At 48.8% G+C, this 70,767-nt stretch overlaps 1 protein-coding gene across 5 annotated transcripts; it reads right to left on the reverse strand.

Moving 5' to 3' along the window:
* Window positions 1-20,017: 20,017 nt before the first annotated feature.
* GATA5 (GATA binding protein 5) lies at window positions 20,018-37,073 on the reverse strand. 5 transcript variants are annotated; one of them, XM_039719408.1, is made up of 9 exons: window positions 36,998-37,073; window positions 33,116-33,164; window positions 32,236-32,523; window positions 31,399-31,710; window positions 28,952-29,118; window positions 23,317-23,442; window positions 22,307-22,394; window positions 21,701-21,825; window positions 20,018-20,708 (listed from the first exon to the last, which is right to left on the reverse strand). In XM_039719408.1, exons 3-9 carry the CDS (start codon window positions 32,441-32,443, stop codon window positions 20,553-20,555), a joined length of 1,182 nt encoding a protein of 393 aa, XP_039575342.1. In that variant the 5' UTR covers window positions 32,444-32,523; window positions 33,116-33,164; window positions 36,998-37,073; the 3' UTR covers window positions 20,018-20,552. The 5 variants fall into 5 exon arrangements, with proteins under 5 accessions (XP_039575342.1, XP_039575341.1, XP_039575339.1 ...); XM_039719407.1 differs by lacking the exon at window positions 36,998-37,073 and adding an exon at window positions 36,437-36,553; XM_039719405.1 differs by lacking the exon at window positions 36,998-37,073 and adding an exon at window positions 34,238-34,532.
* Window positions 37,074-70,767: the final 33,694 nt, after the last annotated feature.

Consider the following 70,767-nt stretch of genomic DNA (forward strand, 5'->3'; position numbering starts at 1 on the left):
TGCCTGAGAAGCAAAAAAAATCCAGGGTGTAAGTGGCTCAGATAGCTTTGGATCTAGAGGGACTTTTGAGGGAGAAGGAAAGCAGACTTTGGATGTAGCTTGTACAGCCTTTACCCTGGCAAGAGCTATAGGAATGTGACATATATTTAGCCAGCATGCCTTGAACTTTAGAGGACACTGCTGTGCAACTCATCACTCCCATTCCCTCATGTTTTCATTGAGGAAGGCTCCCAGGAATTGCCAGACATCTGATGTATTCCTCTGGGAGTGAAGACAGTCCTCCTGGCATGGAGACACCTTTTGTTTCCACAGAGCGTTGCCGGACTGACTGCTGAAGTGGCTGTCACACTGCAAGGGCCTGCTGTCCCCGAGCTGAGTGGCACTGCTGTCCCTTGGCAGCGGGAGCTGTGTTTCTGTGTGGTGGAGCTTTTGGAGTGGAGCCCTGCGTGCCTGGGCCGTGCCAGCTGGGCCTGGCCAGCGTCACCCGGCACCGCCTGCCCTGGCCCTGTCCCACGGGTGATAACGGGGCTGCAGCGCCTCAGCCCAGCCAGGAAAAGGGAACTTCACCCACCCTGAGCAAAGGGGAGGACAGCCCTGTCCACAGGGATGGGTTATAGTGTCCCCTGTCTGACTTGGGACACAGGGGACAGACCCAGCTCCATCTGGGCCATGCTGGCTGGGCCTGGCCAGCGTCACCCGGCACCGCCTGCCCTGGCCCTGTCCCACAGGTGATAACGGGGCTGCAGTGCCTCAGCCCAGCCAGGAAAATGGAACTTCACCCTTCTTGAGCAAAGGGAAGGATAGCCCTGTCCACAGGGATGGGTTATAGTGTCCCCCGTCTGACTTGGGACTCAGGGGACAGACCCAGCTTCACCTGTCCCATGCACAACCCCAGGGCACTGGTGTCAGCACAAGCAGGATTGGTTGGACAAAGGCAACAGAGCTGCCACTGCACTGTGAGTTATCACAGAGTACACCCATCAGTGCAATTAAGACTCTAACAGAGCAGTTAAAGATGTTTTTCTACACCCCACTACTGCTGGGCAGGGATTTGACATTGGGCTGCCAGCATATCTGGAAAAGAGAACTAGTCTGAAAACACATCCTGTGTTCCTCTTGCAAGCACTGAACTGAATAAGTTTTTTCCCCCTAACCAGAGCTATTTTGGTTTAGTTTAACAGAGTAGGATGACTACCAGGAGTTAAAAATGTAGTACTGCTTTTTTCTGCAGGTTGCAAAAGTCAAATCCCATCATTTCAGAACAGACACATCTGCATCAAGCCCACCAAGACAATAACTGGTTTTTGAGTTCCCTCTCTTCAGAGGTCTCTTTCCCCAGCCCTGCCCAGAGCAGTAGAGTTGCTCTGGTTGTGACAATGTCAGGTAATGAGCTGGCTGCTGTGCAAGGATCACAGGGCTGACAGCAACTCACTGGGTCTGAGGCTGGAAAAAGGGCATTAAGCCCATTAAACCTCAGTTAAGACACCAGGGGGCTTTGCCAAACAGTAATTAACTGGCTGCCAGAGACCAGAAGATCAGCTGCAGTAGGTTACTACCCACCAGAGCTGATTTCCTCACTGTCACACAGCCCTAGGATTATGTTCTACACATGAAAAAACCCCATGTTAATAATTTAATTTGATAGAAGATGGCTATAAAGCAACAGGAAACAACATGAGATACATCCAAAACTGTCATCAGGAACCATGGGAAGGATTAGAATAAGAATAATCACTTAAAGTTCTCAGCTGTTATGACAACAAAACCACTAAAGCAGCCAGGACAGCCTGCATCACCCCAGTAACCCCAGGCACAGATAAATAGCTACAGGTACAGCTCAACAAGTGAGCTTCCCTAGGCCTGTCCTGCCAAAGCTGAGCCCAGGGCTGGGGGATATCCTGCTCACGTGCCCACTCTCATTTGGGCCACACCATACTGGTGGAGCATCCTTTGCTCCCTGGAGGGAAGCACGGAATTAATATTTTATGCACAATTAGTAATTTTTCATTCATTGCCACTTGTATGAAGTGGGTCCAATCTACGGAGAATTTGTCTGCAGTGATAAAAAAGTAATTTCAAGTTCCTACACTTTCATTGATTTAACATTTTCCCAAATAATCTTCCCAGTTCTTACATTGTTTCCCTACCTGTCATGGTCTTCTTTTAGACATAATTTTGTTATCTAGTACTTTGATCCCAAAATGGTGAGGGAGTGCTACATGAAAAGAAAAAAAAATAATGGGAAATAGGCCCAGCAAATGGAGTTAAGGAGAGATAGGAAGGAGCCAGGATCTGTCAGCTCCCCGGGGCCCTGCAGGATGCCTGGGAATGACAGACAGCATTTTCCTCAGACGAGGCCAAACACATTTCTTGATAAACTAATTAAGCAAATGTGTTGAAACAATGTGAGTGTAACATGCGCTCTGTGCATGGCTGGGGCTGCTCCCAGGGCAGGAGGCAGCCCTGTGGGGAGCAGGGCATTCTTCCAGGGACATGGGACCAGGTAAAGAGCAATTTGGGAGTGGGTCACGACCACTACCCACAGTGCCTGCTCCAGGGAATGGGTGCCCGCCTCTGGGACCATTGTATGGAATGAGGATCACTTTATGGGGTTTAGGTGGACTGTGGCATGTCACTGTCCCCATTAGCTGGGGTAGGCCATGAGAGATCAGCCCCAACAACAGATGGGATTTTGTGGCAGCAGTATCAAGGGATGTGTTGCAGGGGCTTTGGGCAATAGCTCTGGGTAAAATCAGCTGCAGGTATTATTTAATTACAGGTGCTAGAGGTACTGGCAGAAGCAAAAAGGAAGATGGTGGAGAAGAAGGAAGCCCAGTGCACCCATCAGGTGAGCTGGGAGGCAGCTGCTCTGGGGTACCCTGAGCTCATTCTGTGTGCATCACTTCAGTGCTGTGCCTACAGCCTTCCTCCTCTGCTCACATGAGTGATCTCGGCCCTGACATGGGACATTTGTACCTTTAGACCTTCTCCTCTTTGATGACACAAGAAGCATCACTGAGTTTAATTTGATGTCCCCAGCATTCCCTGCCTTTGTATTTTTCCTGCAGACAAAGATAGCGAGCAGGAGAGTGGTGCCAGGGCGGCTGCTCCCTGCCTGGGGTGGGGACTCCCTTCCTCCACCCCCTCGGAGCCAGACCATCATCAGCAGCAAAATGAAATATTCCCATCCCACATGCTCTCAGGATGAAAGATTACATCCTATCCTTCCTTCTCCTCCCTCTTGGTCCTCCACTGCCTTCCAAACATGACGCTGGGCCACGTGTATCCGCAGCAGCGCTCGCTCAGACATGACAACCTGGACTTGACCCCTGAGGTTCTGGCTCCACCGAGTCTTCCTGGCCATTTTGGGCAGCAGGAACCTCTGTCAGCACTGGTGATGGATGGGTTCAGTGGGAGAGAGGCCTTCAGACAAAAAGTCTCTCAAACACAGCGACAGAGAAAAGTAAAATAGGCCCTGAGCGGCAGCAGCTTGTGGTAAGCAGAGTTTGTGTTCAGAGCTGCAAAGGACTGTCCCTCCTCAGGGACACTCGGTTGTCACCATCCTTTTCTGCAGTCTGTGGTGTGCTTGGAAAGCTTTTTCTCTTGCCCAGGCTGGCTTTCAGGCTTCACCACTTTTCATCTTAACCACCAAGAGCCAGAAATAAATCAAATAGCAGCAAATGTTTCTCTAGTGTGTCAAGAAGCACAGATGTGCAGGGACTGCCCAGGTGGAGGAACTGCCACCACAGGTACAACACCTGCCTGAGGCCACAGCTCTGGTTATGCACAAATGAGCTCCCAGGAATGATGATGGTCCATGGGTATCTCCAACTAATTGTGATCAGCATAGCTTGACCAACAGACAACTTTATTATGTCATGACAACTTCTGGATGGGATCCATCTCTTCAGAGCTGTGCTATCTGCAAGATGTCACTGAACTCAAGGTGATCTGTCCAGCAGCCACCCCTCACAGCCCTGTCTTGGGGTGGTTTCTTTGCACTGCAGGAATCCTTGGAGAGAGACAGCCTGGTCTTGGGGACATCAATCTCTTGACTCCTCTGCAGTGTTGGGGAAGCCAGTGCAGCCAGAAGAGGAAATGGGGGCAGAGGAGAGAGGATCTGACCTTGTGTTTCTGCCTCCTTTTCCAGATTAAGCCATTTCCTTATAAGAGACACACACCCTGCAGTCCAAATATTAGCTGAGTTTCCGTTTCAGGCAATACCATCAGCAACAAACCCAGACCCAGCATGCTCCTGTACCTGCTCTCCATTGCATGACATTTGAACATTGAAACCCCATTAATTGTTCAGACAAGCCTTTAATTTGTGCGTGCAGTGCAGATGGCCAGGTCCTTCACAGCACCAGTAGCCTGAGCACTGGGCTGGGACAAGTCACAGCAACGCTTTGCTGCTGCCCTGACTGCACATGGAGCAGAGCAGCTCTGCTTCTGGGGACAGCTGAGTTCATGTCACTCCTGACTCCACCACTAAAGCAGCAAGGAGCAGCCCCATTGTGCAAACCATTTCCTTCAGCAAGGGGTTCAAGGCTGAGGACTAATCCTTTGGGAATATTGGCTGTGACCAAGGAGTAGGGGGTGCTGCTGGATGTGACTGTGCATGCTCCAAACCCTTGCCCTTATTGCCCGTGCCCCTCATTCACCTGGTGCTTTATGATGGGCTTTGCTAACATACATGAAATTTAATTTCCGGTTATTAACCCACAAAAAGGTATTGCTGTTTTCAGAATTACACTGCTTCCAATTAGTGTTGCCCTTTGGTTTATGGTATGTTGTTTTTCTGGAAAACCTTTGAACCAGGCTGTGCACCAGCTGAAGGGCATTCTGGGGCAGTTAATAAAGATTAACTCTTTGGAGCAAATATCTGTTCTGATTCTGATTGCACCCTCACAAGGGAAGGAGATCTTAGAAAATCCTAGATGTCTCTTTGCTTTCCTTTTTTTTTTCTCCATATATATTTTCATTCTTTCCAGTTCTCATTTTCCTGCCTTGCCAAAGGCAGTGTCCTTCTTTCTGTTGTCACAGTAGAATGGTCCTGACAAAGCAAGAATTTCCTTCAGATGCTGGACATTCAGCCACTGCATTCCTGCTAGAGAAAGCCTTTGGGCTGGCTTTGTCCCATCCCTCTGTAAAACCTGTATAGAGAAGAAAAAACTTGTGCCAGCAAGAGGAGAGAAAGTGCTTATTGTCACTTAGGAACAGCGATACACAAATTTATTTGATGTTTTGCTCATTGTTGATTCTCACTGCTCACCTTTTCCCATGCAACCATGAAATTTTATGTCTCAGAGTCAGCTTTAGTGTTTCTGCTTTCTTTAGTGTTTCTTATAATTTACTCACCTCCTTACCTTCAAACTATCAAATACAAAGACAAAAGTGTCCTCAATGTATGTATTTTCACTCTGACTGGCTTTCAGCTTATGTTTGTTATTACATTACACTTCTATCGTGCTGCAAGTGCTGTAGTTAATTTCATGTTCATTTATTTTGTTCCTTCATTGGACATTCCCCAGGCAAAATATTTAAAACCAAAGGGAAAAAAAATTACCTTAGGAAACTTAGATTTCATTGCTGGCTTTCAGCCAAACAGTTCTCTAGACTTCATGCAGCTCCCCCAGGAGACAGATGGTTTGCAGTGTGGGTGCTTGTGCTGTACCTCTGCAAGGCAAATCCTGTCTCTGAAAACCCACCGCTGAGTTCTTGGAGTTCCAGTGTGTGCAGAACTCCATTATCTCTACTTTCAAGCAAAGAAAGTGTTGATTAGAGTAATTTATGAACAGGTGTGATGTTTAGAAAGACCAGATCCTCATGGGTTTCATTGCAGTTCAGGAGCATCTCACCCCTCAGATGCAAACCCAAGAAAGTATCTATGTTCTGAACAGCCATGGATCAATATAATCATTGGCATGCTAATTCCTTATGGAAATGAGTGCTTCATTCTCTGTCTGTTTGAACAGCCTTGTTTAATCAGCTCCCCTGGACCTGCACTTCTAAAATCCGCTCTATAAAGCAACGAGCCCAAGATTCCTGAGCGGGAGTTCTTGGCAGTTCCCCGTCTTCAGCATGGCTGTACATCTGCAAGGATGTGCAGCAAGCTGAATGACTCCAGCCTTGGTGGGTCTGAGGACATTTATTGTGAAAAGCAGCTGGGGAACCATCAAAGTAATTGCTCTGGGCTGATGTACGTGTTTCTAATGAGTCTCACTGCAGAGGGATTTATTCAGTGTCTGCGTTATTTACACAGGACAGCACTATCAGTAAAAGACCTTATTATCTTCTCTGTATTTGTTTCTGTATCTTTCAGTTTAGCAACTCTCAAATTCAGTGTGGCTTGTGTTTTTTTTATTATTTTTATAGCTTGTTTCCTCTTTAGTGATATTATCATGGAGCCAATAAAACTGCTTTCCTTCTACATCTGGTCAAGGGAAGATTTTGCTGGGTACACGAGTCATATTTCTGTAAATGCCTCCAAGTGAATATAAAAAGCTGTTGGAAGCAATTGAGTTTACTGTTGCCTTATGTACTGTCATTAATTAGGAAATAAAGTGAACTGCATTTTATATCACTTGTAATCAAAATGTTACAGTCTTAATGTGAAGTCTTCCAAGTGCAGAGCTTCAAAGCAGGCTCTGTTCTCGTACAAATGAGCAGTGAGGAAAAAAGATACAGAGATTCTTTAAACTTTAAAATTCATGGCCCAGATTTTCTGAGTGCTGCCCTGCAGTGAGGCAGGATGGAAGCAACTGCACCAGTGGAGTGGGCAGGCAGGATAACTGCACCTGGATAACCTTTGCCATTGTGTTTTATTCCACCACTGCAGCATCCCAGTAACTGTGGTAACTGGGGATGGCTCCTCTCTTGGGAGGAGCCCAACAACAGAGCACCCATCATCAGCAGCCACCCTTTACTTCAGATTAAACTGATGGTTTCACCCTCTGTTTTCATAGAATTCAGACTTTTCTTGATCCCCTTTCCTGCTTCCCAGTTTAAACACCAAGCAAGATAAAATATAAATAATAAAAGAAACACAAACAAAATACTTGAAAAGAAAAGAAGGCAAAAAAAGAGAAGCATTTCATCAGCAACCCCTTTTTCATAACCTTTAACATTAGGTGCCTTTGTCAAGCCCATTAGGACCATATCTGCACTTTCCGGAGTTTGAATGCTTTCATATATTTGGCTCCATATGAACAAACTGGTGGAGCAAACATATTAGTAGATCATTTGCCATGTACATGATTCAGATACCCAGACATGTACAAAACCCAGGCAGGGATTAAGCAAGTCTGACAGCACTGAAGTGACTCCAGTTCTGTGTATGTATAAGCGATAATGAACCAAAGGCCCTGTTTGCCTTCAAATAACACACCAAATGATTAATTAGACAGAGGGCATGAGTAATAATCACAATATTATATGCTCCACCATAATGGAACGCTGCTCTCTTCTTGCTTTGTTCCTCTAATCTCTGGGAGGCAAATATCCACTGGGTGTTACCAACAGAGTGGGAGGCAGATTGTGGTTTCTCACAGGTTATGAGCAGCACTTCTTTCCCACTGTGATTTTATACCCCCGGGACATACAGAAAACCTCTTTGGAAAATACACGATTGCTAAAGGATTAAAGGGATCTGCAGGGGAAAAAAAAGCAGAATTCTAGCTGCAGATTACAGACTTGAACATGTTCCCATTAAACTAAATAGCAAAGTTGTCTTTGATTCGATGCTGAATCCTGAATGCTTTATCATCAAGACATTCTTTGCTAAAAGTCAGAGTTTGTCATAGACATACATTAAAAAAAAAAAAAAAACACGGTTGCTCAACCCCTTATTTCCTGTTTATTCATCTCTTTCTGCTGTGAGGAAAACTACCCTTCTGAGCATTTACCAAGCAGCTGTTCAATGCTCACAGTGAGCTGGGCACAGGCGCTGCTGGGTCCCAGCCTGCAGACAGAGCAGCAGCCTTGGCTTGCTGCTGTCTCCTTGTCCCTCCAAGGAGCAGCACAGATGGCAAATTTACAGCATGGACTGGAGGGCTAAAGATGATGTCAGGAGCCACCTTACGTCTTGGTCCCCTGCCCAGGGACCAGGCAGCAGCACCTGCACCAGCACAGCCCCAAACTGTCTCTGCAGTCCCAGCCCTGCCTCCCTACTTGGCTAAACAGGACCAGGGGATAAAATTCCCACTTAACACTCAGTGCCTTTATGATGTGATCCATGCTTGTCCCCAGCTCCCCCAGGAAACCCACACACCATACAACAGCCCCAGGAGAAGTGCACACAGGTACAGAGCCAAAAAATGTCAGGTTTGAAATTTAACTGATGCTGAACCCAACTAAACAGACACAGTCTTTGTTTTCCTCATTTAAGCAACAAAATCCATTTTTCTGTATTAGCTATATATAACTTTGCCATCCTACAAGGTTAAAAATATTATAGGCAAATTCCTGTCTTTGCCTATTTTTAGTTGCTATTGTCCCCTCTGACATTGGTGCACATATTGACTTGGATGCTCATGGAGCTGGCAGAGGTTCTGCAGGGGTTGTTCAGTAGGAAGTGACCAGGGAACACAAGCTGTGATACATTTCTGCATTTTAATTCATTAATTAGAGCTCAGCCCAAGGGAAACTGGTGCACTTCCTCAAGTACCACTGTGTCTTCTCCCCCAGGGACCCTCGGTTTTGGAGGGAGGGAGGAGGTGATCACACTGCCTGTATGGGAGCAGCCCCAGACAGTGGAGTTTACAAATGAATATTTGCTTTTTGCTACTGTATTTTCCTCCTTCACATGACTCCCACCTCTCTTTCCTCAAACATTACCTGGTTGGGGGTGGACTGTGCAAGCAGGCTGTGTTCAAGTGAAGCAGCATCAAGTTTTTCAGTCCCCAGGGTATTTCTGTTGCATCATCACTTTCTGGTGAGAATTTTTATCTAGGACTGCAAAAAGTGCTTTCTCATTCAGCCAGTGCAGTACAATGTTTCCAACATCAACTCTTGGTCCCTATGTGCCTTTGGGCACATTTTGAAGCCACTGATGGATGGTGTAAATGGAGATGTGAGAGACCCTCAGAAGCTGCACCAAGCTCCTGCTTGTTTCAGTAGAACCTCAGAAAACAAGACTGAAAGTGTCTACCAGGCACTCCAGAAACACTGCCTGGAAAAGCTTGGGAAAACTGGTAACTATTAATGATTTAATTGTCTTTGCAACATTGCAGCAACCTCTGAAACACAGAGCCAGGCAGCCTTGCCAGCATGAGTCATGAAAATCAGACTTATCCTCACCACGTCTTGATCCACATTATCCCATTCCCAGCCACTTCCCTTCCCACAGCTCTGGAGCACCCTGCACCCCACAACTGCTCTCCTTGCCAGACAAATGTCTCCCTGACATTTGCACACCCTCTCCCATGACCAACCTCGGCAAAGTTGGAGTCTGATGCAGAAGGGAAAATATTCCCTTCACTTGACATACCTAGGTGTTAAAATGGAACAGGCTCATACAGGGAAAAACCCTGGCCCTTATCAGTGTGACATTGTGGAGTCTCACGATCATAATCCAATATTAGTGTGTGATAGAGCTCCTGCTGGTGGTGCAGCCCATGCTGGGGAGAGGTGGGACCTTGTGAGTGACCTCTGTGAGGATCACCTGCCTTAAACCCCCAGCTCCTCCCTCAGATGGGGATTTGTGACTTTGGGAGGGGAGAGGAAGGTCTAGGACACCTCCTTCCCAATCACTGCCCTTGTGCAAAGTGCTCTGCAAGAAGGGCAAGCCGTGGGAATAATCAGATCTCTCCAAGTCTTCTTCATACCCCAAAATCTTCACAAATTTACATCAGAAAGGAGTGTGGGAAATGCGGACAACTCTGTGCTGGGGAGGTGCAGAGGGGCTGAAGAGGAGATTAAATGCAAATCAGTGCCTCTGTCCATCAGTCCAACCACCAAATCCACCCTTTCCCCCACTCTGCAGGCCACAATGTCATTTGAGTTCCTGCTCTTTATCCTAGAATTTCTCAATTACTCCAGGTTCCCAGGCGCCTGAATAATCCATCCAGGGGTAATCTCTGCACTCCATGCCCGCAGTGAGGGCAGTTCTTGGCTCAAAGGTTATTGTGTGAAACAGTTTGGCCCCTGGTCCTGATTCTGGATAAGGATGTTGGACATTAGGAGGCAGGTTTCCATGGTGTCTCTGCTCTGAGCATGTCAAGGCTTTGCTGAGGAGAACAGAACAAGGCCATAAAAACCCCACATCCAACTGGGATCCATGAAATTCACCTTGTTCCCTCATCCTGCCATCAAATCCCAGCCAACAGAACCCAAAGGGACTCTGAATCTTTCCTCTTTTTGTAAATAAAGAGATGTAGATGTCAAGGAATTGTGCTTGGATGTGAACCTGGAAAAGCCCTGTGCCAAATGATGGCTTATGAGCACTAAATCTCTGCTGGGAGGGCTGCACTTTAGTCCCTCTGGCACCCTGGCATCCCCCAAGCCTCCCCCAAAACCCTGCCTGTAGCTGTCAGAGCCAAACTGGCCACATGTGCCTGTCCATGTTTATCTTTGTCTAATCGCTCTGGCTCAAGGAAGGACATTTAGCATGTCAATCATATTCCCATTACTGTAGCACTTCATTAGTGCAGTAGAATGAAACCCCGAGAGAAATTCTCTTGAAGGAAAGGGGTGGAGAAACAGGCTGGGGAGTCTGCAAGGTTAATTCCCTGGGGAATTGCCTTACTTTTTAATTCAGTGCAAATTCAATCTTGTTTGGCAGCAATTTTAAGGAAAAAAAAATTACCTTGGGTGCTGAGACACCATGGAGACGAGGATAACTTGGGACTGGTTTGAGTTACACCCCTAAATACAAATCAGATTAAAGTTCTAAAGCAGGGGCAGGAGAAACAGGACAACAAATCTCACTGCTCACATAGGCAGCCACACACCACCTCCCCCAGTGGTGAGATCTTAACCTAATATTAAAGTTTAGTGTGACGGTGGGTAGATGATGCTAGAAATCCTTCTTTCCCTTTATTTTCCACAGTCTGTATTAAATAATTCAATCAAAACAGCAGCCTCTGCTTATTTGCACCCCACACAGAACAATGGGAGCACAGGAGCTCCTCAAAGCCCAGCGTTTGTCCCTGGCCCAGACTCCAGCAGCTGCTGAGAGCATCCATTTATAGCAGAGACAGTGGAGATCCCTCTCAGCACTCCAGAAAGGCTCTTGACGTCATAAATTGTGTTTAAAGACTCTTTCAAGGAGACAAGCAAATTTAAGAGGGCAGTTAGCTCCTGGCACTTAGATGCATAACTTTATTTGAGTATTCAATTTCCTCCTTCATTCATAAAGTAAACAATCTGAGTTATCTGAAAGTGACTGTATACTCCTGCAGTGTTTTCTTAAAAGAGTCAATAGGAGCAAGGCGACATAAAATGCTTCAGAGAGCATGACACAGGAAAACACGAGCCTTTAAATTATACACATTCAGGAAACGGTTGAATTCAGCGTTTTAGATGGAAAGGTTAAAATGTTTGTGCTGAATTGTATTAAATCTTTCACCAGTAAATCCTGTAGGAAGCAGAACATTTGAAGGAACCTACTTATTCCCAGTGTCTAGGAAAGACTCCCAGAGTTTCAAAGGAAAACGTTCATTAATCTCATTGGACAAGTGCAATCTAATAAAAGCTGTTGTTAAGTTAAGACAACTTGGTTAAGTGTTTTCCAAATTTAGTTTATTCCCCCACACTCCCCAAAAATCCCTTTTTGGTCTGAAATGGCGAAGCTGTGTTGCTTTTCAGCCTGAAATTACCTTTTTTAGGAAGATTTTGCCAGCCTTTGGGGAACTGCAGCTGGATGCTGGCAGGGGTGGCCAGGATCCCCAACAGCAGCTCAGCTCCACTCTAGGATGGGTTTGTGGGGTCAGGTCCCTCAGCAGGACAAACCCACTGTCCCCTAGCAGTGGTTTCACTTCCCAGACACAATCCAAACTTTATCATATGGATTGGTTTTACCCCAATTCCGCAACAAAATCTAGAGCCAAGAAAGCAGGGCCATTTCTGCCACTGACCTCCTGCTGAACCTTTTCCAGGTCACTTTGCCTCATGACATCCCAGCTCCAGTCGCTGATGAAATGTGGATGTGGCAGATGACTTCTGACATGAAGATGACACCAGAAAGTGCCCTCATAACGACAGGGTTAAAAATGGGGAGCCAAGCTTGAAAGTCGGACAGAGTTTAAACATTTTACCTCTGTTTGACCAAAAATCTCTCTGGGGAAAGGAAGGAAATCAGCATATTCACAGTCTCTTTCCAAATTAGAACAGAATTAATGATTTCAGTGGAGGACTGGAAATGCACAGCCATAATTTGTAAAAAGGAATTCAGCACTTCTGGAGTCCAGAGTGCCTGATGATCCAAAGTTGAAATTTGTGAGCTTCCTATGGTCAGTTCAGCCTTGGCTGGGAAGGGAAATTCTCAGCTTTCTTACAAAACAAACTAAAAGCAAAACAAACCACTTTTCCTGGTGAGACTTTCATTCAATTCAGCAGACTCAGGAAGCTCCTGAGATAAGCCTCCACTCCAAGGATAACTCCACACTGAAGCCTAGACCTGACCTGGCAATTAGCAGGAGCAGAACATGCTTAATGAGCTACCACATTTGGGCAGCCTGGCTCAGGAGGGAGAAATAACCCAAACCTTTGTCTTGTATTTTCTGCAGACCAATTGTGCACTTCAATAAAAGGCATCAGTGGTAATGAAAAGTATGTCAGTCTCCCAAGAAACCTTCTGAGGAAGTCCCCAGATTTCCTGCTTCTGAGCAAGACTGAGAAATCACAGGAATTTCTCCCTGACTTCTTTTTTTTTTTTTTTTTACTCCTAGTTTTGGGTTTCAGTGAGACATTCAGAAGCACTTAAATACTGAGTTTAAAAAAAGCTTATAAACCTCAGATCAGATACTGGTTTTGTTTGGATTTGTTTTCTGATTAAGAGGTAAGTAGATTTTTTGTTTTATCCAAACCAATTTGCCATAAATTAGGGACTGATCTTTAGCCAGTTGCTCTTTGAAAAATCAAAACTAAATTTAATTACAGGAGTGGAAGCCAGCTATTTTAGAGACTGTGGATGCTATTGTGGTTTTATTTTTGGCTTTTGCCTCTTGCAAGTGGAAGAGGGTTTGGTTACCCTTTATCCAGGCTGCCTTTAAAAACCAAAACCAGCTCCATCTCCAGTGACCTCTCTCAACTTTCTCCAGATGTGTCTGATTTTGTGGTTATGTTCCAAGCCTCATTGACACCACTGTGGCCAAAATGATTGGTGGGGCACCAACCAAGCCACAAAGGCAAAGCAAGCCAAGAAACGTGAAGAGGTATCTACATTTCAGAGCAACCAGAGGGTTCAAAAAGTTTAAGAAAACATTTTGTGTGAGCAGAGATCTTCTGAAACCTGGAGCCCCTGAGGAGAAGGTGCCAACATCTCAAGGCAGTTGTGGTGTCTCCAGCCTGCCCTGGCTGTCCCAAAATGCTGTAAAGCAGTAATTTATAAAAGTCCTGTTTGCATTTTGGTTTAGATATGTCTAAAATTTGCAGGGGTAGGAAACAAGGGCAGGTTCAGCACCCATGAGCACCCCAGGGTGCTCCTGCACTCTCCCAGCTTTGTGACCTGGAGGTGATGGGGCGGGTGTGGCTCTTCTCTCCCCAGGTTTGGTGCCATTAGCACCACAAAGGGGTCACTGTCCCTGAAATTGGAGTGTCCAGGGCACCCCACAGAGCAGGGAAAGGGGGAACACAGCTCTGCATTCTTGTCAGGAGGTGAGGGCAAGCAGCAAGGTCAGAGTCAGTGACCTCAGAGCACAGCCTGTCCGAGGAGGAACACTGGTATTAAGCTGTCTGCTCAGAAATGAACTACTCATTATTAATATTTTAAATTGCTAAATCCTCTCTAGCTGTGTGTTAATATGAGGCAAAGCTGCATGACTTAAAAGTAAAGCTCAAACCACTGTCAATCAGTCCTGGGCATGCGGCAAAGCCTGCTGCAGGAATACTGATGGACCAAATCTCCTTCTGGGAGAGATGCTTCTGGAAGAGCTTTGCTGGGTCCTCAGCCTCCTTCCAGAGAAGGTGAGGGATCATTCCAGTGAGGGATCTTTCATGTGTTGGGACTGTCCTGTGACCCACAGACCTGAGTGCAGAGCACAGGGCAGAGCTGGCACACCAGGCTCCTGCTCACCGACCCTTTTCTCTGGATACAAGGTTGGATTTAGGAGCAAGCTCTGCAATGGACCAAGAGAGAAACACACTCAGGAATGATGTTATGTCCCTCTGCTGTTTGTTTTTACCATGGGCTTTCTACAGACTCCCATGGAGCTCCAAGACCCTTCTGGCACCTCTGCACAGAGGAAGGATTTCCTCTGGGGCAAAGCCTGGTTTGGGGCATGAACTGAAGAAACCCAAGCCGAAGACAGGAAGTTCTGGGTTGCTATTGGCTGGGATGAATGCAGAGATGGAAGAATGACAGCTGTATTTATAATTTTTTCCTCCTGAAGGAAGGTGATGGCAACATGTTCAGCTGCACCTGGATGCCAACTCAATCCCAAATCTTGGCTTGTTGTTATATCTGCATTATTTAATAAGAAATATATACATATTATATCCATGATGACCTAATTTGTTAAAAATGCTTTAGCACAGCAGAAAAGCCAGCTTACAAAGTTTCCAAAGCCATTCCCATGGAGTGTGGCTCCAACACCACCATCATTCCTGACTCACCAGTAGCTATCACCTTCCCTGTAAGTGCCCTGCTCCTGTTTGGTGCTGTGACATTGTTAATCAGCGAGGAAAGATGTCAAGGTCAGGCTCAGGAGTGGCAATCACCCTGCAGCCCCCAGGCAGTGGTGGCCTTGCCAGTGACAGAGCACCCACAGCACAGGAAACGTGCTCCCACAAAGCAAACAAAGGTGGATCTGAATCAACTGCCTCCCCAAAAGGCCACTCTCAGGTGCCCTTTGAGCAGCAGCTTCCCTGTTGAGCATTCCTGCTGCAGGTCCCTACAGACACACACGGAGTGTCTGTTACAGCCTCCAGGGGTAAATGATTAACACCCATTCCACCCTGGCACTCACCTTAGTCCTGCTCATGCACGAGGGGTGGGGTCTCCAGCAGTGTGTCCCAACCCTCTGGCTGAGGCCACAGCACTACAAGGACCTTCAACACCCCTCAGTCAGGGGTCACAGTGAGCTCCTGGGGCTAAATTCTCATCATTTCCTCTCGTTTCATGAGCTGGAGCTGTTCTTTACTGCAAGCAAGGAGGGGGCAGATGGCAGGAATGACACCAACACCTGCAATGACAGTGACACAAGGGCCCTGCTCCTCGTCCTGTCTGTGCCCACTTCTCTTTTCCTCCCAACAGGCTCTCAGGTGGTCCCACAGAAGGGTCAGTCCCATGCCTTTCCCTAGGGAAGGGAAATGTGAGCACAGGTGAAACTGGAGCAAGAGCTGGAAGTTTCTACCAGTGCTTGCTTGGAGCCCTTTGCTTGGTTTGGAGGAAAAATTATAAGAAGCATCTTACTTTGCTGTTTTCTATCCAGTTGTCCCCCCATGTGTGCTTATTTGCACTCATTCCCAATACAAGGGCTTTCAAAGCTTTCCCAGGCATGAAACAACTAGTTTTATACTCAAACCAAGATGGAATCTTCTACTTAGAGGATAAAATTTTCCTACTTCCTGCTGTTTTCTTTTAGGTCATCAGGAAATGCAAATAGCATCCCCTTTTTGAGGCTAATTGTATCTATGGAAGAGTTGCTGAGGAGGATTACCTTGCACCAGCTCAGAAATTGGCCCTGGAAGCAGCTCAGCCTCCAAAATTTTCAAACAGCACAATGATCAAGGTCTGCTGTTGGCCACATTTAACACTGCTGTGGAAATGCTTGCTATAAAATCTTTCTTGAAATTCCAATATTAATGCATTTCCCAATGATGTTAAGGAGAGCCTGCAACAACAGAGGAAAGGCTGGCAAACCCCAGCAGTCCCAGGGCATCAGAAGACTGTAGGTGAAGATGCTTTTTGCCAAGTTTGACCATAAAAACTGCCCAAAACTTCTCCCCATCCTTCTTCTTAGCACCTGCTGTATCCCTGACACGTTACCTGTGAGGGTGCTCTTGAGTAGAAGTTTTACTCGAACATGGAATTTCTGTTTTTCAGAAAAGACAGCTGGATGAGGAAAAACTCCCTTTAACAAGAGCCTTTCTGGAATGTGCTTCTCAACAAGCTTCCCTTTGAGGAGGGACTTCTTTGAAATAAAATCACTTTGCTGAAGGTGTTATTGCTCGTCATTAAGTGTATTCTATGTAAATTTGATACTGAACAGAAGAAATTCTTGGGGACACCACCTCCTACCAACCCCTGGCCACAAAGCTTTCTCCAGGAAGGACCACCTGATGTGATTAAAGGACTGGTGCTGTTTGTTTTCTTCTTCTATGCATACAATGGTGAGATTGAATATTCAGCTCTGCTCTAGCTGCTGCACAAGTAAATAGCCTGGATATTTAATTACTGCAGCACATTGACCTGGAAAGCAACGTGAGTTTTTTTCCTGGCTGGCACACGACATCAACTTGGCAAAAAATCCCCAAAACATTGGAGAGGAGCGGTGAACCAGTGGACAGGGAATGGGAAGGAACATTAAATTTACCTTTGCGTATCACCTATCACTTCCAGAGAGATAAAAACCAGCAACAGAGAGATAAAAACCCCTTCATTCCCTAGAGCACTGCTGTACCTGGCTTCCACTTTCTTTCCAGGAGAAATCTCTTGGATCCACATAATGCTTCACAGACTTTTCAACCACAGGACCAAGGACAGGAGGTTTGATGTCCCCCATCCCCCAGAACCATGGCGGGGGGTTCCCAGCTGGCACAAAGCAGCCAAACCAGAGACCTGGTGCTCAGCTTCTCCTGGGGGCTGTGTCCCCAAGGCTCGGGCAAGGAACACTCAAACCCCTCACCAGCTGGGTGGTATTTGCAGCTCAGGCAGAGCCCAGAGAGCAGCTGAGCTGCCACACAAGTTGTGCTGAACATTTCTCTGTGCAGCACAGGAAAAATGATGGTTCTGTGCTCCAGCATAAATGACACCCCATTAGGGAGTCTGGGGCTTTGGGGGTCCGGCAGACATGAAACCACAACTTTCCATTTTCCATGCAGAAACCTAAAAGAAACAAACTATTTTTTTTTTTAAGCAGCTGCTTGGGTGAGCAATGATTTTATTGTGCTATTAATATGACCATAAACAAGAACAACATGTGTTTATAGGCTCAAGTGCTTCATTACTCGCTCGCTGACATGGTAGAAATCACCGTGGCATCAGTTTAAAGTGCAAAATGGAGCAAATCATTGTAGCCACGTTGTAAAATCATCTGGGCAGGCAACCTTTGAACAAAGGCAATTGATAGCTCTGAGGCAGCTGTACAACAGCAGTAAACAGAAGAATTGTCCTCAAGCCACCAGGAGACCGGCAGGAGAGCAAATACACCCCATGTCTTGGAAGGGGAGGAAGCACCAAGGGGGCTGAGAAACGTTTGGGAAAGAGAAGTAAAGATTGTTCTCTGAAGGTGACAGAGCTGCTGTTGGCACAGAAAGTGGGCAGATGGATGGAACTAGGAGGGGTGGGACATGCCTGCTCTGGGGGGAGCCCCTGGTCAGCTGTAGGGTCTGGTTGTCCCAGACCTCAGTTTTGCGTCTGATCTCCTCCAACCCTGCAGCCCCAAACATTCAAATTCCTGTGACAAATTGTGTGGGCTGAGCTGGGCTGTGCCACCAGGAGGCTGTGGGAGCAGGATTGAGGATGTGCCCTGAGCTGGGAAGATCCAAACTTTCCCATGGTTTTTGTTCACATCTGCTGGGGCAAATGCTCCTCTTTGCCATGCACTGGGGGGTACAAAGGGACGTGGATCCCCTAGGGAAGGACTTCAAAGTGACAAATGGAGGAAGAATGGCTAAATATTGCATGGATCTCGTGGATGTGGGTCTGCAAGCCTGGGACCTGCACAGGGGTGCTGGCTTCTCTGTGGGTGCAAAGACCTGGAGGGAAGGAATTTCCTCTGTCCCACAGGGCTGGGCAGACACGTTGCCTCTGCCATGAGGAGACCAAGGGACACAAGTCTGCAGGAGGGGCTCCTGCCCTGGGAATGGGAGTGAAAGATTGGAAGACGCTGCCAAGAAGTGAAAAACCGACATTGTGGGTGATGTCACCAGTGAGGGCAGGGAGTGAGCAGGAAGGAAAAATTACACATGTCCCAGTTGTTTCACTTCTTGTCCCTCTGCCTCGTTTCGTCTGTCACCAGCCCCCGGAGCATCCTGACGCTCGGTCGACGGTTACCAACAGGCAATAAATAAAACCTCTGGAGCCACTGGTGTCAACATCTTGGCATTGTTTAGGTCTCCTTGTTTGCCTTTAAAATAACTCTCCTCCTCGGGGTCACACAGATGAAAAAGCGAGGACCCCCTGCCATCATCCATAGAAATCATCCTGCCATGACTTGTGCTGTGCTGCCTTTTTTTTTTCCTGCCTGCAAAGTTTGGGGTTTGGGGAGATGCCTGGGAGCTCTGCTCATTACCCAGGCTCTGCTTCCTCTTGCCAGCCTGTGCCTTGACACGTCACCCTGGGCGCTGGCAGGTCACCTGAGCTCAGGCCACATCACCCATTTCCCTGGCTCCCAGAGGCACACTCGGGGCTGGATTTGGGATGGTGTACCCCGTGCTGCTGGCTTATCTGCTGCCTGGCTGTGCCTGGCTCTGCTGCGGATGTTGGCTGTCTGGGGAGTGGAAAAACAAACGGTGGAGAAGTGGATCCATGGTCAGAGCCTGGCCCTGCAAACATGGGGTGCCAGCACCGGGCCTGGCACTGGAGGGAGGCCATCCCATGGCAGCTTTTGCCTTGGCACTGGAGCTTGGCATCATGCAGGCTGCCAGTGAGGCTCTGGAGGCACAAGAAGTACTCCTCCAAAGACAGTTTCCATCCATGGGCTTTGATAAAAGGGTGGCTTAAACCCTCACCATGCCTGCACAGACCACTGCAGGGCACCAGTGCTCCCCGGTGCCTGGAGCATCTCCTTTCCTCCAGCAAGGGTTGCATGGTGGAAAGCATCATCCTCCCTCCCAGCTGAGTTGTGACTTGATGTCAGATTCACTCTCCCTGATCCTCCTTAGCCTGTTGTTTATAATAAAAATCAAGCGATCCATCTCTTCTGACAAGAGGAAGAGTTGCTCCAGGAAGCCCTGGACAGGTCAACTTCTATATAAAGGAACTATTACTTGACAGTTTCCTGGCCATAAATAGCTGTACAGCGAGGCTGGGGATTTTATTTAGAAATAACAAATAAAGTAGGCCATAAGTAACTTCATGACCTTGCTCCCCCCTCATTTCCCACCCAGCTCTCCCCTTCAGTAGGGTCTATTCCTCATCCCCAGATTCCTTGGGACTTATAGGACCCCCATTTCCCACTTCTGAGATGATACATGAACATGCTGTTGCCAGCTTTTGGAAGTGTGGTGTGGGTTTTGCATCACTGAAGATTTTTTGCTACAGCTCAGCTCCAAGAAATTGTTTTTTACCTGGCCTCCATTAAAATAATAGCAATTTGCTCTGCATGGCTGAAAGCTGGAAATCTTCCACTCAAAACATCCCCAAAACTGGATTCAAACAATTACACCTCCAACACACCCCTTAATTTTCAGTTCCTCAAGCCTTTCTTTCAAATTTTGGATGACTATCTTCTGATTTTCCAATGCTCACACTTGGCAACATCAAAACCAATCAGGAAATACAAAAGAAAAACCCAGCATTTTAGTATTCTTTTATTATTGGGAGGTTTTGACCACTTTTGTCATGTCGTCTGCCTAAAATAATAATAAAAACCTCTTTGTTTGGAGCTGGAAAGGGAAGAGCAGCGTGTTTATTTCATGTATGACTCATCAGCTCAGTGTTGATACGCGAAACGCTTCAGAAGCTAACACTCTATAGAGATGATTGTTTTTAATATAAAACAGTAAAAGTTTAAAACAACCATTGTTTTTTTCCTCTCTCTTTTCTTCCTGTTGTGGCCAATAAAACATAAGGCAGGCCACGTAGCTTACATTTTAATAAAATTAAGTTATTTGGTGCCACGTTATTACAGTCTTTTATTGGAAAGTGGAATAAATTGCACACAGTGGAGTCATAGGAGGGAGAAATCACTGCGAATAAACAGATTCTGGGATGCATTTATTTGCTGGTTTCATCTCAGAGGAGGAAGGCTTTCCCCAGGAAAACGGCGGTTCCGGCCTTGGGGAGGCAGCCCTGGCTCTCTCTGGGGAAGGATGAGTTTTTTGGGGACCTGGTGCCACGGTGGGGTCATCCCAGCCCCATCCAGCTGGCGTTTCCCATGGGCATCCTCCAAGAGAAGCCTGTCCTGTGGCTGTGCTGGACCCGCCGCAGGCCGGGGCAGCTTCTCCTGCTGCCCGTCACACGGCCATAAACGTTGGTCCCGAGGCTTTCTGCTGGGGGCTGGCGGCTCCTAGGCCAGCGCCAGGGCACACCAGGAGTCCTGCCGGAGGGGCACGCTCAGCCCGGGCTGCGGGGCCATGCTGCTGGGGGAGAAGCTGTAGTCCTCGGGCTCGAACTTGAACTCGCCGTGGCCGCCGGCCAGCGCCTCGTCAGACTGGCTCTGTGCCTGCCCCGGGGAGGGAAGCAGAGCGGGGTTAGGAAGGCTGCCATTAGCCACTGGCCTGTTTTTGTAGTGTAGAGGCAGGGCTGGGGTGGATTGTGAACAGGGGGGGTTATCCCTGATGCTAAAATTCCCTTCAGAGCAGTCCGGAGCTGGGCAGGACGGTCCTTGCAAGTAAAATGGCCAGGCAAAGAGGAGGCATCTCAGGGCCCATCTGCATTTATTCATTGATTAAGTATGTCCAGTTTGGAGAGTTTTAGGTGTGCACATATTTTTTCAGAGCACAGCACAAACCAGATTTCTTGGTTTCAAACAAAAACCCCACTCTATGTGGTGTAACCAGTGCTGCACCAGGCCCTTGGCTCTGGGGCTGAGCTTCCTCTGCATACACACATGTCCAGCTCAGGGAGAGCTTAGACTCAGCATAAAGATTGCATTGGGCCACAAAATTTTGATGTGTTGGTGGATTTAGAGCCTTTTTCTTCCTATACCAAGGTGAAATAGCAACTAGGTCCTAAGAAAAGCTTGGGACAGAAGAGGGGCCTCTGACTGCATCACAGCTCTGTGGTCACTGAGCACCTCAGGGCTAAAAGGTACAGGTAACACCTGCCCAGGGTGCCTTTTCTTGGGAACTACAGGGGATTCCACCCTGAGCTGATCTCATTAGCTCAGCAGTGTTGTGTTTTCATGATAGGAGGTGGGAATTAACCTCAGCTCTGCACTGAAGCTCTGCACTGAACTGGACACCCCAGTTCTCCACAGCAGGATGAAAGACCCCATGGCAAGCCAACAGGCTGGAGACCTTTCTACCCACACCATCCTGGGAGTTCATGCTCTCTGCTTTCCTCAGCCTAGGGAGCCCACCAGCTGGTGGCCACAGTGCAATGAATTGATTGCTTCACCTCATCAAGGCCCCCAGGACAGCAGCCATGGAGGTGTGTGGATCTCCCACCCCGGCAGGAGATGGCCCCGTCCCTGTCCCTCTCCCTGTCCCTTACCTGGGACACCGACACGATGGTTTGTCCGGGGTACTGTGAGGTTGTGCTGGGCTCTGACTTTAAAGTGACCGTGCTGTCTGAGGTGGCAATGGAAGAAGGGGAGTTAGTGGCCGAGGTCGTGGATCCTGGAAGACAATTGGAAGAGGGCAGTGAAGCAATGTAGCTGCAAATCTGCTCTTAAAGGAGTTTATATTTTAACAGCGACCATGACATCTCACAGCATGAAAACTCTACTGTTTTCTTTCTAACACACCTGTGTCAGAAAACACTTCATATTAGGCTGTCAATATGCTGATGGAGGAGGAGCAACCCTTTCACAACCTGGCAGTGTTTTGATCCCATTACTCAATTTAGCCCAAATCTGCTCACACATGAGCACTGCTGCACTGGAGCCAGGTGCCCACAGCCCAAAAGAACCACTGAGATTTCCCACTGAGCATCTTCCTATCACACGAGATCTGTGCAGAAATACAGGCCCCAGATCTAACGCAATCACCAAGGAAAAATTCTCATTATTTTCTAATTATCATAATTTCCTGCAGAAGAGGAAACATTGTGAAGTGAACTGTGCTCAAGACCCCAGGATGGAGCATAACAGCACTGTACCTGTTGAGGCTTTGCCTTTGGTAATGTTTTTAGGCTTCCTTTTCCTCGTCTGGATGCTTTCCTTTTTCATGGCCAGAGGTCGTGGTACCTTGACATTCATAAAGTTTGAAATAATTAATATTGTATTTTATTCAGCTCCTTCCCACACGTGTTGCTCTCCTATTTCTGTGCTGTAGCTCATGCAAAGCACCTAAAGTCCTTGTCCTTCACTAAGAGCTATTTTTCTCTGCATCAGGCCTTGGCTGGAAGATATATAAGGCTAACAGCTAAGGCTTTCCCACAAATTTTGTTTTTTCCTTTATTTCCTATTTTTCTTTTCCTGATTTATTGGTGACCTTTGTGACAGGGACCTATTAAATTACCCTGACAGACTGAGAGCCTACAGGCCTCAGAGGGAATGGGCATGAGGTAAAGAGGTTTCAGATTTTATGGAGGGATGGATCTCCTCTTAGGTTGGTGGACATGTCACCAACAGCTCCCATCCTCCGTGGGTAAATTTTATCAGCCAGCCTCCATGTGGGCTCTTCAACCTCCTTCACACATTCTTAACTAGGACACAGAGAAAAAAATATGGTCCTTATCTCAGTCTGGATTTGGGGACCTTCAGCCTCCAGCTGCTGGAGCCTGGTAAGTTTTCATTTCATGGAATCCTAGGATGGTTTGGGTTGGAAGGGATCTTAAAGATCATGTAGTTCCAGCTCCTCTGCCACAGGCGGGGATACCTTCCGCTACCCCAGGCTGCTCCAAGGCCCATCCAGCCTGGCCTTGGACACTTCCAGGGATGGAGCATCCACATCTCTGGGCAAGCTGAGAGCATTCCAGCATGGCCTCAGCCTCACCCTGGAGAACCCCCGCAGACTGAACTTTAAACTCTTCAAGGGGATGGGACTGTGGTACAGCTCTGCTGGGCTCAGCCTAGAGGCTGCTCCTTCCAGAGCTGATCCCCTAGACCTGCTGGGCAGTGCTGGCACATCCCAGAGGGCCCCTCCCGGGGTGACCGTGCTCCTCACCCCGTGGAGCTTCATGTACAAGCCGCAGGCGTTGCAGACGGGCTCGCCCTCGGCGTTCCTTCTCCACAGCGTGGTGTTGGTGGTGTGGCAGTTAGTGCAACAGAGGCCAGCACGTCTCGAGGAAGACTTGAAAACATGCAAACAAACACGTGAGTGCTCACACAGGAGTGATGAGCTGGGAAGTTTCCCTTCATATCAAAATGAAATCTCCAAGTACACCATATTCCCGGAAAACGCGAAACACGCAAGAGCCAAATTCAGATGAAAGAAATTACATTCAAATGAGATCACTCTGATTTGCAAGCGTTTGTTTGGTTTGGGTTTTTTAAATTCATTTTTGTTTGGAGGGGTTTTTTGGGATTGTTTTTTTGTTGTCGTTGTTTGTTTGGGTTTTTTTTGAGATTGATAAACCTGGAAAATATCCTTGCAACTTATTTCACCAACTTCCAACAAATCTGCTGGAAGTGCTCAGGACTCAGAGCATAGAGAACTTCCCTCCAGGACATCCACTCAGATGGAGAAAGAGATGGAAAATGCCATGCTTTAGATGCATGGAGAAAACTCATGCTTTGAGTGAACTCTTCTGTTTTCCCGCACTCAGAACTACCACTAAAGTTAGAAACATCCCAATTAATCTCTGGGTTATGACAAGTGGAATCAGTTGGCTGAACTGAGCAGAACCAAACTGAACTGGTCCATGATGAGACCTGGGAGGTTATTCTTCAAGTCTCACAGATAATCTGTTCTCTTACAGGCTGTAGAAACACCCTGCAGATGTTAATTGACGACATATTTTGTGAGTGCAGTGATTGCTGGCTCTTAAGCATTAATAATTCCAAATGGAAAAGGAAAATATTCTGGCAGAAGCAGCAAACTAATTTCTGACAGGTTCCCTCCAAGGCGCTGGAAAATTCACATCTCTCTTTATATAGACTTGTCAGCTCAATAGGCATTTCATTGGAGAGCCTTTTAACACCAGGTATTGAAACTATTTTAATAAAAGTCCTCAATAAGTGTAAGATACCTCTGGCATAAGTAATATCTCCGGCTCTCTATATTCAGGTGTCTAAATATGTTCTTCAGCCACCAGAAAAATAGTTTTGAATCCGCTCAAAGGCAGACAAAAGGTGATGGAGGCAATAAAGAACACCCTGTTTGTTTATTTTTCCATCATTGCTTGATATCCTGACTGAGCAATATAACGAATGAGGTGGGAAGAGGGGGATTAAAAATGAAAAGTTTTAACAAGGCTAGCAGTCAAATAAAGATCAGCTTTGAATTTCAAGAGGCACAAGTGACATGCCCTAGGTTTGATTCCCTCGTTGCTCAGCAAAGAGGTCTCAGCAACAATTTGCAAATAACGACACCACTTTGGGAATTATTCAGCTTGCAAGAAATAACCAGGCAAAAACAATAATACCCCAAAGCGTGAGCTGACAAGCCTGGCACAGAGGATGAGACAGCAACCTTTGGCCCTGACATGGTGTCATAGCAAGATCCTGGGGCAGCTACACCGTGCCCTTTAGAGCCTTTCAGCTGCCAGGGCTGTGCTGCTCTTCCCTGCGAGCAGGACGGACCCCGGCTCCCATGGGAGCAGAGGGAGGTGCTGAGCACCTGAAGGATGCAAGGATTCTAAAGTCCAACTCCTGCTGTGGGCACGGAGGGGAATTTGGAGCCACTCAGCCCTGGGATTACTGCCTGCTGTAATCTGTCCTCGCCTGCAGATGGGGGAAGACCAGTGCAAAGCCCTTTGGAAAGTCTCAAATTTTCTGGGCCACCACAGGTCCCGGTGAGGGAGGGGCACGCTCTCCCCGTTTCACAGAATGCTCTGTTGGCAGCTTGCAGATGAGGTGACAATGAGACCTGTGGCTCTGGTGGCCCAAAGGCAATGCCAGCCCTGCCAGAGCTCTGCCCACCCTGGCAGCACTGCGTCACAACCTGCCCGTGGCCTTCCTGCAGGGACAGTGACAAGTGCCCTCCATGCATCCTGAACGTCACCCTGCAGGCTGGCTCCTCCTCACACAGCCAGGGAGAGGAGAAACCATCCTGCATCACCAATATCACAATTTAAACCTCAGAAACCCCGTGAGAACCTGCACCACAACCTGCCAGCTTAGCAAGAGACAGTCAAGGCTACCATTGCTCACTGAAGGACGAGGGCACAATACATTATTGCTGGTTTCCCAGCAATTCTCTTGAAAGAAAATGCATTTCTGCCTGCCTCCACCCCATTGCCTTTGTACCATTCTGACCTTGTTAGGAAGTTGTTGACTTCAACATTGTGCTCAGTGTTTATTTATACAAATGCACCATACACTCAAACAAAAACTCTTCACAGACCTGGCTTGACAGCCAAGTGCTGCTGATAAGCTCAAGGAATGGTGAGTTGGTGCCTATTGAATTAACTGTGTGTGAGAGCTGCTTGGAGAGCCCAAAAAATTCAAAGCCAGCAGGGAAGGTCCTTCTGAGGGAGACCAAGCTGTCAGGGACTTTGCTTCACCTCCTTTTCAAACATGGAAAAGAAACCACCAGGTTCACAAGAAAAAAAAAAAAAAGGAACTGAAGCCTCAGATTTAATCAATGTTTTTGTGCCCCCATTTCCAACAGATTCGAGGGGACCTGTGGTTTACAGGAAAGCAAAGTGTGCTGAGATATCTGGGCTCAACTCCTGAAAGTGGGGAACCCAGAGGCTGAGAGGCAAAGGCAGCAGCATCCTCTGAGATTTGCCTTTTTTACTGCAGCTCTGGGCAAGCCTGTGCCTCGGGGGATGAGGGAGCAGTGAGAACTGAGGGGCAGAAGAAAACCAAGGCAAACAGCGTAGGATGGCTCTAGGATCCTGTCAGACTGTGCCAGGGCTGTGGTGCACCTCATCCCACCTTCCCCTAAGGTGTCACCAAGCCCACTGTGCATTCCAAACCACAAAAAAGGCTGAAAAAATTCCTCCTGGGCTGAGGTGGAAAAAGTATTCTGTGAGCCACGCAGGAAGAATTCAGCTCCAGGTTAGTCCTTCAGCTCTGGGTGGTGTGGGAGCTGCTGGGCACAGGACAAATGCTGCTGAGCTGCATCTGCCCCCCATGCCCCACTGGGCAGAGCAAACCTCTCCTAACAGGGGAATTGCCTTCACCTTCACCAGCTGCTCCTGGTTTTAAAGGTGATCTGGATCATCAGACTAGGTCCAACATATCATTTTGTGAACCACAGCAAGAAACTTTGGCTAGAAAAGGTCCTGCCTAAAATAAAGTGTTGCCTCCATCCTCCTCTAACACAAACCCTTTCTGCTGAGAGCCATAGCCTTTTAAACCACAGGGCTGGAGCAGAGTGGCTGTCCCTGCTGCGTAGAGGATGTTGCCCTTATCTCAAAAAGAAAAAGAAACAAAAAATGAAGTGGAAACTACATAACTGCTGCTCTCCCCCTCCGGTGCAGGAGCAGGCTGAGCTGAGGACATCATTCCCCCAGTGTTATCTGGGCCATGCTGTGTCCTCTTCTGGGGACTTTGCTTTGTGAAAGCAGAAGTCAGGATAACTCCCAGAGCAGTGTCTACGCAAAGAACAAAGGTCGTAACGTAAAGGATGAAAGCAACTTTTTTTTTCCTGTGTCTGCATTTCATTGCAACGAGAAAATGGATTTCACTGTTTCTACAGCCATAGAGTCACTGCATTCACTGCTCTGCTCCCAGAGCTGGCACCCTCTTGCCCATCACCAGTAGGTCCCTCTTCTTCCAAAAGGGCAGAACTCGCTGCAGAAGACATTTCACATCCTCGGGAAAACCCGAGGTTTCAAAATGTCAGAACGGAAAGTCAAAATTGCAGCCCCTTTTCTAATCCATAAACCAAAATCCCCTCAAGTATTTCAACCCTAGCAAAATGCTTCCCCTGAACAAGAATCAGCTCCTTCATTTAAGCTTTATCATTGTTGCATTTATTGCCAAAATAATAAAAAAGTTTGGAAGTACTTTGGTAATTCCCAACTATATTTGCTCATCGCTGGGAAATGGTCTTAATTCTGCAAACAAGCGTTTTCTATCAGAAAACTTTGTTGAAATGTTTGTTGAAATGCCTGATGGGTGCTATAAATGAGGCTCAGGCAGGGGCAGGCAATGCACGGCTGTGTCTCTTCCCATGTGCTGAAATAAAATATGGAATAGCAGCGAGATGTCTCCAATTCCCTCAGGGAAAATCTGCTCAAAAATCCCCTAGAATTTCATCCAGCGACACATTTGGATGGCAGTCTGAAATGCAGAGTTGGGTTTGAGCTGGTCTGCACCTCCCTGTATGCACGGGTCGTGTTTGCCCTGAAGAAATCAGCAGCACAACTCTGAGATTTGCAGCACAGCAGCGAGCGGGATTCAGATTTAATGTCACCACATTTAAGGAGACAGAAGGGTTTTGGAGAGACAGGCAAATCCTGCTGGATAATACTGAATGTTACACAAAAATGCCTTGACTTTAATGTGATGAACAAAACAGGGGTATTTTCCATGGAGCTACTACTCATTTCATTGTGCAAATCCAGAGTTACATTTCCGAGGGTCGGAATAAGAATGAAACATCTTGCTCAATCTCAACTTTTTTCCTGACTGATTTTCATACACAGGATCTTGTCACTTTTGGGTTATTGCTAATAATTTGTTTTGCAATATCAAAAAATAACTGCAGGAATACACCCCTAGTGAAAGCCCAAGGAGCTCCCAGCTGTTCCCCAGAACAGTTCCAACAAACATCCTGTTTGTAATGACGGCGTCTGATGACAAGCTCTAAAACCAAAACTGTTACCACCAAATTTAAACATCCCAAAGCGACTCCACAAAAAAAAATAAAAAAGGATGTGCCTTTCCTCTCTCACCACAGGATCCCAATTGGAGGAAGCCCAATACCACATTGACAGAGGGAATTAATGCTTTAACCAGCAGGGAAACTGGGAACTGCCAAACCCCAAGTTTTCCCTTTAGGCAGGAGGGTGAAGGCAGCGGGGAGCAGGGCCCCATCCTGCTCCCATTGTGAGCAGCCACAAAAAACCCACTGGGCCAGCTCGGGACCAGCCCTGCCCCCTGTTCAACTGCTCTGCCTAGACTGTGTCTGCCTGCATGGAGAACTAGGAAATAATAATAATAGCAATAATAACGATAATAGCAATAATGGTAATAGTAATAGCAATGGTAATAATAATAGTAATAGTAATGGTAATAGTAATAGTAGTAATAGTAATAATAATAGTAATAGTAGTAGTAGTAGTAATAATAATAATAATAATAATAATAATATAGAATACAAAGCAAAACATCCACTGCAGGAACAGAGCTAGGGGAAGCCTGCAGGGTCCCGACCACAGAGTGATTGTTCCTGCTTGGCTCTGGTGCCACCCTGGGACCCCTCCAGTGCCTTCAGCCCTGTCTCCACTGCCCACCACTCATGCCAGGCAGAAATCCCTCTGCCTTCATCCCACTCCCCCTGACCCCAGCGGGTTCTGTGCTGCAACACGAGTGTCCTGGCATTTAATCTGTGCGGGGACAGGGGGTCAAACAGAGCCTAACACAAGTACAGAGACCCCAACAGCCACGGTGGCAGCCCCCCAGCCCCTGCCCTCCAGCCAGCCCCGGCTGGAGCAGGGGATCCCGGCGCGGTCTCCCTCTCTTACCAGCCTCTTCTGCGGCTTGAGCGGCCGGTTGATGCCGTTCATTTTGTGGTAGAGCCCGCAGGCGTTGCACAGGTAGTGCCCGGTGCCGTCCTTCCTCCAGAGCGGGGTGGACATGGCTCCGCAGTTCACGCATTCCCGGCCGTCCCCGGGGAACTCCTCCAGGTACTCTGGAACAAACAGCGGCGGTGCGAGGGTCAGGAGCCATCCCCAGCGCTCGGGATGGCCCCGGGGACGCAGCGGGAAAAGGTCTCCAATCCTCTGTGCCCCAATACTAGGGGAAATCCCTGTCCTGTCCGCTTTTACCTCCACCCTAAGAGTGTGACCCAAACCTTTTATTTCCTCCACACCTTAAACTTTTATTATTTTGTCCAAAGACCGCCTATTCCCCCATTCCTTCCCCGAAAGGCACTGGACGGGGCTGGGGGCTCCTTGGGTTGGGGAGGCGCAGGGTCATCAGCGGGACAGTGCGATGTTATCCCGGGGTGCAAAAATAAATGGGAGACGGGGCAAAATGGGGCGACTTTCCTGATTTCCATCACGAAACACACCCAGCCTCTGGCCGGGGGGGCGGCCCGGCCGGGGAAAGCTCTGAGCTGCCTGCCGAGAGATGCCGGGCTGGCAGCCGCGGGCATCCCGGGCTCCCCAGGAGAGCATCACCGCCTGCCCGCGGTGCCAGTTCCTGCTAGAGAGGCTCTTCCTCACTTTTTCGGGGAAAAAAAAGTCCAGGGAAGGAGCCGCAGAGCACCGTCCGCGGTCCATCCCTGCCCCGAGCACGGCTCAGCGGCAAACGAAGCGAAACGGAGCGAAATTGGGACAGCTCTCAATCGAGAATCGGTCCTTTTGTTCCGACCGCTTTTTTCCCCCTCTTTTTAAAAAGGAACTTATTATTCTTGTCCTTTTCTTTAGAGGAAATATATATTTTAAATTCTTTTAAAAAAATCTTCGATCGGATTAATAATGATGCAATGGAAAAAAAAAGGAAAAAGAGCAAAACTTTTTAAAAGGAGGGAAATGGAAAATAGAAATAACGCGTAAAGAGAAAAGGTAAAAAAAATATTGCAGTAATTAACTGAATTAAAAAAAAACGGGGGGCGGGGGGGAAAGAAGAATAGTTTAGGCTACTTGAGAGAGTTTACACTATTCAAGAGCAAAAATAAACGGCAGAGAGGACGGCAGCCGCTATCCTGGATCCTAAAGCACCGAATTCAAAGTGCTGAAAAGATTTCGGACGCATCCACTCCCTGAGCAGGACGATCTTTTCCCGCACAATGCAAAGGATTTTCACAAAGAGAAAACCCTGGAAGAAACCGCTGCCCAGCACCTCCGGCGTGGCAGGAAAAGCCGAGCCGGGGAGGGAGCTCGGTGGGGAGGGGGCTGCTGCCCTGCTCTAACTTTGTTCTTGGGGTGAAGATAAGATAATTCGGTTCACCGCAGTAAAGATGATAACGCGGCTGAGATCTTGAAGTGGCTTTTAAAGGACTTTGCAAACCACAGCCGGAGGAGGCTGGTGGAGTGCCCCGGGGTTATAAACCCCGCGCACGAAGAGTCCTGTTAAATCAAGCCCGAAACTTTATTTGCTCAGAGCTTGGTTTAAGGGGATTCTCGGTGAGGGCGCAAAGGAATTGAAGTTTATTGTTCAACGCCTGAGCGCCTTTCGGTGTCTCCCCAAAGGCCGCAGAGCAATGCAGCTGCGGACCTGTTTGGGCGAAGGCAAATGAGGAGACCGAGAGTCTGTTCAAATATAAACTAATTTACCACAATAAATTACTTAAAAGGGAGGGAGCTATAAATCTGCCCCGCTAATTTAAACACAAGGGTAAGTATTGAAGCACAGGCACAAAGTCGATATTGTGGGAAGGAGATATCGCGGGGGTGGCGGTGGGGTGGGGAGGGAAGGAGTTGAACGGCCTCTGCTTCTCCGTCCTGCGGGGGAATTGCTCTGCTTTGAAACGTGGTCTTTGCCCTTCTTGTCACACACGCACCCCCCTCCCTTGTCCCACCTCTGTCCGGGGTCAGCCGCACATATCCCATTCCCGGACCATCTCCCCATCCCTGGATAAAATCACCCTCTCCTCTCCCGTCGGGAATGCCAGCGGGACAGCTCATCCCGGGGCCGGGCCACCGACACGGAGAGGGGATGAGGGTGGGATCGGGATGGGATATGGGGTAAGGAACTGGGATGGGGTGTGTGATTGGGATGGGGTATAGGATTGGGATAGGGTGTAGGATTGGGATGGGATGTAGGATTGGGATAGGGTATAGGATTGGGATGGGTTATGGGACTGGGATGAGGTATGGGATTGGGATGGGGTGTAGGATTGGGATGGGGTGTGTGATTGGGATGGGGTATAGGATTGGGATGGGGTATAGGATTGGGACGGGATATGGGATGGGGATGGCTCCCACCCAGCACCCCGAGACGTCGCTGAAGGGCGGCGGCCACCTACCGAAAGTGGACCTGCGGCCGGGCAAGGCCGCCTGCCTCGTCTGCAGGCTGTGCAGCACGCTGCTCTCAAAGTGTCCGGCCGTCCAGGAAGGCGGTATCTCGGGGGTCACGTAGGCGGGGTAGGGGCTGGAGTAGGACCCGTTAACGGAGCGCACCAAGGCGTTGCCGTACTGCTCCCGGCCCCCGCCGCCCAGCAGCAGGGGCCCCTGGTAGGCGCCGTCGCGGCCCGAGGGGCTGCTGCCCGGCGGGCTGTGCGAGTACGAGAAGCCCGACGGAGGGTGGGGGCTGCCGGCGTTGAAAGCTGCGGCCTCGCCTGGGATGGGGTATAGGATTGGGATAGGGTGTAGGATTGGGATGGGATGTAGGATTGGGATAGGGTATAGGATTGGGATGGGTTATGGGACTGGGATGAGGTATGGGATTGGGATGGGGTGTAGGATTGGGACGGGATATGGGATGGGGATGGGGATGGGGATGGCTCCCACCGAGCACCCCGAGACGTCGCTGAAGGGCGGCGGCCACCTACCGAAAGTGGACCTGCGGCCGGGCAAGGCCGCCTGCCTCGTCTGCAGGCTGTGCAGCACGCTGCTCTCAAAGTGTCCGGCCGTCCAGGAAGGCGGTATCTCGGGGGTCACGTAGGCGGGGTAGGGGCTGGAGTAGGACCCGTTAACGGAGCGCACCAAGGCGTTGCCGTACTGCTCCCGGCCCCCGCCGCCCAGCAGCAGGGGCCCCTGGTAGGCGCCGTCGCGGCCCGAGGGGCTGCTGCCCGGCGGGCTGTGCGAGTACGAGAAGCCCGACGGAGGGTGGGGGCTGCCGGCGTTGAAAGCTGCGGCCTCGCCGCCGCTCTGCCCCCAGCCCGGGGCGTTGCCGAGGTGGCTCTGGTGCGGCTCGCAGCCTTGCAGGTAGGGCAGCGTCTGCAGGACGGAGGGCACCCGGGTGGTGGGCACGTAGACGGGCGAGCCGGCCGACGAGTGGAGGAAGTTGCTGGAGTCGTGGGAATAAGCCGACTGGCCATGGTTGGGGGTGAGGGCCAGACCCTGATACATGTTCCGTCCTCGGCGGCGGCGGCTGCTCAGGGCCCGGCCGGCTGCGGCCCGGCGGTGCCCAGGGGCTCACTCACAGGAACCTGCAGGAGAAGCGAGAGCAGCGGGCTGAGACCCCGCACACACCGGGCACCCGACGGCCTTTCCCCCGCCGAAAACGCCTCTCCCCTGCCTCAAGCAGGGGCTGAAATTTGTAATTTTTTCCCCGCTTTGTTTTGTTTTCCTTTAAACTTTCCTCTGAGCCACGGAGAGGAATAACCTCCTTGGAACGGGCAGCGATCCCTCCGGCACCTTCACCCTCCCCGCCGCCCGCCTGGGCACCTCCAACGAGCCGGAAAAACACTCCAACAATTAAATTTTTTTCCCAATAATATTTCCCTTCCCGTCCTTTTTTTTTTTTTTTCTTTCCCCAAAGCAGGCCCTGGAGCGCAGCTCGGGGCCTTGTTGGCGAGACCGCGGCCGCTGCGGCCCCTGGGGCTCCCTGGGGGAGCGGGGTCCCGGCGGATCTGGGCAGAGATCCAGGATCGGGAGCATCCCCGTTGTCCCCCAGCCACCAGCGCTGCCGCTTTCCTGTTAAAAAGCGCAGTATTCCTCCGGCAGGCCTCTCCGTGCGGACGGAGGGCTGCAGCCCCGAACCCCGCTAGAGCATCCCGCTCCTCCCGCACAGGTACTCACATGGCAGCGTGCCGACAGCGGAGCCGGGCATGGCCGTGGGGGCATGGAGCTGCGCTCAGACCATCCAGGGAAATCCCAGCAACACAAAAGTAATAATTAAAAAAAAAAAATACAATGAAGTTCACGAGGGAAGCAGGATAAAAAAAACCACCAAACCAGCAGGACCCCCTGGAAGAGAGGGGCTGCCCTCCCCCCGCTGTCGCCTCCCGGTGTCCCGCGGGTGCGTCCCTGGCTGCGCCCGGCGGGGAAGTGGCGGCTCTGGCCCTGGCTCCGGCTCTTTAGGCGGCCCCGGTGCGGGCCGGCCCACGTGACGGCCGGCGGGGCAGCCCCGGTCCCGGCCGGGATTGGGCGCCTCCCGGCAGGGGGGGACGGGACAAGTCCCGGCGGCTCCGCTGCCGGCGGGGGGGACGCGCCCGCAGCCTCCCCCTGGCGCGGGGCCGGGCGGAGCGGGGGCAGGATGCGGCCCCCGGAGCGCCCCGGGCCCGCCGCGGGCTCGAGGGGTCCGCCCGCCCCCGGGGAGGGCTGGGGGGTGGCTCCCTCCTTTGCCGGCTGCGTTTTTGGGGTTCGCTCCCACACCCCATCTGGAGGTGATGTCCCCCCCGCCCCCGGGACGCACCGAAAACTTCCCGGCGGGGATCTGCTAGCCGAGGGTGAGAGCGGGTGGTTTTCTGCTCCGAGCGAGCGCTCCGGTTCTGTTTCGACACAAACCCCATCCTTACGGGGAAGGGGCGTCTCAGCCTGCCCCCGGCCCGCCCTGACTTTCTCAAGCGGCCCGCGGGCCCGCCGAGGATGCGGCGATGCTGGCAGCCCGCCCGTCCCGGCTCAGCGCGGCTTTGCCACGTTCGGACAGCAGCTCCGGCCCCGCGCCGTCCCGTCGGGGCTGCTCCGCTTCCCGGGGCTCTGCTCTTCCCGGGGGAAGCAGCCGAGAGAAGGGTGCTCCTCCCTGCAGACCCCTGGCCGGGTCGCTCTGCCCTGGGACAAAAAAACCCTCTCCCTGTTGCTCCTTGGGGAAAACAAAAACTCTCTCCCAGTTGTTCCTCGGGGACAAAAAACCCCCTCTCCCCGTTGTTCTCCGTCGGCGCTCAGAGGGGAAGGAGCTCTTAGTCCCAGCAGCCCTCTTACCCCGGGTAATTCAGCCGATTTAACTCTCCTCCGGTACCGGCCAGCGAGGAAATAATCCCATCGTTACCGGGATTTGTTCCCCGGAATTACTGCGCTTTTGCACAAAGTCGCCGTGCCTCTATCTCCTCCCCAGAGAAACAGGGAAAAAAAACTCGGCCAATCTCGCCCGCCGCTCGCTCCATCCCCAGACAGAATTTTGTCACCCGCAGGCCTCTGCCGAGTGGATCGGGCCCCGCTCGGCCCCGGGAGCCCTCCGGTAACGCTGCCCGCCCCTGGGTCCCGGCGCCCGGGGGAGCCCGTCCAGCCTCGCCTCCGCAGGGAGCAGCGCTGCGGGAAGGGTGGGAAATTTCAGCTCCAAAATAAACTGGTGCAGGAATGCCAGCTATTTCCCTCGGAATAATGCAATGCAACTGGCTGGAGATGTATTTATTTGCTCGCGAAAGCGGCCGTTCACGGCTCGCAGGGTATCCCTGAGTCCCTGTGCCCGCAGAGCAAAAGGAGGAAACAAAACCAAAACAACTAATTCCCCCCAAAGAAACAAAGAAAAAACAAACCAGAATTTTTAAAAGGAGAAAAATAAGGGAGGGAAAATGATATTTTTTAAAAGTCAGAAAAATAAATTTTTTAAAATGTGAAAATGCTATAGAAAAAGAAAATTAAAACCCGGGAAGCCCCAGCCCCGCGGCGGCACGGATAAACCGTACCTACAGAAAACCAGCCCCAAACCCTTCCTTGCTGTGGCTGAGCCACCGCTGGAGCTTTCTTCGTTTCGTTTCGCGTGGGTTTCCAGTTTTCAAAATTTCAAGATGTTACTTAACTGTAATTTATTATATATAATTTTTTTAAAATACGTACGAATTGCCCTCTCCGATCGCTTCAGGCGTTCAAATAAATGTGAAAACGTTGAAATAAAAGAGGCGCTGCTAAATTCGGAGGGATGTACCCGGTGAGGAAACCACCGTGCGCGAAAACCTGCCCGCGGACCTGTGGCGTGTCTGTGGTCAGATCCATCCAGCTGTTGGGGTTTTCTGTTTAATACATATTTTTTTAACTAGTTTTTCAACGCAGTTTCTCCTCCGGTGCTGTCGGGGCTGCCGAGGCCGCGGCGGGTCCAAGGAGCGGCTCCTCCCGCGGCCGCGCCAGCAGCGCCCGCGGGCGCGGAGCGGCTCTGGGCAGGTGCTGCGACACTGAAAGTTCCAGCACCGCATCCCAGTCCCGCTGGGCACCGGGACGTGCTGGTGTCGCCCACGCGTGAGGACTGCGTGTGGCGTGGGTATGGGATATTTGTAGGATTTTGGGTAAAGGGGGCACTCAGGGGGCCCGGGGGTCCTTCCCTGTGAGGAAGGCCCGGGTGGGCGATGCTCTGTGTGAAGTGCGAGGGAAGGTGCCAGCGTGGCGGCGGTGGCAGCGGCGATGCCCTGTCCGCAGCCCTCGCACCGGGGAAGTCACCCCGGGCTGGGGGACACGGGGACACCGGGGCTCTCCCGGGGCTCGCTGCCCCACCCGGGACACCCCGATGTGGCGGCCGCACACCGCTGCCGAGCTCACGGAGAGGACTGGATACAAAAACCGTAACACAGCACGGGTGAGGGTGGTGCCCGGCAGCCCCGGTCCCTCTCCGCCATCCCCGTTGCGAGGTGGCACAGCGGGAATGCCTCTCGGGACAGGGACCCCGGCGGTGCCTGCCGAGCCCTGAGCCCTTGCCGGGCCCACGGTCCGTTCGACGGGCTGAGCCCGACCCGGCTCCGCTCTTCCCGGGGGCTCGACCACTTATTTTGAGGGGTTTGGAAAAGGACCGACCTCTTCCTAAAGGCTCCCCGTACCCCCTCACCGCCCGTCCAGGCACAGCTTGACTCCGGCTGAACTCCAGAGGGACCGGTGCGGCTCGACACGGCCCCGAGGGAGCCCTGACCCCTCCAGGTGAGGCTCCCCCGGGCCGGGACAGACTGCCCGGCGCCCCGGCCCCTCGGCCCTAATCCTGCTCCGGCTGATTTGTGAGTCCTGCGCGGGCAGGACGCGTGGGAGCGTCCTGCGCCGTCCCGGAGGGGGCTTTTAGCTCCCCCTTCCCCCACGGAAAAGCCAAGGGGAAAAAAAAAATAAAAGAAAAGACAAGTGGAGAGAGAAGGGCAGAAACGTCCCCGCTCCTGCTGCACCGGGCAGGGCAGCCGGGCTCAGCCCGAGCGTGGAAACTTCGGTTACCTTTCCCCTCAGTGCGCCTGGAGGCGACAATTAATGATGTCCCCTTTCCTTCCTCTGCTTCCTCCGGGCTGCAGCATCCTCCCCCGGGGCTCGGAGGTGTTTCGCAGCCCCCCGCCCTCGGGGATGCCGGGCAGGGTGATGAGCTCCGAACGGAGCCGAGGCGGTGACCGCGCCGGGCTCTGCCCGCGACCCCCCGCCCCCGGCACCGGCCCCTCCGATCCCCCCGTGCCGAGCCACCCGCTGTAAAGGGAAATCCTTTGAGTATTTCAGTCCTTCAGCCCCGATGGGTGACATCGGGCTGCTCCCCGGCTCTGCTCCCAGTTCCCAAACCAAGCACAAAATGCTCGGGGCCACAGGAGCTGCTTCCCCTGCCCGTGAATGAGGGAGATGGGCAGGAGGGCACCAGCAGGGCCTGCATCTCCTGCATCCCCTGGTGTCCATTGCCGACACATTCCCAAGTCCACATTCCCAGGTCTGTATCCCTTCATTCTACCCCCAGCCCTCTCCTACCCACTCCCCAAGGGACGGGCTGGTCCCTGCCCAGGGACAAAGCTCAGGTACCTCCTGCAGCTGAGGCCAGGCTGATTCCAAAGGCAGGGCTGTGATGGACACGGCCAGGGCTGGGGGAGATCCTGTGCAGAGAGAGGCTGTGGGCAAGGACTGAGCTGGCCCAGCTCAGCCAGGCAGGGACAGACGGGTTTTGTGCCTGGAAGAGTAAGGGGATGCCAGAGGTCTGTGTCTCAAAAGGGTTAAATAAACAGCAGGGACTGCCAAAAATATTTATCTCCTGTTAAATGCATGTGGCTGTGGCTATCAGCAAGGGGGGCTGTGATAGAGGTGGGGGAAAGTATTTGATTTTTCCCCCTCTTGCACTGAGATCCTGTTTTCTTCCTTAGCCCACAAGGATTTCACTGGCATGGGAAATAGAAGGTGTCCTGCAGAGGTTGTTGTTTGCTGTCCCCTACAGATCCTTTGTACTGGGATGCTTCAGTCTCAGCCATTCCTCCAGCCTCTCACCAGCCAAAAATGGCTACACAAATCAGCCCTTTTTGTACAATATTTAAAGTGTACAAAATGCCAGCCGCTACGTGTGACCCCCTCAGATGGGTAATTTGTACCTCCTAAAAATGCTTGCGTGATTTGGACCTAAATTCTTTAAAATTCATTTTCCTTCCAGGTGGATTTAGCAGAAACTCCAAGTTGCAGAGCAGTCAGGAAATCCTCAGGCTGACATGGCAGGCCCAGTGAGCACAGGAATACCCTGTGAGGGACAGACCACATAATTTTTTTTTGCAGATGGCCAAACTGCTTTCCACGTTTGCTTTATGCAGGGGGCTCTGGGGGCTTTAACTTTGCCCAAAGAACAAGGACTTCCAGCCCAAGGGGGATACACAGACCTAGGAGGGCTCAGCATCTTGCAGGGGTGAGGGTCTGACCTCGGGACGTTCTCCAGGAGTTGTGCCATGGGTGGGAGCAGCGGGTGACTCAGGACCCAGCCATGTGGGCACACTGGGGGACGCCATGGGTGAACATTTGTGGGGTTGAGGGCACAGAGAGCCACTAGCCAGGCAAGGAGAGGTAAAAATCTTCTGTATTCTGTAATGGAAACTATTTCCCTGTACAAACTCCAGCCTGGTGGGCTGATGCTGGGCATGCCAGCCCAGTCCTGGCAGAGGTCTGATATCAAACCACTTCCAGAGCCTGCCCAGCTACACAGGGTTTTCACCATGCTCCCTACTGCCGTTATGGGCAATAAATGGGGGAAGGAAAAAAAAAAGGGCTATTTTGGTATATTAACCTCTTTGTGGCCAGGTGAAAGGTTAAATTCACATGATTCATTGGCGGCTGAGAGACAGCACTTTGTTGCTAGGATTTTGGGGAATGCGGAGGGCTCCAGAGAAGGAGTCTCGCTAATCTTTAAGGGAGGGAGCCAGGCTCCTGTCTGACGGCTGCAGGCCCAGCAGCTCTGTGTTTCATTTCAGACTGTCACTCTCCTATCTCTCAGCTCACTCCCAGCTCCAGCTTGCTGCCAGATCTTGGGAACTGTTAACTCAGACAAATTTATAGATGGAAAAAGAACAGTTAGCCATTGTTCCTGGGGTGGGGGAGGGAGGAAAGCGAGGGCTTCGGCCACCAAAGTCATGATGTAACCTGGTTGTTGCTTGGTCGGGAGAAACGTGCAAAGGATCTTCCTCTTCCCATGCCAGAGAAGGAAATTGGGACCATTGTGTTACTACGAAATGTTGGGAGGTGTGATGTTGGTGCCCAAGTCACTTGGAGATATTTGTACAGTGTTTCCATAAAGTGGAATCTCCCAGCTGGACACCTCCGGGGTATGAGCTCATTTTCTTCATCTCAAGTCTCGTGATACTGGGTGTTTTTCTTTAAAGCTTTGGGCTCTGGAGTAATGAGCTCTAATATCAACAGCAGTGTTCTCATAAACAGAGCCCCTCACTGTGTGGGATGCTGGGAGGAAACTGGAAATGGGAGCATGTCAAGGATGAAAAAAGAAGAATCCATCTGGCAAATAGGGAGACCCTCAGATTTGTTATTCCTTAGAAATGCAATGACTTTGAGGAAACAGTGCTGATTTCATCTACCTTGGAGAAAAGTGGGAGACTGAGAAGTTGCTGTCTGACTGGTGCTGTGGCCCTGCTCTCCAACTGGATACACTTCCAACCAGCCTTCATGGTGGAAAGACTTTAAAATTTCAATACATGAAACCCCATAGCTTGTAAATGAGACAGCACTCACTCACCTAAGACTTGTTTTATTGATTTTAGATGGTCTGTGGCTCCATGGGTCTCTTTTGGAGGTTTGCCTTCCCACACTACCAAAGAACAGAGGCACAGATTTTGGTTGTGTTCACTCCTACAGAAGTGTCCCTGCAGCAAGGGACACCTGTGTTACCTTCCTCATGGTTTCTGTAGCCCTTGCCCGTCTGGAATCATTCCTGGTTCTTTGAGCATTTTTGCTTGGAAGGAAGGGTCTGGAGGGTGTCACCTGCAGGTGAGTCTACCTGGCCACTTCTACATGTAGCTCAGGACAGGAGTCCCTGCATCACTGTGGGATAAATCAGTTGTGTTTCTTACAGCTGCTTTGAATCCAGATCTCCACTTTTTTAATCCTTTCACGTGTGTACAGAGTAGAAGGAAGCAAGAGATTTTTGACTTAAAATATAAATAGTGAGAAGTTATGCACTTAGTAAATCCAACCATTTGAGAATCTGGCTATGTAGAAGGTGGCTTCATTCTTCCAAGGTCTGAGGATTTGCAGAAGTCTGTTGTTTTAATCAGGAGGCTGCATAGATTGGATGCTGAAGGCCCAGAATACGGCATGGTCCCAAAACATGACTCTCCCTCATTTTACTTATTTAACTCTGCACTAACAGGGACAGAATTTCACTTCTTATGAAATTTCTGTCCTAAATAACCTGTGCTATTAATGCTTGCTTTTTGCTTTATTTGGTATCTGAAACTAGAAGCACTATTTTTTCCCCATTTCAGGCTTGGTGTCAAGCTCCTGACTCAAAACCCCAGCATTACACATATGTGTATTTCTAGATACAGGTCTGAATGAACCTCTGGTGAAGTGTTCCACTGGAGCTGACACAGGTGCCCTAGGGATGAATTTAGGATACTATCTGCCTTTTGGGCTACTTTTCATTTTACATCTCTCTCCTCATATATTTTGTGGGTCTAAAAACAATTTTCAAGAGGGAGAAATGGCACTGTGATTTCTCATAAGCAAGGTACTGAAAGGATGTGACAAATGAATGGTGCAGCCTTCTCTACCTATCAAAACTAAACTCAGTGTTCCCTGCATTGCTTTGCTGTTCTTCATTTGAATATCCCCATGCCCAATATTCTTCCTGCCCTCACTCACTGCAGGCTGTGCTGTCCTTTCACAGCTTCTCTGCCACATCTGAACTGCCTTGGTTTGGGTCAGAAAATCTCTTCTACCTCATGGAACTTCCCACTCCTCTCTGCCTCTTTGGTTGCATCCCTGACCTCTCCCAGCCTCGTTTTTCACCTTCTCAAAAACCTCTCAGCCCTCACCAGCTGCATTTTTCATCAGCTTTGGCATGAAAACATGGCACCAATTAGTTGGAGAGGTGGTACGGAGAGGAGAGGTGGAGAGCAGCTGGTTTGGCCAGAGCAGAAAGCAAAGCACCTCTTTGCTTCCCTGGGCTGCCCAAGAGGTGCAGTGCCTTCCATGGTTGAAAGCTCTGGAGTTGGGAAGTGACAGATAAAAGCTTTTTATTGCTTTTGCAAGCAGAAAGTCAAGCCAGAAGCTGGGCTTTGCACCATGAGAGTTTTAGTCCTGGGTCACAGCTGGTCCTGCCCAGCTGCTCTCCCCCCACACGGTGGAAGCCCACCAGAGCTGTGGCCAGGGAGAACACGGCAAAAGGCCACTCACAATCTCCTGATGGCTCTTGAGATTTCACAGGAACAGCCTGAGCAAAGCCATGTGTTACAAGAAACCCCTGGAACGATTTTAAGAGAGCAGAGATATGCAGAAGCAGAAGTCCTGGCAAGCTTTCATTCAGTTCCCCATGGAAAGAAAGAAAATTATGAGCATGTATATCCCATCTGACTGTACCCAGGCCAATCTCTAGGTAGAGTTTAACCATTGTCCAGCTCTTCCAAACCTTCAGCCTCACATCTGGTCAGCTGGTCCCTTCCTGCAGCCAGCATCTGGGGGTCTTCCTTGCAGGGGCCATTGCCAATCTGCATACAATTGGTGCTGTGGGTTGAAACAGAGGTCACCATTGAAATCCTGTGTTTCCAAGAGCTGTTTGGCCAAACAGAATTTACAGACCAGGACAGTTATTGACAGAGCTGACAAAAGAGATGCTCCAATGATTTACAGTCCAGGTGTGTTGTCAGAGCAACATATTTACCTGAGATCCCAAGAACTGTTAAAATTTAATCCCTGGGGACCTTCTCTGCAGCCCCTTGAAGGGTCACACCTCCAGGACCATTTGAAGTCACCATGCAAATAGCAAAAACTTTAGGAATTTCCAGGGGAAATAAGAGCAGATACAGTGATTTTAAATGGTTTTAGTGGGTATAAAATTTGAGAGGTGAGCTGATATAGGATGCCCTTTCCCTTAACCCAAATGTACAATTCTCCACAATAAAACTCTTTGAATATATACACATTAGTCAGGATTATCTCTGAATGTCTAGCAGGCTAAGAGTATGGATCCTGGAGACGTCAGCAGGAGGATTCATTAGAGGGGATGGCAAGTGCTTGGAAATGGGAAATGTATTCTCTTATAAACACAGTCTGCACTGGGGCTGACCTTAAGACTGAACAGGATTGGCTGGAGAGATGGAGAAGGCAGGGAAGGAAAACAAAGTTCATGCGCAGTTGTCTCAATTTTTTTGTAACAAAACTACCTTATTGAAGTTTCTGTAACTTCTCTTTATGTTCCAAATTAGGGGAACTCTCACCATCAAAGCTGAGACTGCTGAAAAGGCAGTGTCAAATCAGCCCAAGTTTATTCTTTCCTGGTGAGACAGATTTTGTAGCATCTGGGGGTACACGATGTGACTTCTGGAGGGATTCTCCCTCTGCTGATGTGGTGGAGCTTCCACAAGCTCAAAGCACTCCACACTTGTCCCACACCCCAGATAACTTGTCTCTCAACTATCACTTTCCATTTCAGCTCTTGGAGATCAGAGTTCATGTATTTGAGTGAGTTCTGGTACTCAAAATAAAAGATGCTGAATTCAAAGCTGCGTGTATCAGAGTTCATGTATTTGAGTTCTGGTACTCAAAATAAAAGATGCTGAATTCAAAGCTGCGTGGGCTGCTTTCCCCTTCATTGCTGCCTGTCCCTGCTCCCTCATTTGCCTACTGAGCAAAATGAGAGGAGCTAGCACGGAGTATGAAAGGAACTCAGCCAGCCAACATTGACTCCTACCTCATATCTATTAGCTGTAAATTACTTTAACATGAGTGACATCACACTTGACTCTTGGTAAAACAGTGTTAAGTTAGTGGGTAATAAAACAGCTTGACACTAATGATGGGTTCTGTGTGATAAATTACTGTCAGTGATCAGATAAGGGTTCTTGAGACTAACCTTGAACTAAATCTATTTTGTTGCTACATCTTGTGTGCAGTGTTCCACTTCTCACTGCGGGGATTAAGGGCTCAGAGCCCAATCCTGAGCTGTGCTGAAGGGGCAGCTTGTGTGCAGGAGCATTTCCAGAAGCTGCTTCCAAGCATCAGGCTGCTCCCACGAGTGAAGCAGGGAGGGTTTGGCCCCAACCTTGAGAGCAGCATCCAGCTCCATGGGCCTCATGGTCACTGAGATGCTGGAACAGCTTCCAACAGTGACTTCAGTATTCAAATCTCTGCTATTTTTAATTAAAAAAAAAGCAAAACAAAAAAAGAAAGCATTATACAACTAAGGGGTGGATCCCAAAAGTTTCGGTTTTTTGGGAGTTTCATGTGATGGATTTCATTATGGAATATTTTTTGACCTATTCCTGAGGTCTGTCCTGCAAACCATGGATGTGGATGACCTCAGTGAGAATGGAGAACGTTCAGCAGCTGGCTGGATCAGGTCCTCATTCAAAGAACTTGTTTTACTTGCAAAACTTTGGGACAAAGCTTTATACCCAAGAACTGGGAGCTGGCCAAAGTCAATGTAAAGCATGGGATTTTGAATATATTTTTGCATGTATTTTCTTTGGACTCTAACCAGGGTGCTGCTTAGAAAAGACTTCCCAAATTGTTTTACATTGTTATTGTTATTTGAGGCTCTGTTTTCATTTATCATTCAGGTAATATGCCTGGGAGATGTTTTTTTTAATACTACTTCTTGTGTAAACCATTGTATTAAAACATTTACCATCACTCATTTTCATGGATAATCACTGTTGTCCTGGCCTGTTTATTCCTGGAATAATCCTGGAATTCTTTTGTGTTAGAAATGGCTGCAACAAAGAGAAATTTTCACTGTGTACATCCAGACATTCATTAATGTGTGATTATGACAGAGCTCATATTAAGATGCACTGGTTTTAATGCCAGTTATAATTAATTTTGGAGAGGAGATTCCTTGAGAGGGTGGCTCCAGTGCAGGAGAGAGGAGTGCTAAAATGCTAAAACACAGCATTTTTATTGGTGCTTCCAACCCAGCAGTCAAGCAATGAAGAGCCCTTGGAGGAAAGGGCTGGATCTGCCTGGCTCTGCCAAGGAACAGGCTCTGCTGAAGCAGGGACACACGGCAGGGGTACAGTGAACTGCTCCTGCTCTCAGTTCTGTGCTAAAACACAGCATTTTTATTGGTGCTTCCAACCCAGCAGTCAAGCAATGAAGAGCCCTGAGACACCATTTAAGTCAAATTATGAATTAATCCCTGTATCAATCCAAGACAATGGTTGGTTCTGCACAGAGGGTGATCTCAAGGCTGGAGATGAGGGCTGGGCTCTGTCTTTGCCCCTGATCCCCTCTCAGGGCAGTGACACAGGAGCTGGAAGGGTCACAGGCCTTCCTGCAAAGCATCCCCACTGAAGAAAAATCTATTTTGTTCCCTGCACTTCTCCCACTGAACCCCATTTTTATCAGAATTTTCTTGGCTGTTCAGTTCCATTTGAAAGGAGTGGGCCTTTTTCTGCATGATTCAATGCAAAAATAATTTCTCTTGGCTTTTTGTTTGTTTGTTCATTTGTGTTCCTTCCTATCCTGTATCTTGATTCCCTCTGGAAAAAGAAAAAAAAAAGGTAAGGAAAGAGAAGGAAAGTAACACTTCTGCTTGGAACAAAAGGGAGGAGCCTGTGTGGGAGATGTCAGATGGAGGAGAAAATCCCTGGACTTTTTCCAGAAACCTCCATCCACTTGAGTTGTGGATACAATCAGTTTATCAAAACACCCTCTGGTGCATTGCTGCGAGGGAGTGGAGATGTCCCTTCGTCAGGAGAGGTTTTTAAATGGGTTTACACAGCAGAGGTGAGGTTCCCATCCCTCTCACAGCCCTGTATGCAAAGCAGAAAGGTGCACGGGCAGACAGAGAGCAGCTGGCACACTCTGCTGTGCCCCAATGGAGCTGGCAGGAGATGTGGGTGTGGTGGCACTGGTGACACTGGGCACACTGGCACTGCCACTGTTTGCTGGCCCTCTCTGGAGGTGCAGCCCTGCTCCCTCCTGCTGTGCCTCACAAAACTACCCACTCCAACCTCACCCAAGCCCTCAAGGTCCCTCCTCTCCCTCCTCTCCCCTCTGCTCCCCAGCCAGCTGCTGGCCCGAGGGGAGAAGCCCAGAGCTCTCTTGGTCTCTGATAGCAAAGGAGCACCTGCAGCCCATCCTCCCAGCACTCAGTGCTGCCCCAGGCTCCTGCAGTGAGGGTTTGGGGGGCACTGGGGACATGAAATCCTCACTGGGGGCTGCTCTGCTCCCCAGACTGCCCCATGGGGCAGGGGAGGCATGCCAGCAACATTTGGGTAAGATCTGCAGGTGTAGCCAGAGCTGAGGAATTCCTCCTTTCTTCCATTCCCTTTGATTTACTGAGCACAAGTGGGGGCACAGATTTTACATCCCTGCTTCTGACAGAGCAGCCCATGAATGTGTCACACACGTGCTCACAAATGTGTCTGGGCTTAAACGCTTTTGTCTTCAACATTCTCCACTTTTCCCCCCCTTTCTTTCCCTTCTCTTCCCTCCCTTCCCAGACACGACCTAGCCCAACCAACCAGAGACGCTGTGACTACCATGATGTAGGAAAGAAACAATCTCTGGATGGAGCAGCAGGCTCCAAACAGCTTTTCCAGCAGATGCACGAGCAGGAAATGCAGTCTCATGTCCAATTTCTCATACCTTATCCATGACTGCTGCACTCACAGAACACGTGCAGCCCAGCAATGCGTGGTGCAGAACGGTTTTGGTGTGAGCCCTTCCCCTTCTGCTCCAAACCAGGCACTTTTTCTGGGAGGGAAGAGGGCTCTGGAGAGGTGCTGATTTGGCTGAGATGGGAAATTCCCCTGGGCTTAGGTAAAACAGCCCAGGCACTGGGAATGGAGCCGTGCCCACGTTTGCTTTGCTAATTAAGCTTATCCTGGGCTCAGAGGGACTTGTTTTGGAGGGGTAAGTGAGATGAGATGGAGCAGAGCCCAAACGCTCTGTGGAGCTGCCTCTGGGGCTCAGGGAGGAATTTGTCTTATCCTTTTGGACCTGGATCTGGCCTCTCCTTCCCCAGAAGCACCCTGAGTCCATCAAGCAGTGAAAACACTTGATGTCACAACTTCCCAAGGCACAGGCAGGACCTCCTGCCCCAGACAGCCCAAGCTCTCCCCAGCCAGCCTTATCCCAAAGACAGAGCAAGGAGCCAGAGTTCCACAGCAGCAATGCACTCCAGTATCCCTGGATTTGTGCAAGGAAAATGTTTTCTCTCCCCATCTCCTGCATGACAGGAGCTTCAGGTCAGGTGCCCAAAGTGCATCCTACACAAGCTGTTCCCCTGCTTTGCAAGGGGAGCTTTTCAAAGAGCAATAAAAATATTATGGTTTGTTGGGGACTGGACAGAGCAGCATGAGGCAGCACTCTAAGAAACAACTGGGACCCTTTAGTGTTGACCCCATGTTTTCCTGACCTCTCCAACACCCAGTTTTAGCAAAAATCTTTTTATAATCTAATTTTTTTTCCCATATTATACTGTACCATAGAAAAAAAGGATTGAGTGACTAGTCTAGTCCAAATGAAATTCCTCTGGCAACAAGAGCAGGAGAGCAAGGATTGCGCCCTGAAACACAGCACTGTGCAAGGTTGCAATAATGAAATCATTGAGAACTGTGGGAAAGATGAGTTCAAAGTTTTCGAGAAATCCCACCTGGGTGTGTTTGTGTGGGAACACCTATTTATGCATGTCAGCACCACTTGCACAAGAAAAAATTAACAAATCTCAGCCCTGACCACTGTTTTAAAACCTTATTTCTGCAGTTTAACCCACACTATGAGTTGTTTTTTTTTCTGAGTAGAGTTCACTGGTGCTTTAAATAGGTGCCCACAAATTTAATAACTATCATGACAAAGTTTCTACATTCTTTCCTAAATTCCAGGGCTTTCCTCTAAGCTGGCTGGCCATACTGTAAAAGTTGGTCATAAATATCTGTCTTTGGTATAATAAAAGCAATGTTTATATTCTTGACAGAATGCATTTGTGAACTTACAGTCATTAGAGATGTAAACTGAAGGCAAGAAGATAACCTCTCTCCCAAATGTTCTATTTATTTCTGTAAAGTAATTTGTATGATTTATCTTATAGACTAAGGTTTATGGTTCACTTTGAACTCCAGGTTCTTAACTCAGCAATTGCCTGTTTGGGCTGAAGCGTATAAGTGATGGCATGACCCAAAGTGCTAGATGAAAGGAAGAAGACAAAAACAAGGCAGGCTTCTGGGATTTTAACCATCATTTCTATATTCCATTGACATCTCTGCGTTAAATATTTTCCTTTGGAGGCCAATATGATCGTTCCATCTGTGTGCCATATCTGTGGTGCCAGGGCAGAGCGTGGAGCACGGGCACCTCCAATGAGCCACGCCAGGACGTGTCCGACCAGGAATGCCAGGGGGTCAAACCTGGCTTCACTCAGAGCTCCCAGTTTACAAACATCCACCAGCATTAAGGCAGCATCTATTGCGTGATTCATAAAGGAAGAATTTGGTGTGGCCCTGCGTGCTGCTGCTGTGCTGGGCTGGAAAGCCTATACTTTTTAAAGCCCACGCTTTTTAAAGTCCATGGTTTTTAAAGCTCACGGTTTTTAAACAGGCTCCTAACTCTTGTTTGCAGGAGATAATATTCAATACTGAATAGACACAATCTTCCTGACTTTGCCAAGTCTGAAATGAATCTCTAAGAGCTGTGACCTGCCCCATTCACCCAACACCAGCCAGAGAAAGCTGTTGATGTAGCAGGAAAGCTCCTACAATGCTCAGGTTTGGGGCAGATGCTCCAGAGCAGTGCTGGGGGTCTGCAAAGCTCAGCACAGAGCAGTGAAAAGGTGGGGTGACCCCAAGTTTCTGTTTGGTTTTGTGTTTTTACCCCCATTTTTAAAGTAATGCCTCATTCTGACACCTTGTAAGAAGGCAGTGGATGTGCTGTGCTAAAATATTTAAGGTTGGTTTGGCTGTCCCCACCCCTGAGTGTCTTTCTGTGGACAGAGGTGTCTCCTTTTTCCATCCTCAGGGAGAATTGCTGGAGGCAGTGTAGGACCTGTTCCCACCATGCTGTGGGTGCTGAGTGCAGTTCCTGGGGAAATGCTTGTTTTCTTTCAGCCAAAATTTTAATTTTAGCAGATTCCTGATAGAAGCATGTAATTAAACACAGCTCATTTTCAGCATTTCCACCAGTGCCATCAGAAGGGATGAAGCAATTTCTCCATCACTTAGCCTGGCAAAAATGCACAAGACTCAAGTGTATATCATGATTTTTTTTTTTTTAATAAGTGAGAAAATCTGGAGTAGGAGGAAAATTATCATTCCCAGACCTGGCTGGAAGGTGGAGTTTATATTCTGTAGCAAACTTGGATTATTCAAACCATTTTTCATTCCAAATCAGTGTCAAAAAGTCACCTCTCCTCCAAGAACAGCTCATAAACTGGCAATTTTGAACATTTTCCATTGAGAAACATCTGAACAGGTCAATAATAGAATAATATATATCATATATAGATATGAGATATAGATATGAAATATACATAAAAATAAAACCACGAAAGTCAAACGATTCATTTTGTTGCATTCCTCCTGCCTGTTCTCAGAGCAGTGGGGTATCTTCATGTTTTCAAGATGACTAAAAACAAAAGCAGCTGACTTTAGGCAGATTATTGTGCTTTGAAAAACAGTCATGTGAATTTTTAGTTGTTCTGGGCAGCTCTAACATAGGAGAGTGAGATGGCTTTGAGAGCTGTGAGTAAATTTAGGAGATATTTATAAAAGGTGCTGGCTCAGCATGCAAGGAAAGTGTTCAGCCACCAAAGACACCCAGGGACAGCCCCATCCTCTCCACAACTCTGCCATCATTTTGGTTAACACCAGCACTGGTTTAGTTGTGGTTTTATCTGGTGGCACTGGGATGAAATTCCAGTCGGGAACTGTCAGAAATCCCTCCTGGATGTTGCAGGACTTGGCCCCTGGCTTTCACCAGATTAACAGGAAAAGATGCTCTTTCTACCAGATAGGATTTTATCTGGTGGCACTGGAATGTAATTCCAGTTGGGAACTGTCAGGACGACTGCAGAAATCCCTCCTGGATGTTGCAGGATTTGGCCCCTGGCTTTCACCAGATTAACAGGAAAAGATGCTCTTTCTACCAGATAGGCAGCAAGGCTGGAAGTTATTGAGACCATTTAATCTCCTAATTGTTCTCTTATGAATTACCTGCCCTGCTGGGCACGTCTGCTGTCTAACCCAGCTGAATGTGATTTCTGAGAGTGAGGAAGAGCTGTGTGCTAAGTGCTGCCTATATTTTGGTGCATTTAGTTATCAATATGTGGAATTCTGTCCAGTCCTGGACATGAAAAATCTGTATCTTATCTGGCCTCTGCCAGGTCAACATTACTCACAATTCAGACACCATTTACTCTGCAGGGCTGAGACCTGTGTGATGCCTGGCTCTGACCAGTACTATTATTCACTTACTCTTGAGAACACTATAATTAATCAGCAATACATGTTAACACCCTGTCTTCTCTCCCCTGCCTCCACCAAAAGTCCCCACCAGCCACCCAGCTTCTGAAAACCAGGATTAAGCCCTTAGTGAAGTTAATGGGAAAAAGCTCAGCAGGAATTCATCATGCTGGGGATCAGCCTTCTGCTTTTACTTGTCTCCTAAGGTAGGCAGAAAGCCTGGAAAATGGGAGCAGGGTTAGGAGCTACCAGCTGCCTGTGTCTGGTGTTTGCTGTGCTGGATGGGGCCAACGTTTGCTGTGCAGAAGTGATACAGAAACTTCTCTGGACCTGGGCTAATTGGAGGCAGAGTTTGATACTGAAGCTGATGTTGTGTCAATGAATTATTATATAGAACAATAAAAGTTGGGAAGGGAAGGTGGGAACATAAAGTTCCTTGCAGGTAAAAAATTACCTTTTTTTTTTTTTTGTGATAGACATAATCCACTGATATCAAAAATCATACTTCAGAATTTTCCAGTTGCTGTAACACCAAAGATGTTACTCAATGATTAATAGGGCTGACAAAAAGTCACCTGCAGGCACCCCAGGGGTTCCTGGCTCAAGGACACCCGTCCCTGCCCCAGGGATCATCTCCCACCCAATTTCTTCAGGGATATTTCTCCTTTAGCAGGGAAACCATGCCAAAGCAGGGGGTGACTGAGGTGCTCCCCCCTCAGGAACACAAGCTGTCCTGCCCACATTCCTCTGAGCACATGCATTTAACCTGAAACATGGAAAATAAGAGGCAAGACCTGGCCCCAGCAGCTGGGTGTTGGGAGCTGGTGCAGGCGGGAGCAGAGTGTACAATGGACCATCTGTTTCCCTCTGTTTTTATTCCCAGATTGGATCAGCTGGGCTAAAGGAAAAATAGAGAGAGATGGAGCACCAGCACAGCAGCTCTGACAAGGGGCACGGGCACTAGGGAAGGTGCAGAACTGAAACAGCCTCTTACATGGCAAGTGGAATGGAGACAGCTCACCAGAACCCAGGAAAAATGAGAAATCCTCCAAAACACTGAGTGTTGCATTCATTTTAGACAGCTGCTTTACCCCAATTCTGAATGATACTGAGTTTTCTATAAACCCCAGGCTGCTTCTCAGAGATGGGGTTGTTTCTCCTGAAATTGTGCCCACTTGTTCCAAGTTCCTGAGCAGGGCTGAGAAGGGCTCTGTGTCCCAGCACAGCAGGCTGGGACTTGGTGCTCCACATGGGAACCTCCTGAAATTGTGCCCACTTGTTCCAAGATGTCTCTGAGCAGGGCTGAGAAGGGCTCTGTGTCCCAGCACAGCAGGCTGGGACTTGGTGCTCCACATGGGAATCATTTCTTCAGTGACAGGGAAACTACTGGTGGCCTTGATGTTAAGCACAGGATTAAATGCTTTGTTCTTTTAAGCCTTGAATATATAAATAGTCGCAGGTTGCAAGGTGCAGGAGAATAAAAACAGGCAGGAATTGGAGCCTTCTGTAGGGTTATCCTGTGCATCAGCAAAGCTTCACTCTCTGCTGGGTCAGCCATGCAAACGGACACAATTCTGGCTGGAAAAGCACCTTTTTTGGGTGGGGCGGGTACTTGCCGTTGCTCGGTGTATATGGCTTTATGTCAGAGCTGTAAGGATGCGGGAGCTGGGCTCCAGGCGGGACTGAACTGCCTGGAGCTCCCGTTCCCCCACCAGAGCTGCCGGGTGGTCACCCAGGGGCGACCCTCGGGCCATCCCCCGCTGCCACCCCACGGGTGTCCCTCGGCCCGCCCCGGGCGCTGATAAGGGCAGGGATCGCTGTTTTCTCTCTTTGGGGCTGACCCGCGGCTGACCCTGCTCTTGACAGGTCACCCTGCGGAGCTGGCACTGCGGGGACAGCGGGACAGAGGGACAGAGACACTGTGGGACCCCGGGCTGGCACTGGGGACAGAGGGACAGAGCCACGGCGGGGCCGTGCCAGGCTCGGGGATGCCCCTCGGGGACCCTCCGTGTGTTCCCTGCTCAGCACCTGGGGAGGATTTGGGAAGCTGCGGCTGCTTGCTCCTGGTGTGTGCACCTTCCCCACCCACTGTATTTGTTCCTGGCATCCTGGCAGCCTCCCCCAAGCACTCGCCTGTCTTTGAGGGGTGTTTTAAACTAAAAAAACCCCACTGGTTCACAACATCCCATCAGAACCCACTAACTGTGGATCTCAGTGGGATCTCGCTGCACTCAGGGGGAAAGGCTGGGGAGAGCCAGCCTGGGGGGCACAAGGCTGGACCTTACAGCAAATTCCTGCCCAAGCTGGAGGCAGGACCCCCAGTGCTGTAGAGGAACCCCAATACCCCCCTGGGATCTTGGAGAAGGGCCCCTCTCCCTGTCTCAGCCCCACAAACCCTGCCTCGGGACCTCCCCTTCTCAACACCTTCGAATGCCTGAAACATCAGAGCTCGCTATTTCAAGCTCTTCTTGGCAGCCACAAGGTATAAAAAGATGATAATAAATAAAAGCTGAGATAATTGCACAATCGCAGAACTCCAGGAGTAGTGGAAAAGAAAAAAAAAAGAGAAGCACTTGTTGCAAGATTTCGGATTTTATCATCAGAGCTGGAATCGTTATCATTAAAAGCAAATATTGCAGAGCAGAAATATCTCTGTTATAAAGTCAGATGGGAATTTTGCCCTAAAAATACCTGGCATTTCTCTTAGCTGTGCCATAGGAGAACCTCTGGACCTGAGCTGTAAATGTGTGAGGTTTCTTATAAATAAATAATATCAATATCTCCTCTGTGGTATTTATAACCTCCATAATACAACAGAAATTAAAACCTTTGCAAAAGAGGGCAAGGAAGCATAAAGAGATTATAAAATGTACAGAAGAATTCACTAGGAGAGAAGTGAGTGAATACAGAGAGTTTTATCACTAATATCATTCTCCTTAGAGGCACAGACTATTTAAATATGTATTTTGAATGCAGCCAAGAAATATAAAGGTGACATAGCAAAGTGATTTTAAATAAACAAGTAATAATAAATAGTTTGAATATATCAACAATGAAAGCACAACAAAAAGGCTCATATAAATGAAAGTATTGATGGCAGAAATGCATCTTGCACAATGGTAAATATAATAGAAATGCTAACATTTATTAGTAGCAGAGAAAGATTTGCAGGAATACTGTTGGGGGGCCAGGAGGTTACTAATTTCAGTGCTTTTGACTGTCAAACTCCTTCAGAAAAATTACACATTTCATTTTAGCTCCTGAAAATTACATACACTTTTTTTTTCACAAAAAAATAATCTCATTCAAGTTTTCAGAAAAATTTTTTCCTATAAGTGCTTCAATAAACTTTTACAAATAATCCCTCATTTTGGCTTGTGTTGCTCTGATAAATCACTGAAACAACACTCTAAATTATTACACTCAGTTGACTCAAGGAGTTTAACATTTAGAATTGAGATAAGAACCAAAAAGTCACCGAAGGCAACTTTGAGTCCAGGAGTAAAACCAAGGAAAATCTGTAAAGGGAGTGTGGAGTTAATGGAAACACCACTTGAAATATTTACCTAGTCACTCACAGCATTTTCCCTACAGTTCTTTTGCATGTCCAGATAAATACCAGCCTCTCTGGCTAACAACCTTCTCCAGGGCTTATCTCCTCCAGCAGCCCCGTGTCCTTGGAGCTCTGATCCCGCTGCCCTCAGACCCCTGGGCACGCTCCTGGGTGTGCTGTGGGAGGCCAGGGGACTGTCCTGCCTCTCCCAGGACTGCACTCATGGCCACCCCAGCTGGTCCAGCCCAGGGACCCCAGCCCTTGGAGGTGGGATGATGGGGGCAGCTGGCAGGGGAGCATGGAGTGACCCTGGGGTCTGCCTGCTCCTTGCTCCCCTTGCTCCCTCCCTGGGCTGTCTCTGGAGGGATGAGGAGCTGTGTCAGGCAGCTGCTGGCAGTGTGGCAGCTCCTCTCCTGCTGAGCCACCCCATGTGAGCTCCAGGCGGGTGCTCAGCCCTGGATTTTGCCTGATGAGTGGTTTCTCCCAGCCATATCCTTTCATGACCCCATTTCCAAGGCTTTCCCCTCACCCAGGAACATGTGCATCCCTGCTTGGGGCTGGGGAGAAACCCACTGACTTATTTGAACCAGATCGAGAGGGTGTGAGCGGATTAGGGGAGGATGTAAAGAGGCTCTGCCCAGGCTGCAGCTGTCCTTCACATGGGACCTGATGGAAAATGCAAGAGCTGCTGTCTGCTCCTGCCTTTGACCCATCCCAAAAACGATCAGCTGGAGACACCCATGGAAACCTCACAGCCCACAGGTACCCTTCATACCCTCTGCACTACTCTGACTCCAAGAAAACATAACCTAACATCATTTCCTGGCATCTGGGAAGCCTGAACCCATATCTATTCCTGCCCTCTGCTTTTTATTAATTAGCTCCCAACATCAAAATATGTGTTCAGAACTTTCCAAACACTTTATTTATCCAAAGGATCATGCAGGAATAATCAATTCCCTGAGCATCTGGTTTCTTTTGATTTCTTTTTGGTGTTATCCCCCGCTTCTAATCTGGAAACCTGCTGGGGAGCCAGCAGGAGAAGTGTATGATACCGAGAAACTTCATTTATGGGGGTTTTTCAGTAAAAGCTCTCCCAAATACATCCTGTTGGCAGAAGCCAAGCAAGGAGAGAAAGAGAAGGGCAGGGAAGAGATGTTCATCTGAGAAGGTGGGTTGAGAATAGGCATGGGTGTAGAGGAGAAATCATGGACATGAAATGTGGCTGAGGACAGGGATTGTGCACAGGCAAGGAGAAGCTGAAAGGTGAGAACTGGGAGGGACTCACAGGCAGAAGGGTGGGGAGGAAATCACTGCGTGATAACAGGATTTTCCATTACAATCCTGGTGCACACAGTGTGGGGTGAAATTATACTTAAAGCATTGGAGACTCCATGGATGGGGCAGGTCTTTGGTCCATGGTGGCTGCTCATGCTGGGTGAGCTCATGCCATTTTTCTGCCAAAGTTGTACAAAACCAGCTCTATTATGATGACAGTACCTTTTCCAAATTTAGCTGATTTCTCTTCGGAAGTGGATGAGGATAAGCCAAGAAAACGCCGTCATGAATATGGAATGAGCATTCATACAGAGCGTTTGTCATTTCAGATGATATAAACATCAGGGGTTATGCTGGTATGATGTTGAAGAAAAGTCCCTTTTTGGGACTGTGGGCTGTGGTCTTTCCACCTTGAGGAGATGGAAATTCTTCTTAAAATCTTGTCCCAGCTGAGCCACTGGGTATGTGACCCAGTGTCACCCCAGACAATGGAGCTGCCGCACATCCAGCCCTGCTCCAGCACGTCATCCTGCCTCATCCTGTCACATTAATTGGCTCTACTTGGGCAGGATCCATCAGCCCAACGCATTTGAAGGTTAAAAAGCAAAAGTCCGTCCCACTCTCTCCAGCTCAAGGGCTTTCACCCCGTTTTCTTGGAAGGTCGATCTCGGTGAAATGACTCCCGTTCGGCCGCAAAATAAATACGCGTGTAAATCGACGGGGCACACTTCAGACTTTGAACCGCAGAGCCGCGGAGTCCGGACCGGTGTTTTCACAAGCTCACGATTGAGCTCTAGCCCTTTGTAAACTTTTACTGGATTGCCTTGGACGTGGCAGGAGCAAACAGTCAGCCTCAGCAATTGCAAACACGCGGGGAGGCCGGGGAGCCGTGCATGGCACCGCCAGACACCGGCCGGTGACTCACGGCCTCCCCCGGCCATAAACCCAGAGGGACTGGTAGGAATTGCATCCTGGAGGGGCTGGGACAGCAGCTGGGGCCTTGGGAGCAGCTCCACCGAGAGGGCATCTGGGTGATGCTGCTGCTCCCCGCGCTGCCTTATTGACCGCTTAAATCCTCTGCAGATCAAAGCGGGGCTGAGAGTTTCTTCCTAATGCTGCTTGAACTACACTGACCTTTTCCTCTGGAACCTCGGTTAACTCCTGCCCATTACTCATTGTAAACAAAAGGGAGATCCAAAGGGTTTCCAACGGCCGAGATGGATGGGAAATGTTAGGAAGCTGGTGAAGGATGCTCAGGCAGATGACATGATTTAGGGAAAGGAAGGAATTCAGACCCACATGGGCTGGCAGCCCCACTCTTCATTGTGGCACCTTTAGCTGTGTCCGTGTCTCATGCAGAAATGGCTTAGAAACTGTGATGAGCTCAAATGCTGGAGTGGCTCAAATGTGGACTTTAGAACTCAGTCGTGGGTCAGACTGGAAGGCAATCCCCAGCCCTGCTGAGCACACGCCAGTGCCCATGGCATGGTTTGCAGCTAGAGCTGACAAAATCATGCCATCAAGTGGGAGGGACCTTGAACTCTGGAGCAGCTCTGCTTGGAGCTTTGAACTTTGTGGCTTGTCTCTGCCTCCAACACAAATGCTGCGCTGCCATATGGATACTTGGCACCGTGGTTTATCTTCTCCTTTCGTATCTTATCCTCTTTGGGAAGTCCTCTGGTAATACCTCACGTGCTCTTTGCATTGGGAAGACCATGTGTACAGGCTTGCAACAACATTAAATACCATCATGGTCCATTACTCTTGTCGTAAAAATGTCTTTTTTCACATAATGCATCAGAAATATCTGTTTAAACTTCAGGGAAGTTTCTGCATGGGCTGCAGAGGGGAGGAACAGCAATACACCCAACTCCCCACACATGAGTCTGTGTCATCCTGCAGCATGGAGGTGACAGCTGCTGATGGACAGCAGCCACAGCCAGTCCTGGACTGGGACTCAGATTCTCCTGAGCCCTTCCTGGTGGTCAGAAAAGTGCTGGTAACAGACAGTGAGATGGGTTTTGTGTACTATGGCTTCTCAGGTTCACATTCAGGAATCTGACTTATGTGACAGCTCCGATCAATTCTTCACCCTGTCCAGTGAGCTGATGTGGAGCTGAGCCTGGCAGGCCGTGCCTCTGCCTGCTTGTGCTTGATGCAGGAGGGGACTGGGGGTGCCCTCCTGGAGCAAGCATCCTTCTCCTGGCCACCTCCAGCAGCCCTGCTTCCCGGTTTGGATTTAAGCAAGCCTTGTCTTTCCCTGGCCACAACCCCCACCCTCTGCCTGTGCCGAGCCCTTTTTCTGCCCCTTTTTCAGCCCTCTCGTGGAAACAAAGGCGCGGGGTGTGACCTGGCACCGCCGGTGGTGAGTGATAACGCGGAGCCGCTCTCGCTCGCCGCTGGCCGGCGGCTGCCCCGTGCCCGGGCACGCTGCCTCTGCCGGGCCTCTCGTGGACAAAAATCAATTAATCTCTGACTTTTCCCCATCCCCTCCCTATTGCACCCTGGCCCTTGGCCCAGGAATTTCCCCCTGGCTGCCCATGGAGTTTGCTGGAAACCCTCAGGAAAGCACTTTTGAAACATCTCCGCCTGGGCAGCCTCAGGGCTCTGGGGATTTTTGGCACTAATTCCTGGGGATTTAGATTATTTGGGAGCTACAGTTCCTGGGTACAGTGGGAAGGAGAGGATTCGCTGTGCGAGGCTGGGTGATTTGGTAACTCCTTCCTGTTGTGGCTTCTTTTAATGGAGCTACACGCATGGGATGGGGAAGGAGGAGAGGGGGAATAACCATCCCACCGTGCTGCCCCGAAATGAGAGGGTTTGAGATCATTCAGCACTGCAACTGCCCCTGTGAGATTCTGCGGTGCCATTTATAGGGGAAACTAAAATTGCTGCTCCAATTTCACCAAGTCGGGAGCAAGACAGATAAAACCCATGAACACGAAAAGCGAGAGCTCTGTTTCGCTTTGGGAAGCCCGAGTTTTGCAGGGAACAGGGAGAACTCAGCTTTCTCCCGAGGATTTGGGCGTTGTGCCTGTCGGGCACACAGTGACCTCTGCTGTCCTGCCCCCCAGAAGACCCCAGCCCGGCAGATGCACCCGCATTTTCTGGGGAATGGGAGCTGTGGCTGGCCAGCGCTGGATTGATCGCTCCGATGCCGCCCCAGCCATTCTGTAGTGCCATCTTCAGGCAAAGCCTCTCTATTGCCGAGATCAAAGAGCCGAGCGTGGCCCCAGCCCGGCAGCCCCTGCCTGCCTCTGCCCTGCCCGGGAAGGGCTGTGGGGTCCGCACAGGGCAGTGGTCCAGGTCAGCAGGGACTTTCCGAGGACTTGTCCGTGGGTAATGTCCCCTGCTTGGGATTAGAGGAGAAGTTTTTCCAGGAGCTGGAGCCCCCAGTGAGCTGGAAGCTGGAGCAATGTCAGTATTAATCCTGAATAAGGGGCTCAGCAGCAAAATATACCTTTGGGGTCTAAAGGTGGCAGCCAGGGCTGAGGATTCCCACTCAGGGAAAGGATGCAGGGGAGGATGCAGCCCTGCATGGGTTCCAAAGACAGCAGCCCTGGCACTTCAATCTCTGAAACACTTCACTGCCCCTCGCTTCGCTCAGACTGCTCCCAGGAATATTTGCAGGTCTGGCTGCACAGCCTGGATGGCCGGGAATGATCTCTGCTCCCTCAGGGACCTCCGAGGCTCTGGAGCAGTCAGGGGCTGTGTGGAGCAGCCACACAGCAACCTGGCATGCACATGCTGGAAGCAGCATCCCCCCTGTGCATGGAAGCAGCACACGGAGCTGGGGATTCCATCTGGATCCAGAGCTTGCAGCAGCTCCTGGGGGGCTCCCCAAAGTTTCCAGGGCTCTGGAATGGTCGTGTTTTAAAGCTGTGACCAGTTTTGCTGGCTCAGGGATGCAGGATGAGGGAGGCTCCAGCCTGCCCTGCCTGCTGCACACATCTGGCACAGACATGGAGCCGATTCTGCTAAGTGCTGCTCGTGTTCCTCTTCCGCCCGAGGATTTTTCAAAGACCAGGCTTCCTCCAGCTGATTTACAGCGCTTTTTAGAGCAAAGGGGCGATTCCAGAGAAGCCACCAATTATGTTGATGAAGAGCCTGACAGTAAACAGTGTCTTTTCTCCCTCTAAAAGAAAAAGACACGGAGGGAATTCAGCATCTTCCCAACATCAAAGCTAATAACAGAAGTGAAGTGAGACTCTGACCTTTAACAGCCTGCCTGTTAGTGTGGATTATATCATGTCAGCAGCCATCTGCAATATAAACTATACCTGGCTTTGATGAGACCTCTTATAGACCTTTAAAGGAGTGGAAATACTGCACAGCTTTCTGCAGAGAGGAAACCACTGGAATACCAAGGCTTTGGGTCTGCAGCACATGGGATGAGGGTGTTCTGCTGAACTGCTGGATCACCAGGGCTGCTGGGATCCTCACACAAACCTGTCTGGGATGCTGGAGCCAGAGCAGGCTGTGGCCATGCCTGCCAGTCCCAAGGTTCAGATATTATGGAGTTTTTGGTCCGCTATCACCTCCTGGGCCTTTTCCTGAGGCAGAATGAGGTTGTGTCCTGCTCTTATATGGAGAGACTGGATAGAGACTGTAAGGGTTTGTCAACTCTCTTGACAAAGGAGTCTGTTTGCTAGCCAACAGCCTTAATTCCAGTGTTTTGGGGGGGTTTTTTGGTATTTCTTTTCTTTCCACCCATAATGGCACCCTTCAGATGTTTTGGGGATGTACAGGCACCTGATATTCAGCATCCCTCTCTCTGCAGTGTTGTCTCTGAATCCATCAGATGCTGCAGGAAATCTCAAGTCCAAGCTCAGCTTTTGCCCCCACCCTGTTTTTTCTGGGTGCTGATTTGTGATCCTGGCAGCACAGGGCTCGGTGATGGGGCATCCTGGCACTGCTCTGGTGCAGTAAACAGGCTGTAAAAGGTCTGAATTGAAACCTGGGGGTACATAAGGGCAGGGATTGCAGGAGATGGTGGCAGGAACCTTCCTTCCACACAGAAGCACCTCAGTGCACTGGAAGGTGAGAGCCATTGCTCCCCAAAGAGGATCAGAAATAGCAGGTCTGATGGAGCCACAGAACATCACTGAGAACATGATCTCATTTCCTAATATGTTGAAATATCTCACCAACCTCTCAGGGGACTTATCCCTAGAAAGGAAGTTTTCTTAGCCATATCAGGAAGAAAAGAAAAATGGAGGAATGAAAAAAGTCATCATTGCTCTGACACCTGGAGATAACATTCAAAGCTAAGCGTTGGGCAGGATAACTCTGCTCCTAAACAAAGCTGATTTATTGGGAAAACTCATCCATTTACAGTCCATAAGTTAAGGGCTCAGGCTCTTTGCACAGAGGTGATTCAGTCATCAAGGAATATGGTTATAATGTTTTATGGGAATGTCTAAGACTTCCTCTCCACAGGACCCTGGCCGTTGCTGTTATGAAATACACAATGCTTTAGCATCTCGAAGTCCTACACACTGAGCCATAAAGACAAACATGAGTGATCTTGTATCTTCTGGGGCTTTATGGCATTATAAAATATGTTTTATGTTCCAATCAGCAGCGACAATTTATGAACAGAGAGGCTCAAGAAGATGTAACATCAGACTATGTATTTTAATACAGTTTGAGGGAACTGTAATGCCTTGAATGACATTTGCTCTCAGCACACACGGAAAATGAATAGTAATGCAGTGGAGATTGATGGTTTATTTCATCACGAAGGGTCTTCTGTGCAAAGAGTTTTATGGACGTTATAGACAATAACTAGTTGGCTTAAGGAACAGGATTTATTGGCCGTGTGGCCACCTTCTCCTGGAGTGCTCACATTTTCTCTGTGCCTTGTTTGTGAAATTTGTTAGCATCACTTCCAGGAGGTTTGGGGTTTTTTTTTTCGCTGCCTGTAAGTATGCAAATTAGAGCTGGAGATAGACACCAACCATTTTTATTAATGTTTCGTTTTATTTACACAATGTATCAGTTATAAGAAGGTGTTATGGAGTAACACTAAAATGATCTATTTTATATGCAACTCCTCTGGGGAATGAGAATAAAGCTGCTCAGAAGTGGAAGCAGGGCGGGCGTCAGACAAGAGTTAGAACATGCTCTTTGTGGAGTATTGGTCACATTTAAACATCCTGTTCTTAAGATTATGCTGAGAATTTATTGCTAGTGCTGGATTTTTGTGAGTTCAGCATGTTTTGGTAAAAAAAAAATCCTCAACTCTTCTGTTGTAATTCATCTTTGGTTATGCATTGCTGCAAAGAATGATATCCAAAGGATGTGCAGGCTGGCAGTGGCTTGGGGGATTGACTCTGCCAATAGAAGGCAGCTGTTGAGCCTGCAGTGGCCAGTCTGTGCTTCTGCTCCTCTGCCCAAAATCTTGGATTTTTTTACCCAAGTGGGGAAATCTTTCCATCTCAAATCTGTTCATCTTTTTCCTGCCATTTACTTGTGCCCAATCCACTAGCCAACACCATTTCCAAGAGTCCTGTGAAAAAAGAACTCATCCTCAGTCTCATACTAAATTGCATACTTTACCAGGGAAAATTTGGAAAACGTGTTTCTTTAAAGCCTCCTTGTGAGAAAGCAGGGAGAAAGATGACAGCATTGAGCTTTTGGGGATGGTCTGATAGGACAGCAGTGATTTGTGGAATGCTGGGCACTGCAGATATAATTTTTTAGCCTGCAGTGAAGCAGAGGAGAAGGTGACTGGTTTCCATGGAGGAGAGAGGGTTTGGATGCTGGTGAGCCCCTGCAGAGGCAGGGATGGAGGGAGCAGTGTGGGTTTAGTCTCCTCCTCCTGCTGTTGGAACAACAAGCTGAGGATGGCCAGGACCTGTCCCATCACACACCTGCCCTGGTGCCACCTCTGATGCATTTATGTGAAATTCCAGCACCAACTGCAGGTTGATTCTTCCAAAGCAGTGGGAAATTGTGCCAGGAATCAATGAAGAGAATCCCAGCCCTGTGATAAGGGCAGCATTTCAGGCATGAGGGATTTTAGGCAACAGTGGGCTGGGTCAACAACATCTTCACAGGAGAAAGGTGTCCATGAAACACCAAAAGGCTGAGATGTCACAGTGACACCCTGGTGTCCCCTCAAGGCAATGCCAGAGGTGAACATTTCACTCCTCAATGTCCCCCTTATTGTTCCTCCTGATTTATTTTTACTCTCAGAGTTTTATTAGTGCTGTTGACTCTCCTGTGCTTAGTACCTGCCCCTCCACAGTAATTAAGCATTAGCTAATATCTGCTCAATGAAAACCATAAAGAGAGCTTTATTATCAGGCAGGAAAAGGCTCCATTGATTTAGAAGACAGTTCAGGTGGTAATTTCCACGCCACCTTAAAGATCACTGCAAAGTGATCTCTGGAAGGTAATAAACAAGATGCAAAATCACCATGATAACATAAATCACCTTGAACTCACTTGATAAGGACCACGCCATGGATCCATCCAAGGGAATTGCTTTGTAATGCAGTATCAATGTCCCATTATTTTAAAGTGTTACTAAAGTACAAGTGAAAATGGGATGCTTTATAGGGTATGTGGGATTTTATCAAGCTCTTGTGTGTGGAGAGGAATGGGAGTGCATGGGTGGGTGTAGCAGTGATGGCATCTGCCAAGGGTGATCAGTTTGTCCTTCCAAACCTCTGTCACCTCAGTCCTCCCACAAAACAGCCTGTCCTTAAAACCAGGGCAGGAGAAGCTGAACCAGAGAAAACAACCCTGGACAACGACATTCTGGCTGCAGAGCCCAGCACTGGCAGGGAAAGGCTTGTGGAAGCACCTCCTCTCCTGCTGATTGCCCCGGAGCAGCCCCAGCTCCCGGGATGTCATGAGGAGCTCGGAGCAGAGGAGATGGATTAGGCCCTTCTGGCTGGCATGCCATGAATTATGTGTTAGCTCTACATCCAGCCATTCATTAGAGATTTACCAGCTGCTTTTTGCCTAAATATTTGCTTAAAACCCTCGGCATATTTCATTCCATAGATTATTTTTTCCTACCAGTTATGAATCAGGGCTAAAAGTGTTTTAGAAAGAAAACACCCTTTGCTGGAGTCAGATATTGCATTCAGTCAAAATCCACAAGAAACTTAAGACCAGTTGGAAATATGAAGGAGGTCATTCAAAATTTTGACTGGGACAGACACAGAATAAAGATGAGCTCATTTCTCCAATTTTCATGATCTCTCTACTCCAGCCCAATCAGTAAAAAAAATATATTTTAATTATAATTTTTATTTTCACTGTGTAATTTTTGCTTTTCAGTGTTCTAAGCCAATTTTTCTGCCATTCCTCCACAAGGATTTAGTAAATTTTGCTGTCAGTCTGGGAACCCTTCTCCAGCAACATTGGAGCTCTCAGCTGGTGCCCATCTTTCCTGTTGAAGGCAGTTGTTTTGACCCAAATTGTGGCTGGAACCACTGTAATCAGGGATATGGGAAGGCTGCTCTGTTTTACATGTCTATTTAATTTTGTTTCTATTATAAAGTCAAAATTGCAAACTTGCAATGAAGTTCCTAATTCTGCCCACTGGTGGCAAACAAACTTATAAAAGGTTGAAAAACCTGTGCATCTGTCTCAGCTCACCTTGGAAATTTCTGAACAAAGTTTGCAGCAACATTTAGTTTAATCTGATTTTAAATTATTTCAGGATAATTAGATGAGTAAATAATTGTAGAAGTTTTTCTTTTTAGTACAGCCTGAATTTTTATGCCATTCCTGAAGATTGAAAAAAAAATGGAGACAACTCAGAGAAACTTCAAATTCCAAATACAAACTTCTAGAACTTGCATCCAAGGTCAGAACTGGTGAGGAACCAGACTTTGCTGTCATGTAAGTCAACACAACCGTCAGGCAATGAACCCAGATGAATTAATTTGTGGAGCAATGTCAATGCTCCTGCAGTAAGGGAACTGGTACCAGCGTGTGCTGCAGGAGCTTTCCCAACCCAAACCAGCTGCAAATCTGCTCTAAGTGATTTTTTTTCCCTTACAGGTCCTTAATCCACTGGGTTAAAGCTTTACAGTGAACAGAGTACTGAGCAGGACAGACCAGCACTTCAGATTGCAGCCGCTCAAGGCAGTCATCCCACTCCTCTCAGTGTTTGAAATAAATCCTTACATGGGGATCTTAAAGAGCTGGACTAACTCGCCAAAGCATTAATGGGTGTTAAGTGGTGTGCTCAGATAAGAGTACATCCCATTGTTAGGAGTGACCGATAGAGCTCAGGGGTCAAGTGAAATTGGGCTTATCTGCTGGCAATTCAGCCTTTTTTCTTCCTGTTTGCTGTCTAGAATTTTCTTCTGCGGAAGAAAAAAAAAAAAAAAAAAAAAAAAAAAAGGAAAGGAAACTTTCTTCCTGTGTTTGCTGTCTAGAATTTTCTTCTGCGGGAAAAAAAAAAAAAAAAAAAAAAAAAAAGGAAAGGAAAGTGTAAAGTAGCCCATATTTTACTCAGGAGTCAAGCAGAAGATTCTTCAGGGCAGATGAAAGACAGACACAGCACTTTTTGTGGAAAAGCCAGGAGATGCCTTCCCTGCATGGTGAAATCCTTGGGACCATTGACTATCCCAGGGAAGGCAGAGCTCCTTTCATGAAGGCAGCAGCGCAGGAAAAAATCTTTTCCCATTAAGCATGAGCAGACAGAAGTCTCCTCATTAGTTTCTTTGGTGCACAGGAGCTGGCACCTGAACATGCCAAGTTTCCCTGGTGCCTCCTGGATTGCTGAGCCTCCCAAGGATGCTGTGGTCGGGCTCTGGATATGGCTCCAGCTCTGGAAAAGCAAGGACAGCACAGCAATCTGGAGCAAAGCTCCACTTTTCCACACTTTGCTGGACTCTAGCTGTAGCCAACATGTTTTGGAGTGAACTGGGTGGGATCAAGTCCCCATTTTTGGAAGGGACTTGCTGTTCTTGGCACAACAAAGTCCATTCTTGCCACCTGGGACATTCGCCCAAGATTTGATTAAATGGTTGATGTAACCAGGGTGAAGTGACATTCTTATGCACTGGGAGAGGTCCCAGCACATCCATTTCATGGGGCTGGCTTTCAGGGTGAGCACTGGGAATGCTCTGGGTCTGCCTCACCCAAGGGCACCTTCGCTGCTGTTACAGGAGCACCTTGTCATGGAGGTGGCATCAGAAGAAAGGCCCATTAAAAACAAATATCTATAATTTCTGCTTTTGTGGAAAGAGACCAGCTTTTGTTTAAAATGAGGAACTTGAAGTCACAAGAGAAACCAGCAGCTGAACTCTTTGTCGTGGTTCTCATGACAAAAGCCTGAGGGGTTTTGATCACTGTGAAATGGTTCAGACTGCTGGGCTGCACACAAACTCTTTTAAATAATCCCTGCTTTCCCAAGCTTCTTTCTGAAGCCCAAATCAGCATTTAACTGGCTGGGCAAATTCCCAGTCCCTGAGGTCAAGGGATGCTGTGCACTCACCTGCAGCAGTACCAGGATCTCACCCCCCTGTATTCCACTCTGTTTCCCTGCTGGCTGCCAAACCAGAAGGTTCCTGGATTTGTCATGACCACAGAAATACATTTTAACATGAGTGGTCTAATTCCACACTACCAGAGCTGAGTTTTGAGTTGTAAATGCAACCCTCTGAGCTCTTGACTCTGACCCACTTTCTGCCTAGAGCACAGCAGGAAGGCAACAGCTCCATCCCTCCCTCACTGGAATCAGATGGATCCCTCTAAAATATTATTGGAAGGCTAGAACAATTAAATGTGTTCTTCCCTGTGCATTAAAATGCAATAGCCATATTCAGTGGCAAAGAAGAGGTCTCTTCAACACAGTGTGTTAGAACAATTTGCTTATAAATTTGAAGGAGCCCGTGATTTCCTTGCATCTCTCTAATTTCAGTAGTGAGGGAACCCTGGAGTGTTGCAAAGCTGGGTAGGGAGGCTTTTACTGAGCTATCAAGTCTGAGAGCAGGAATAAAAATGTATATTTTCCTTCTTTCTGATTAATAGTTCCAGTCAACATCAGCTAACTTATTCCTATTGACAGATCTATGAAATACTTGCAGAATCAACAGCCATAAAGTGGATGGCAAAGCACTGGCACCATAAAGCCGTAACGTCCGTGTCTATTGCAATCAAGGCTTTTAAAACCTAATTACTTCTGGGTGACATCAGTCATATATTTTCGTGTGAAATTACAGTGGCATGCAAGTGCCCAGCAAAATAAAAGAAAACAAATGATGCCCTATAATAACAGAGAAGTGAACTGTCATTTTTAATCTGGCATGAAAGCTCCAACTGATGAAGCTTAATACAACTTGTTAAAACACCTAACAAGTGAGGAAGTGATTAAGTATTGTCCTTTTGCCTCTGGGAAATAGGATCTGCTCTCAGCAAGCACGGAGTGACTGAGATAGCCCTTTGGAGCTGATTGAGCTGCACATAAAGTAACTTCTAATGATCTCAGTCCACTTTGAGCCATAAAGATTTAGAAGGGACAATATTTTAGAAATGATCAAGTTCCACTCTTTTTATTAGTGAGGATAAAACACCTTTGTGGAGGAAATTAAACAGAATAAATTGCTGAAGCTTTCTGCAGCTTCCCTCATTTAGTGGTGTCAGAAGAGTGCAGCAGACACCAGCCTGGAGCAGGAGCTCATCCACAGCAGAGGGCACTGAGGAGGGAAACTGCCTTGTGCTTCCAAAGAGCTTTCAGCCTGGGAAAAATCCTTTGTGTGGTAAAATCCTTTGGAAGAACTCATTTCATCTGATTATTTTAGCTCCATCACTTCCCTGCGTGCCTGTGTTGCCTCCATCCCTGTGGGGAAATGAGGGATTTGGGACCAGCAGTGGGGTTTGGGGCTGGGCAGGGCACACAGAGCCTGAGGCTGCCCAGGATGCCTCTGCAGCCCTGGTGATGGAGGAGCATCCCTTGGAGCAGCACTCAGAGAGCTCCAGAGATGCTCTGCTCTGCTCTCCAAGTTCCTGCCTTCCTGCCAAGTCACCTCCAGCACTAATCCCCCCTCAGGGACAAACCCGCTGAAGTTCCCAGTTCCTGCAATGGACCATGGCAGAACCTGCTATAGTTTGTGCTTCTGGCTTTTATTAAGGACACGTTTTTCAGGAGATGTTTCTTTTATGGTGCTTAAATTAAGTTTTCAAGGTTAATTGTCCAATTTGATGGCTTTGGTTCAATAAATAATTCAGAGACAGTTTACGTCCTCCCATGTAAAGATGCCTACTGAGGTTACAGTCGCAGCCAGGCACTTCCTCTGATGTGCTATTAGCTAATGTGCTGGAGGTTTTTCCACTTCTCTTTGGAAGCATTTATGCTCTTTGAGAGGAAATTTGAATGGAACTGGAGATCAGTGGAAGGGATCATAGTGAAGACAGCCAAAGTCACCAAGCTATCGATAAAGTCATTGCCAATGTCCATTGTCCAGCGATTTTCCTGTTGTCATCCACCAAACAGCAATAGCACAGCAATAATTTTAGGTCTTAATAACAACTTCAGTTCAGCAGGTCAAATTGAGAAGTCTTTACATGTTCTTTGGGGACTCATCCTAGAGCAGCTAACTCAGAGAAACCTTTTCTCTGAGGCTCTGAATCTGAGACTCTGAGCTGATAGAGGTGCCATTAGAAATTTCCCTGCTAAACTGCTGTGTGGGATAGATGAAGTTGCTTCTCTTAGTCACATTTTTATAGCTCTCTTGCAAACAATCTACAAGACTGGTTTTCCTATTTGCTGTGTATAATGGGATCATAACCCTGCAGGGAGTCCCAGGTATCAATACAAAACCCCTCCTATAAACCATAAATATTCCTGTGGTGTGTTAGTGTGAGTTCCAGGGCTGGGAATTCCCAAGGGAGGGTAGATGGGAATGGTGTTTGCTCCTACCCCAGGGACCTGGAACTGACGAAAGAGAGGGATACTGCTTCTGCTACCAACATTGGGGGAATCTTGGGGGGCCAATCAGTAACTATCCCTACCACGCTACCAATAAATAAAGCAGAAGATTTGCAGTGCTTATTAAATACCATTTCTCCCTGTAAATCAAGCTCCACCCTGAGTTAACAGCATCAGATTCCCAGCCAACCCACATCCCCGGGGTCTGTAGGTGCTTGGCAGTCTCCAAAGCCACTGTCCCCCTCCAGCACCAGTGCAGGCTGTGGCCCCACGCTCCCCAAGGTGTCTGTGGGTCTCGGTGCGTTCAGGTGAGAGCCGAGCTGGAGCAGCCCTGCTGCTGACACTGCAATGCAGCTCCAATGCAGAGCTCCTGGCAGAGGGACATTGATTCAATGGTACAGTTGCTGTCCTTTAAACAGAGGTCACATTGCAGGGCTGGCTCTGCCTGTGTGTGCCCAGAGAGGATGGCTGGACCAGGAGTCTGAGTTAGGGCGAGATGCTGTGCCTGCTGCTCGTGCCAGGGCTGGGGACACGTGCCCGTGGCCCATCCACCTGTGCTGAGGATGCCCAGCTCTCCCAGGACAGAGGGCACAGGGATGCCCTCACCCTGGAAGGGCTGGGGGCTCAGCACATCAGAATCTGGTACCCAGAGGATGCTATTTCCACAGCTGTCTGCTCACTCCACCACCTGTTTTCGATCTACTCACTAAGTAAAAATATAATCTGAATTTCGCCTGCTAGAGCAAATTGTGGCTACAAATATTCTCACTTATTAAAAAAAAAAAAAAAGCAGTTATTGGCAACCTGGCTCAGAGCTTAGCAGGGCTTGCAGAGCAGCAGACTGTGAGGTTTGTTACTGGCAATGTATTCAGAAGGCATCTGATCAAAGCTATAAAAGGGGGGAAAAAATCATCAAGGCAACATTGTAAAAGATGATAGTTGTTAAATCTAATTTCAATACTCTGTGTGCATAACCTCTAACTCGGAGGCATCTAAGCATTCCAGACATGGCTGGTGCATTGTAATTTTTGCATCGTTTCACATTACTCACAAGGTGCATTAGATGGACACTGAAGGATGAATTATTCTTTTCAGCAAAACATTTTTGTGGAGTAAGTAAATTTATCTTGCGGGGAGAGTAAAAGGAAGAAATATGGCATTAAAATGTGCAGATCTGAGTTGAACACATCTCTCTTTTACAGGGAAACCATGATTTAAGTGCACTCTATTACTAATGTTTAATAAAAGCCATAATTCAGAATGTCAGGCTGAGGCTGTGTGCATTGAAACTATGATTTGGGGAAAAAATGACACGACCATTTTTCAGTACAGTAGCTCTTCTTTAAGCCATTTGTCTGCAGGCCTAAATTAGCTTTGAAGTGTACTTTATCTTTCCTAAAAAAGGCATTGATACAGCGATTATGCTTTATCAATTAATTTTACATGCAGCACTGGAGAGGACAGAGGTTCTTGGGGCTGGGTGCCTGTCACCTCCCCACCCCAGTGCAGGGTCATGTCACCTGCATCCTGCAGCACCCTGCACCTCGAGGGACCCTGGGACAGTCTGTGAGTGCACAGGCTGAGCTTCCACCTTCCTGTGAGATATTTCCCCAAATATTTGCTCTTCAGTGGGTGTCTCCCCACGTGCTCCCCATGTACCCCCTGTGTTGTCTGTAGAGTTGGCAGCAGACTGTCCATTGCTCCATCAGTTCTGGCTCTGGGGAAATGTGGAATTGACTAATGGATGGTGTCCCTTCCTCTGTCTTCACAGACCTGCAGCTGACCACCAGCTGGCCTCCACTTGCTGTGTAGCTGATATCTATTCTTCTGAAAAATTGTGAAGCTTTTGGCGCAGAGCAAACCCCCAGCAGTGCCTGAGAAACTGCAGAACAGCAATGCTGAGCTCAGAGCTGCACCGTGCTGCTGCAGCAGCCTGGTGGGACACCAGCTTGGGAACAGAACTGGAGTGTTCCATTCTCCAGCCACTCCATGACCCCTGAGAGGGCAGTTGAGCTGGTGGTCCTCCTGCAGCTCTATCAGACATGCCATTGATGTCTGCGTGTCCTCCCTAGGGGTCAGCCAGGGTTATCAGGGCCCCAGGGTTCATCAGATGGCTGTCAAGTGGAGTTTGTTGCAGCCAAGCTGCAAACAGCCTGGGAAAGTCCAACTGGAGCCCCAGGGTGTTCAGGGACGAGTAGCTGTTAAAAGCATTCTGGATTTTGTTCTGCTTTCTTTTACTCTGCTTCCCCTCAATGCCAGCTTTTTCTAGATTAAATAAAAGCAATAAACCAGCAGCTTGTCTGATCCCTGCTCTGCACCATCACGAGTGCTGCTGTCACTGAGCCTGCCCAGCTCCTGCTTCTTGATGCTTTTCTGAATCCCACTGCCTTTACAAGGCTGGGGACAGCTCTCTCCTGCTGCCTGTGACATCCCCAAGGGCGCCCAGCACAGCCCTCCTGGGGCACTGTACCAGCTCTGCAGATGGCCACGGATTCATCTGTTTTGATCTGCACGACTAGAAGTCACACCAGAAGGAAAAACAAAAATAAAGCTCCCCTTCCCTCTCTTCCATTTTCCTTTTCCCAGGATTCAGGGTGCTGGGACCTGCCTTGGGCTGAGCAGGCAGACTCTGAGGGGCTGCTGTGAGCCCGGAGGGACTGGCTCCTTGCATGTGCTCCATCCTTGGGAGTGTCATAAACCAGCATCGGGCTCCAAAGAACTTCCCAAAGTCGTGCCCACAGGTCAGTAACACCTGGATTTAAACCAAGCCAGAGCCCGTGCAGCAGCACACAGGGCTGCTTTACACCAGTGGAAGATCTGGGCCATTAAATATCACTTTCATTTACAATCTGACCTGCAGCTGGGACATTTATTAGCACAATCCAATTCCCCTCGGGGCAGGCAGAGCCTCAGAGCTCGATGCTGAGCCTGGTCCTCGCTGAGTGTCTCCCGAGGAAACACTACCTGTGCTGGGCTCTGCTCCCAGGCACCCCAGCGCCCGCAATTAAACTCTCCTTAAACTTTAAAGGCACACTTAAATGTGTGTTTATGGCCCCATTACTTTCTCTTTATAGCCCGAGGTGAAGGCTGGAATCCTGTCCGAGACATCTTAAAGGTTATATGTACAATTAGCTGGTTCTCATCACGTACTTTCATATTTCACTTCATAAGTCAAAACAAACCCCGAGGAATCAGCTGGGGGCCACAGGGAACGCGGGAGCACCGCTGGAACCAGGGACTGTCACCCCGCCAGGACACCCAGGGGTGGCTCTGCTACAGGGAGAACGATGCTGGGTGAGAGTGGAGCTGCCTCGTCGGGATTTCAGGCTCCCCTCTGCCGCTCCCTGACCTGCCTGAGATGTTGGGGCAGAGTCATTAATGACAGATGTGTAAACTTTTGCATGGAGGGATGCCAATATTTTGCATACTTACACAGCGCTGCCATAAATATTAATGCGGTGCTAATATGGGAAGTTCCACCAGCTGTGTCCATTCTCGGGGGATACTTCAACTATTTATATTCGGGGTAATGAGCAAGCTGTTATTATATAATCAGGCTGTTGGAGAAGCCTTTGGAATAAAAGTCTCACTGAGAATTAGCCAACAACAGGAGCGTGCTTGGAGCCACAAGACATCAGAGACTGAGTGATGGAAGGTTTGGCAGAGCAGAGGCAGGACAGGAGAAAAGCAGGGCAGGAGGAGAAAGGTACCGAGACTGAAGCTCCTGAGGAATTCTGACTGAGATGAGGGGTTTTTTGCACCCAAACACCAAAATTCTCTACCTGCAAAGTAATCCCAGATTTCTTGTATGAAAGATTAAGCCACCAAAGGAGGCAAAAATGAGCAATGTTTGCTCAGTGCTGAAAACCAGAAGCAAGAACAAACTTTGTTATGGTCTTCTCTCTACAAGCACAACCTGCTTGCTTTAATCAGAGTTAGAATGATGCTGCTTTCATCT

This window comes from Passer montanus, unplaced genomic scaffold (assembly GCF_014805655.1).
Source record: "Passer montanus isolate IOZ18808 unplaced genomic scaffold, ASM1480565v1 scaffold41, whole genome shotgun sequence".
In the NCBI taxonomy this organism is placed as follows: domain Eukaryota; kingdom Metazoa; phylum Chordata; class Aves; order Passeriformes; family Passeridae; genus Passer; species Passer montanus.

Excerpts from the sequence above, each read along its gene's own strand:
- GATA5 (XM_039719408.1), bottom strand. The coding sequence starts at position 32,443 with ATGTATCAGGGTCTGGCCCTCACCCCCAACCATGGCCAGTCGGCTTAT. Across the intron at positions 29,119-31,398 it reads CGGCCGCAGGTCCACTTTCG|AGTACCTGGAGGAGTTCCCC; the intron begins GTAGGTGGCCGC and ends TGTTTGTTCCAG. Across the intron at positions 21,826-22,306 it reads CAAAGGCAAAGCCTCAACAG|GATCCACGACCTCGGCCACT; the intron begins GTACAGTGCTGT and ends ATTGTCTTCCAG.